Genomic DNA, 72089 nt, shown 5'->3' on the forward strand with positions numbered 1-72089 from the left:
AAAACGCCACGTTAAAACCGAGACGTAAAAAACGGCGCGTTAAAAAAACGACGCTTGAAATAGCCGAGCGTAAAAAACGGCGTGCAAAAACGACGCGTTAAAAAACGATGTGTGAAAAAGCCGGACGTGTAAAAACGGGGTGCAAAAACCGGCATGGAAAAATGTGAAAAAACGTCTAAAAAACAACGCGTTAAAAAACGTGAAAAAACGACGCGTTAAAAAACGTGTAAAAACGACGCGTTAAAAAACGTGAAAAAAACGACGCTTTGAAAAAAACGTGTAAAATACGACGCGTTAAATAACGTGAAAAATACGACGCGTTAAAAAACGTGAAAAAAACGACGCATTAAAAAAATGTGTAAAAAACGATGCTTGAAAAAACGGCGCGTAAAAAACGTCTCGTTCAAAAAATGACGCTTTAAAAAGTCCGGCGTAAAAACGGCGCGTTAAAAAAACGACGCTTGAAAAAGCCCGGCGTGCAAAAACCGGAGCGCAAAAAAATTTGTCTTATTAAAAAACGGCGCGTTAAAAAACGAAGGCTGAAAAAGTCGGGCGTAAAAACGGGGCGTAAATAAAACGGCTCTTCAAAACATTTTTCTAGAACAAAATTTTAAAAAAAATATTATAAAAATCTTATTTCAAAATATTCTTTTAAAAACAAACTGTTTTCTAATAAAAAGTAATTAATGAATAGGAAAAAAAAGGGAATTAAATATAATATGTATAAAAAGACAAAAAAATAATTTTACTTAAATACCCTTTAACAATAAAATATTAAAGAATATAATAAGACAAAAAGAATTTAATATTATTTTTAACTACTTTTAACCTCATCCATCCATTTTGAAGATCTAATGGCCAGAAAGTAGTTCCCGCGGTTCTTACAACGGGAGGTGGTTTTCATTTTAGCGGTCCCGTATACATATATATATATATATATATGTATATAGTGGAGAGTTCAAATGAGAAGAAATTTTTTGTAAGAAGAACAAAGAAGAAATTTCAACCAATAAGAATGCTTTATTTTACTTCATTTATATGAGTATTTAATGTTACTACAAGGGTACATTGGTAAATCTATATAGGTAACTAATTTGTTGTCTTCCTATTTAATAGCTAGTACATTAATTTTTTTGTAACTTATCTTCAAAATATATATTTTTTTTCAAAAAAAGAATATAAAATAATTTAAAGTGTAGGATAAATTACGAGTTGTGTAGGACAAATTACGAGTTGTGTAGGATAAATTTCAACGTGTAGGATGAATTTCGAAATATGTAGGATAACTTGTGATGTGTGTAGGAAAAAAAGTTAAGGTGGAGGATAATAGTCTTTATGACTAATTAATTAGTTAAAAATGATAATAAATAAGATAAGTGAAAAAACTATTTAATGTTTTACAAAATTACCCTTTGTTCTTTTTCTTCTCAATTAAATTTTCTTCTCAAATGAACATTCCCCTATATAAATATATATATATATATATATATATATATATATATATATATATATATATATATATATATATATATATATATATATATATATATATATATAGGGGACCGCTAGAATGAGAACCACCACGAGTTGTAAGAACCACGAGAACCGCGACCCGCGGGTGGCCGTTGACCACGAAATTTTTTTTACACCTAGATCCGTATATTTTAAGACCGGGTGTAAATTTTGGGTTCAAACGGCGCACCCGAGGGGGTAGTTTTTTACGCCCAAAGTTTGGTTAAAAAAAAGAAAAATTAAAAAAATTAAAAAACCCAAACTTTGGGCGTAAAAAACTACCCCCTCGGGCGCGCCGTTTGAACCCAAAATTTACACCCGGTCTTAAAATATACGGATCTAGGTGTAAAAAAAATTTCGTGGTCAACGGCCACCCGCGGGTCGCGGTTCTCGTGGTTCTTACAACTCGGGGTGGTTCTCATTCTAGCGGTCCCCTATATATATATATATATAGGGGATGGATCATGAGAAAACTAGTTTAAATGAAAAAACCAAAAAACTAACTAAAAAGCCTAAAAAACATACAAATTTTTTTTTTACAATTTTTTAAAAAGAATCGCTATTTTTTATATATGAAAAAATTTTTTAAAAAAAATTGTACTGCACATGTGCACGAATACGGAAAGCCTAAACCACTTAACCCACTCCCCACCGACACCCCCCAAAAACCTAAATCTCCCCACCCCCACCCTCAAAAACATAAATTCACCCCCCCCCCCACAAAAAGCCTAAACGCCCCCACCCCCCTCCCGAAAACCTAAAACTAAACCCTAAACATAAACCCAAAAAAACCTAACCCCCCCCCCCCCAACCCCCACTCCCCAAAAACCTAAACACCCCCCTCCCCCCACACACACCCAAAAACCTAATACTAAACCTCTAAAAAACCTAACCCTAAAATCTAAACTAATCTCAAAAGCTAAATTTAAGCATATAATGCATATGTGTAGTACACATATAATGCACATGTGCAGTACAAGTTTTTTTTTTATATAAAAGCAGCGATTCTTTTATAAAAAAAATGTAAAAAAAAAATTGTATGTTTTTAGGCTTTTTTAGTTAGTTTTCTAGTTTTCTCATTTATATGTAGTTTTCTCATGATCCTCTCCATATATATATATATATATATATATATATATATATATATATATATAAATGCCAACATAATCAAAACAAAGATTTTCTTGAAAATCTTAAAGAAATGTGAAATTCTGAGTATTGGAGAAACTAAATTGTTTATAGAAATATTAGTTATTAAATCATTCCTATTTAAATTAGGATATGTAAATTAAAATTAAGGGATTGCGATAATAAAAACGCACCCAAAGGTGAGTATCACTACTCCCCACTTTTTACTGTTTTATATACTGTTTTGGTGGAAGAACACGTCGTTTTGAAAGAAAAGTATATGTTTTCGTATAAAAATATGTATTTGAATTATATAATATGTATTTTTCATGGAAAATATAATTTTTGGTATATTACAATGCGTTTTATGGAAAAACATGGATTTGGAAAGGTGTATGACTTAAACTATTTTCGAGGAAAACGAGTTTTTATTGATATAAATATGTTTCAGGGAGAAATGGGTTTTTGATTGAAATAAAACTGTTTCGGGGAGAAACGGATTTTTTATTGAAATAAATATGTTTTGGGGGGAAACAGGTTTTTGATTGAAATAAATATGTTTCAGGGAGAAACGGGAAAACATTACGGTATCTTGGATAAAACGATCATAGAATAAAATTAAATTGGTTGGGACAAGTTCACCAAGTCTCGCGAGTGTAAGTAACATAAATAGGCTTACATTGCAAGGAGACAACAGAAACTTGTACGACAATAGATATTAAATTATGTTGTTCAGTAGGTTATATATGTTAATGAATTGGAGAGGCACAAAGAAGATATCATGCCACAAGGAATAATCATTTAAGTAAAGTACGCGTGGAATTGTTGATAGATCTATTGGGTTGACTACCCTGTTGTGACCAGTAGCTCCGGTCTACATAGCGGCAAATTGAATTATTTAATTGTCTAGTTTGGACTAGCGCCTCAATCGTAATATAAAGCTCGTAACGTCTAGCTAACTTACGAAACCGAAGAAATAACGAAAATTTAATATAAATAAAACCATGGGCATAAGTTTTCATCAGAGATATACTTACGGGGCCATTTCAGATGATTTTTTCCATGACATTTTACAAAGGAAATAAAATGAATTCTTAAACATATATGGATGTTTTAAATCATTAAAATGTTGTAATAAGAAAGATTTTTCCTTACACAAATTCTAATGAATTTGATATGTGAACTCACCCTCTATTGTGTTGACAATTGATTTTACGTGTTCTTCAAGTACATGAGTTCGGCTTCGAGGATTTTGGCTTATGTCGCCATGCGGTTGTCGATGCTTTTTGTAATTAAATAATTATGTTTGGACACTTTCAAAAACTGTTTTGGGACCGTGTGTACTAAGACCCCTAATGATCAAAACAACTACGCTATGGTTGTGGACTACGTTTGCAACTTCAAAACTTTGTGTTTTTAAATAAGTAAACTTGTCCAAAATAAACAATGCATCGACCACTAAGACATTTTATGAGTACCAACCTCCATCACCACCACGTTTGTATTTCCGCTGTGACATTTTTGGGGTGTGACATATAGGCCTATACACAGCGTATATAAAGGGTGGGTTTTTTTTAGAAACATTTACACAATATTGTCTTTTTCACCCTTTATATACGCTGCGTATAGGCCTACATGCTATAGGAGCAGCCAGACCTGAACTGAACTCAGTCAAACACTGATTTTTATGTAACTGTATACGTTGCGTATAGGTCTATACGCAGCGTATATAAACCCTAGAGTGTGCAACTAGGCACCTTTGGTGTGCCAATAGTTTGAGCCTATGAAATATAAGCCCAACCTCTCTGAGGTGTCCATCAAGTACACCTTCGTTCTCAGGGACAATAGTTTGTGAAGCCAAAACAATCTCGAGTAGTGGTTTTTCGACATCAAGAAATGGGTTCGATCCAACTATCATCGCGGCTGCACCATCAGTAAACAAACCCTGGGCTAGCGGCAGACCCAGGAAATTTTTTCTTGAGGTCAGAAAATTTTTAAGAGTCGTTTGTCTATTGTTATATATTATTTTTTTTCCGGTCTGGGGCGGGTCGGGTCGGATCGTGGGGGCATAAATTCTTATCATTCTATGATGTGGGTTTTCCTGCGTTTTGAGGCGGTACTTCGGTACATGCACAAAACATAAAATGATGTGTACAATAGTATCAATGATGTGTATAAAATGCAACATATAAATTACATCAAATGTGGCATAAAACTAACTCTTTTTTAGTACTAATGTTGGAAAAAGTGTGCTTTTGTCTTCCTTTTGTATTTTCAGGATTAAATGAGCTCAGATGAACAAAAGAAGCAAAAAGGCAGCTAAATCTAACAAGAATACAAGAAATGGAATAAACGTGGCATGCCCGACCCCTCGACAGCATCTTCCCAAGCAAAAACAAGAGAATAGAAGGCTGAACAAGCCCCGTGCTCACTTAGACGGGGGCGTGCCCAAGTGTCTGCAGAAAAGACAAAGTTGTAGAAGTTTCTATCACCCACCACGGGGGCGTGCCCAGTGGCACAGGGCCGTGGTCAACCCTAAGATTCGCAGAATCTAGGAAAATCTCGATAGTACAGATACGCTTCTGCACACGGGGTCGTGCCCAGCGGACACGGTGGCGTGGTCAACTAATGCAGACAAACTGCATTTAATGAAGAAAGAGAAGATGGATGGACACGGGGCCGTGCCCAATGGACACGGGGCCATGTCCGGGCTTCTGTGTAGGCTATAAATAGGGGTGCTTGGCTCACTTGAAAATCATCCCTTGGCAAACCACCTCTATCACACTTCACCCACCCACCACCACCATCATAACCCACATCCACCACCATCATCCATCATCCATCATAGAGTGTGTGTAGTAGTCTTGCGATCCAAGATTGATAGTAAGAGTTCTTGACAATCAAAGGCCATGTTTGCCTAAGTCTCTTACCTCACTTGGTGAAGACAAGCATTTAGTGTAATACTTTTTATGTTTTATCTTTTCGCACTTTTTATTTGATTATGTATTAATGACTTTAATAACTAGTTTCTTATGTTGAAGGTGAATCTTCCTTATCATTTGTCTTTGGTGTCTTGGAGTTATTTTACTGTCTATGTAAAATAAAAGATTTACACCATTCATATCTCCACAGTCTATATGGAGATATGTTGGCTACCTGGTCGGTGGTTAAGGGAATGGTTTGGTAAGAGTCTTGCCTTGTTCAGTGTATAGATCCTGCAAGGACCTGGGTCAAGCTTAGTAGGACCTCCTTCAATACCCACTGGTATTGGAGGGCGGGGGTTCGAATTTCTTGATCCCCTCATTTGTAAGCTACTATTAAAACATTAACCCAGCTACTTAGGATTGTATCCCTGTTGACTCAAACTACTTAGCCGAGGGTAACGTCACCTTCAAAAGAGGGGCCTACCACATTACGCGTTAATAACTTAATTAATTATCTTTCAATAATCCAACCCTTTAGGATTGTATCCTTGCTGAATACTGGGTTGAGGGTAACGTCACCTTCAAAAGAGGGGCCTACTGCTATAACTAAGATAATCTCTTAAAAAATGCAAAAGTGCGGAAATAATCAAAGGTTACACTAAAGGCGAGTCGGATCAAAGTGATTCATCTTGTCTATCTATTTTTATTTTCAGCATTTTTAGTTTTCATTTTCTAGTTTAAAACCTTTTTCTAAACTTTTGATTTGATTAGACATTGAGGATAAACCGGTATTAAAAGCTCTTGTGCCCTTGGACGACCTCGGTATCTTACCAACACTATACTACGCTCACGATGGATGCACTTGCCCATATGTGTGTTTGGTGTTAGTAAATATCATGTTTTATAAATTTAGAACTTGACTAATGTGTTAAAAAGGGCTAAAAATATACTTAAAAATATATCACACCATACACGCATCAAGTTTTTAGCGCCGTTGCGGGGACATATAGATTTTAAGAAAGTTAGCAATCAACGGCCTAATCGTTTTTTCTTATTTTTCTGCTTTTTTTAGGATTTTGTTTTTAGATTTTCAGCTTCTGCAGAACTCAGCACGGGCCTTGCCCGCTGAACACGCCCCGTGCCCAATCTTTGGTACTGGCAATCCTGTTTTAAGTCAGACAGTAGCTGAACACGGCGCCGCGCCCAATCAACACGCCCCGAGCCCAAGTATCAGTTACTGAAAACAGAACCGTAAGATCCCGACGGTTGGTAATTTCTGACACAAACATGAGCGATACTGATTTTTTTTTACTATCGGCCCTCTTATGGTACGTGGTGTCAAATATGTGGTGGCCCTCATAAAGATTTAGAATGTTATTTTCTAAATTACAAGCCCCACTATATAGACCCATTGTTTTCCTGTAGCCTTAAGAGGGGCGAAAGTAAAAATAATCCCTATCTCTCCCTCGATTGCTCTAAATAAACTCTTCTAGGAGAAATGCTTCTTGATGAACTATTTCAAATGGAAGATCTAATTCTTAATTGGGTAAAAGAACTTGAGATGGATTCATTAATTCATCTTAAGACGATACCCAAGAAGAATTATTGAGATCACATTCGGATAAAAACCACTTCGTTGTTCCCGATATCATCTCTAACTCTGGAGAAGACTTGAGCGATAGTCGTCCCTGTGTCGATTGTGCCGTGAAGGACTCCCCCATCGACTTCGTTCGATGCATACATAGACCTGAGCGATTCGGCATACACCTTCTTTAACGAGAGCCTCTTGCCGATAACCTCTTGCGTTCTCGTCTAAATTTAGAGCAATTAAGGTATCTCAGGCACTTCGGTGTTGTCCCGTCCAGTAAGGAACCACCCGATCCGGATAAATTCCTTAAAAATAGATGAAACTTCATAAACAACCTCTCGACATGGGGCCGTGTCCAGGTCAGCACGCCCCCGTGTCCACCAAAAGATTCCTTTCTGACTTTTTGTCAGAATACGGACAAAATGTCTCAGGATCTTGTCTTCACACAGGGCCGTGTCCAGCCGACACGGGGCCGTGTACAGCGTGCTGTCGTTTTCTATAAATGCAGCCAAGAATCCCGCACATTTGGACCATTCTAGGGACAGAGATTTGGTGGGATCTTCACACATACCATCCTAGGTATTTTCTAAAAGAAGGTTCTCAACAACCATCTTGTCCTTTCCTCTCTTGTCCATTACCTTATTCTTCATTTTTTACCTCAAACACCTCCATTAGAGCTTGAGATCACCATGGTTCCAAGCTTTATTGTGATGTTTGTTAGGTTTTTGTTCAAGGAATCTTGTTAAAAATAAGTTTTACGACATAATTTTAAGTTATTTTTGTCCAAGATTCCTTGTTCCAAAAATCTGCAGAAAGGTGAGCACGGGGCCGTGCTCATTGAGCACGGGGCCGAGTCCGAGGTTTCTGTTTCATTAAAATGAACTCTTTTCAGTTTATTTTCGTAGAATGTCGAGCCAAAACAGTGGAACTTCTTCTGCACATTTCAGAAACAGTCGAAGGGAAAGAAGGTCTTCGATTGAAGCAACTCCCATACGCTACGTGAAGGCATTACGTGAAGCTCTTGATGAGATGATGTCGGTAGAGGAGGTCCTGATTGACCGTATAATTTTTCTTACGGTGGGGTTGGAAAACAGTTTTCAAGAAATCAACCTCTTGCACCAGAGTTTGAACATTCTTGTGATGCTGATGTGTGTAAAATGCAACTTATAAATTACATCAAATGAGGCATAAAACTAACCCTTTTTAAGTACTAATGTTGGAAAAAGAGTGTTTTTGTCTTCCTTTTGTATTTTCAGGATTAAATGAGCTCAAACTAACAAAAGAAGCAAAAAGGCAGCTAAATCTAACATAAATACAAGAAAAGGAACATAAGTGGATTGCCCGACCCCTCGACAGCATCCTCCCAAGCAAAACAGAGAAGGCAGAAGACTGAACACGCCCCGTGCTCAGCCAGCACGGGGCCGTGCCCAAGAAGCAGCAGATAAGACAAACCTATAGAAGCTTCTATTGCCCACCACGGGGCCGTGCCCAGTGAACACGGGGGCGTGGTGAAAGTACTGCAGGCGCATTAATTGTAATTGCGAATTACAATTAATGAGGAGAGAGATTTCCAGACAGGCACGGGGTCGTGCCCAGCGGACACGGGGCCGTGCCCAGGCTTCTGTTCAGCCTGTAAATAGGAGTGCTTGGTTTCATTGCAACTCATCCCTTGGCACATCACCTCTCTCACACTTCATCCACCATCCACCACCATCACAACACCATCATCCACCACCATCATCCATTGTCCATCATAGAGTGTTTGAGTCGTCTCAGGATCCAAGATTGATCGTAAGAGTTCTTGACAATCAAGGCCATGTTTGCCTAAGTCTCTTACATCACTTGGTGAAGACAAGTGTTTAGTATAATACTTTTTATTTTTAATCTTTTGCACTTTTTATTTGGTTTTGTATTAATGACTTTAATAACTAGTTGCTTATGTTGAAGGTGATTCTTCCTTATCGTTTGTCCGTGGTGTCTTGGCATTATTTTACTGTCTATGTAAAATAAAAGATTTTCACCATTCATATCTCCACGGTCTATATGGAGGTATGTTGGCTACCTGGTCGGGGGTTAAGGGAACGGTTTGGTAAGGGTCTTGCCCTTGTTCAACGTTTAGAGGTCCTGCAAGGGACCTGAGTCAAATTTAGTAGGATCTCCTTCAATACCCAAAGGTATTGGATGGCGGGGATCCAAACTCTTTGACCCCCTCATAAGTTAACTACTATTAATACTATAACCCGACTATTTAGGACTGTATCCCTGCTGACTCAGACTACTTAGTCGAGGGTAACGTTACCTCCAAAAGAGGGGCCTACTGTTACACCCCGACCACGTAAAACATCAAATCGTGGCGGAAACGTCGGGGAGTGTTGTAACAGAATTATTGTTCCACAACCAAGGTAATTAAAATAATATTTTATTCATCACCCAAGGGTGGAATACATTGTTTCAAACGAGAACCCACAAGTCACATTGTCTTAAGATAGAAGAAAACAAAAGTACATCACATAATTAAACTAAGTCTAGCTCCATTTTATATCACTAAGGCCCAAGTCCACCCTAGCGTGTCACGAACGTCCTATGCATTAGCTCCTGAAACACATGTGAAAATAGGTACGTCAGCATAAAAATGCCTGTGAGTAACATAGGTTTTATGAAAATAGGATTCATGACTTAGGTTTAAGAAAATGTTTAATGAAAACTTGTCATGAATCCATTTTGCTTATAAAATGTTTCAAAAGTGATAACAAATCAGTTAATATGTATGTATATAAAAGAATGATGTATGGTTAAAAGAATAACCAAGTAAAAATAAGTTGTATGAAATAAATTGTTTTGTAAAACAAAGTCTTGTGAAGAATATGTTATTTGCAAAAATGTATAAGTCCAAAAATTGAATGATTTAAATAACGATATGTCGTGTAATATAATACAAGCACTTATATATAGGAAGTACCAGCGGCGTATCCACCATGCTTGCAGCATACTACACACATATCGTTACTTAAGTCAATTAACAAACCACCAAAGTATATAGTTCATGTTCAAACCAATCATCAAATGTTCTTGTCTAAACCATTGTCAATGTTTAAAACCCAAAATGTAGTCATGTAGTTAAGTATGTGTAAACAAAAGTTATGTATGGTAAGTAACAAAATGAGAATACTTATCCATAAGTAAAAAGGAACAAAACAAAGTATTTTGAATAAATCAAAAAGTTATGTTTTGCCAAGTAAAAGCTTGTTTTATTGATACAAACATTTATGTGGTAAGTTAACGCATTACATTCAAGCCTTGAGACAGCAGGATAACCTTAGAGTAAAGGTTATCAAAGTAAAATGTTTTCGGATTCAGTCATTCCTTTCACCCAAACAAACCTAGGGTGTCAGGAACGGGATTTGTCAAGTCCTATGGTACCATTACTTACTACCGAGCGGAGTAGCTAATGTTAATGAATGTAGTAAAGAACCGTTTATGCAAACCAAATGTCATACCAAATGTAAACAAGTTATGTGAAAACAATGTACTAAGTATGCTAAGTAAACATACAAAGCAGAAAAGTCATGTAAAACAATGTGCTAGTATGCTCAGTCAACATACATAGCAGAAAATGTAATGTAAAACAATGTGCTAATATGCCAAGTAAACATATGTAGCAAAGCAACGTAATGTAAATCAATGTGCTAGCATGTTCAGTCAACATACATAGCAAAACAATGTAATGAAATCATGTACTATAAGTGTACTAAGGAACATAGCAACATATGATGTGAAAACAAGAAAGCACGAAAGTAACAAGTAGGCACATGTGTTTCACCCCAAAATGTTTGGAAAACAGTAAAATAGGGGACTATGTACTCACTTGAGATTGCTTAGAAGTCGTAGGATAACCACCAAGCAATGCTAGTAGATCACGGAATCAAACGGCACCTATATAGGTATCTACATTAATAAACGGACCTATCGGAACCTCGAGTAGTACGAGGGTTCGTAAACCAAATAAGTAGGGGAACTTATGTAACATGGTTTAACAAAGCCTTCGTACTAAAACGAAACCTATCCTAAGTGCTTTTGACCCGTTACGACCCGCTTAGGTAGCTTATGCTACTTTAACGTGTCGTTCGCGTAAAACGCATTCGGAAAGCCTAACTAGTCCTATGACAAGTAAGATATGCCTTAACATGCTTAATATTGTTGCTAAATCAGCTTAGATGTCAAAAATTAAGTTACATGTGCTTCAAAATGAATTTATGCGTAAAAGGGCATTTTGGTAATTTACCTAAGGCATAAGAACTACTTATCATACAACTACTTAAACGTTGTGACCATAAGGTATAACCTCGGAAGGTTATTCCCTATACAACTATGGTCACCTAAAATGTTTGGTCGGATCCTAAACGATCGACCAAATGGGTCGGGTTCGTAAGCATAAGCGATTGATTAGATCGCTTACCTTTACGACCCTAAACAAGCACAAATCTAAAAGCGACGAGCCAAACATGCTAGAACATGTTTAGTAATGTTAGAAAACAGGTTTGGTATTAAAACAAACGGTTTTAATACCCTAGAGTAGTTTGGTTACAAAATACGCGAGAAAACACATTTTGGCCGAAACTACGACTCGTCACTGAGCCTAGATAACGTGGTAATCAGTAGGTATAGTTACTAGGGACTATAACCATCGTGATTACGCTCACGTTATGAAGTTCAAACGAACTTCGCGTTGACCAAAAACTGGTCAATGCAGAAAGTCAAACACAGTTTGACTTTAATGCTAAAACGAACGAAAAACGCGAAAGAATACTTACAGAAGGTCCCCGCAAGATTGATATTCCAAGTATTTCTCAGGTATGAAGTGTTCAACACTTCAACTTAGAGAAAATCTCAGAATTCAAGTGGGTTTTGAGCAAGACATGGTGGGGGTATTTATAGATGTAGTAGAACCGTTAGGATCGTTCGTTGAATAACGTGCTTCGATCTAGGCCGTACACATCAAGCCCATTGTTTTACGAAACCAGGGGAGCCCCCAAACCAGCCCATAGATTGCCCAAAACCATTTGCACAAGTGAGGAACAGCTGGATCAAGCTGGATTGCATTTTCTGGTATCTGGCACCTGCTTACGGACCGTATGGAGTAGGTCTTACGGTCCGTAAGGACCCTGCAGGTCAGAAAGATTGAATTTGGCAGAACAGGCCCCTGTACTTCCAAACTTGATTTTTGATGCGTTTTGGCATGTTTAAACCCCGTTAACCCCATTTTAAGGCTCTAAAATGAAGTTAAAGTATAGGGAACTTGAAACATGCTCAAGAATATGCCGGATGTCGGTTCGTTTGGCCGTACGATTGCGTTGTTCGGTTAATTACGACGGAAGTCGTAACGGACGCAAAAACGGTCCAAATTGCGCGACGAATGGATTTTTGACAAGCTAATCACTAAAACATAATATTTTAATGATTACATAAATTTTTGGATGTCCGGATGTATTCAGAACGTAAGTTATGTGCGAAAATGCAAACTTATGCACTTTTTGACGCTTTTAGTACCTGAATGACCCAAAAGTTTATTTTAGCACACCGAACCCCTCAAAGCCTATTTCTAAGCTATGTAAAGGATATTTAGGGTGTGTTTAACTTATGGGCATGTTCCGGAATGTTCGTTACAGTTCAAATCGGCATACTTTCGCAGTTTGTCAATTTTAGTCCCTGTAAGTGAATTCACTGGATTTTGCCATACCAAAGCCTTCAAAACTTATTTCTAAGTTATGTAAAGGTTATTTAAGGTATGTTAAGCATAAATTGATGTTCCAGAGTATTTGTTGCATATAACTGATTACGTTTACGCACCAGTTTGCGTATAATTCTCCAGGAAGCGATATAGAGTTTGAAATCGAATAAAAGTCAAAATATGAAAAACATCAAACACAAATAAACAAACATAGGGATCAAATAACTTTATTTCATTGATAACTGAATTATTTACAATGATTACAAGCACAGATGTCACAGTCTCCCCTACTTGTGGAAATTTCGTCCTGAAATTTGTTTAGAGGAAACTTGTGAGAAAAGATGTGGATACTTCGCCTTCATTTGATCTTCACGTTCCCAAGTAAACTCAGGTCCATGTTTAGATTCCCAGCGAACTTTAACCAACGGAATGCGCTTGCGTTTAAGCCATTTGACTTCACGATCCATAATTTCCACAGGTTTCTCAACAAAATGAAGTGTTTTATCAACACGGATTTCATCAAGCGGTATGTGGAGGTTCTCATCAGCTAGACACTTTTTGAGATTGGATACGTGGAAAGTAGGATGAACATTTCCAAGTTTAGGAGGTAATGCAAGTCTGTAGGCTACCTTGCCGATTCTTTCGATGATCTTGAATGGTCCAACATATCTAGGTGCAAGTTTTCCTTTCTTTCCAAATCTGTTCACACCTTTCCAAGGTGAGACCTTAAGTAATACACGATCACCGACTTGGAATTCTAAGGGCTTGCGTCGTCGGTCCGCGTAACTCTTTTGACGGCTTCGAGCTGCCTGTAAGTTATCACGAACTTTCTTAAACTTGTCAGTTATCTTTAGAATGAGGTCAGGTCCAGTAAGCTGAGCCTCACCTATTTCATTCCAGCAGACTGGTGAACGACATTTTCGACCATAGAGAGCCTCGAAAGGAGCCATGTTGATGCTGGAGTGATAACTAATGTTGTAGGAGAATTCAGTCAATGGAAGATGTGAATCCCAACTACCACCAAAATCGATCACACAAGCTCTAAGCATATCCTCCAAAGTCTGGATTGTTCTTTCAGTTTGGCCATCTGTTTGTGGATGATAAGCTGTGCTCAGATTGAGTTGGGTCCCCATAGCAGATTCCATGGTTCTCCAAAATCGATAAGAGAAGCGAGCATCCCTATCAGAAATAATGTTCAAAGGAACACCGTGTCGAGATACAATTTCATCCACGTAGATTTTGGCTAGATCTTCAGCAGATAGATTCTCACGGATCGGCAGGAAATGCGCTGACTTTGTAAGACGATCAACAACTACCCAGATGGCATCATGACCTTTCTTCGTGCGCGGAAGTTTGGTAATGAGATCCATAGCAATGTTTTCCCATTTCCAAACTGGGATCTCTGGTTGCTCAAAAAGACCATACGGATGTTGGTGTTCAGCCTTAACCTTGAGACAAGTAAGGCATTTGGAAACGTACAAGGCAATGTCTTTCTTTATACCAGACCACCAATACAGAGTACGAAGATCCTTATACATCTTATCTGAGCCAGGATGAATAGAGTAACGAGACTTATGGGCTTCATCCATAAGCAAAACGCGAAGATCATCTTGGCTTAGGACCCACAAACGGTCCATGAAATAATACGATCCATCTTCCTTCAGCACAAGGTCAGGCTTAATGTGATAGGGTAATTCCTTACCCATCAAGTCTTGTGAAACACAAGCCTGTTGAGCCTGAGCAATGCGTGCTTGGATATCGGATCGTGCTTGAATAGCAGATTGAACACGAACACAATGAAGCATAGTACGTTCCTTTCGACTCAATGCGTCAGCCACAACATTCGCTTTACCAGGATGGTAGCGAATTTCGCAATCATAGTCGTTTAGGAGTTCGACCCAACGTCTTTGCCTCATGTTGAGTTCTTTCTGATTGAAGATGTGCTGAAGACTTTTGTGGTCAGTGAAAACCACGCATTTTGTGCCGTACAAATAGTGTCTCCAGATTTTGAGAGCAAAGACAACTGCACCCAACTCAAGATCGTGAGTGGTGTAGTTTCTCTCATGTACCTTCAATTGTCTAGATGCGTAGGCTATGACTTTGTTCCTTTGCATCAGAACACAGCCAAGACCCAATTTCGATGCATCACAGTAAACAACAAAATCATCATTACCCTCAGGCAAGGTCAGAATAGGTGCATTACAAAGCTTCTGCTTCAAGGTCTGAAACGCTTCTTCTTGTTTGGAACCCCATTCAAAGGGTTTATTCTTCTGAGTTAGAGCAGTTAGAGGAACCGCAATCTTTGAGAAGTTCTCGATGAAGCGGCGGTAATAACCCGCAAGACCAAGAAAAGAACGAACCTCAGTAGGAGTAGTAGGCGTATCCCAATCCTTAATCGCACTGATCTTGGAGGGATCTACATGAATACCTTGTTCGTTGACAATATGTCCCAAAAATTGAACTTCCTTAAGCCAAAATTCACACTTGGAGAACTTGGCAAAAAGTTGCTCTTTCTTTAGGAGTTCCAGAGTAAGACGAAGATGGTGCTCGTGATCAGCTCGCGTCTTAGAATAAACCAAGATATCGTCGATAAAAACGATGATGAACTTATCTAAATAAGGCTTGCAGACCCTATTCATTAAGTCCATGAAAACAGCAGGAGCCTTGGTCAAACCGAATGGCATGACTGTGAACTCATAATGCCCATAACGAGTGCGGAATGCTATTTTGGGAATATCCTCTTCATGCACACGAAGTTGATGATACCCAGAACGAAGGTCGATCTTCGAAAAGCAAGTAGCACCCTGTAACTGGTCAAAGAGGTCATCAATGCGAGGTAGGGGATATCGATTCTTGATGGTAAGCTTATTCAGCTCACGATAATCGATACACATTCTGAAGGATCCATCCTTTTTCTTGACAAAGAGAACGGGAGCACCCCAAGGTGAAAAACTGGGATGGATAAAACCTTTGTCAGAAAGCTCCTGAAGCTGTTTAGACAATTCTTGCATCTCAGACGGTGCAAGACGATATGGAGCTCTGGCAATGGGATTTGCACCAGGTACGAGGTCAATACGGAACTCGACTTGGCGTGCAGGAGGTAGACCAGGTAACTCTTCAGGGAACAGCTCCGGATAATCCCGAACAACAGGGATATCTTGGACAGATTTACCTTGGTCCTTATCTGCCGTAACATGTGCCAAGAAGGCCACATAGTTCTTTCGCAGATACTTCCGAGCTTGAAAACAAGACATAAGCTTGAGGCTACTAGCAGGTTTCTCACCACGAACCTGTAGGATCTCACCTGACGAAAGCGGCACTCGAACAATCTTCTCAAAACAAACTACCTCTGCGCGATGCTTAGCTAACCAATCCATACCCACAATAATGTCGAAGCTTCCAAGTTGCATAGGCGTGAGGTTAATAGGAAACAGATGGTCGTTAAGGTTCAACTGGCAGTTGCGAAGAACAGAATCAAGAACAATGGGTTCACCACTCGCAACTTCAACAGTCAAAGGCTTACCTAGTTTCGTTCTAGACACGCGAAGCAATGGCTCAAAAGATAATGACACAAAACTCTTATCGGCCCCTGAATAAAAAAGAACAGACGCAGGTTGATTATTGACAAAGAACGTACCGTTTACCACCTCGTTGTCTGCTTGCGCCTCAATAGCATTCATGTTAAAAGCTCGTCCACGAGCCTGAGCTTGAACCGGGTTCGCATTCACCAATCTTGGACACTGATTACGGTAGTGGGTCAGATCCCCACAGTTGTAACAAGAACCTGGTGGGAAGTGAGGTCGTGCTGCTTGACCTTGTTGCTGAGCAAAAGGCTGAGCAACTTGTTGAGCCGGGTTCTGAGCTGCCCGATTCAGATTGGCAGGAATGCGGCATGTAGCAGCAAGATGACCAGGTCTTCCGCAGTTAGTGCATTGACGGCACTGGTGGTGTGGTTGATGATGTCCGTTACACTTATTGCACAGAGGTGCATTGCCAAAGTATGGTTTCTTAGCAAGAGGTTGCGCATGCTGATTTTGTGCAGTTTGAGCCTGTGTAGTAACGACAAAATTTTGGGAAGCCTTCCGCTTCCTAGAACCCTTCGAAGAACCCGCATCACTCCCCTTCTTGTTTTTACCCTTCTTGCTATCCTTCTTGTCAGACTCCTGCTTCTTACCCTTCTTGTCACCCTTCCTGTGCAACTTACCCTTTCGAATCTGCGACTCAGTCAACGTTGCAGATAGTTCGATTGCCTGATGAACAGTGGTAGGTTTACTACCGGTAACTATGTCTTGCATAGAGTCAGGTAGACAATCGATGTATCTTTCGATAGCCTTATCAAGTGGGGTAACCATCGTTGGGCATAACAAACTCAACTCTTCGTACCTATCAGTATACGCCCGGTGCTCACCACTAAACTGCTTTAGATCATCAAACTCCCTTTCCAATGCTCGTAGTTCATGACGAGGACAAAACTCACTCATCATGAGAGTCCTCAACTTAGCCCAAGGCTGTGCTAAAGCGACTTCAGCACCTCGATCTCTCATAACCCCATTCCACCATGTTAACGCCCTCTTTTGAAAAACACTAGAAGCAAACTCGACTTTGCGATTATCAGGACACTGAACGTGACGGAAGGTATTCTAAATGCTCTCAAACCATTGAAGGAGCCCAGTTGCCCCCTCAGTACCACTGAACTTGAGTGGTTTAGCTGAATTGAAGCTCTTGAAGTTACAAGGAGCATTTTGATTGATGTTGGCTTGGTTAAATTGAGCAAAAAGATTCGGGAACGCAACAGCCATATGCTGTGCGATGATTTCTGCCAGTTCGGCATTGGGTAGCTGATTTTCGCGTCGAGGAGGCATGCTAAAAAGAGGAAAACATGAGAGGAAACGAGTGAGATGATTAGATGAAAAGGAACGAGACGAAACAAAATCAACAAAGCAAGGATGGTGGCCATTCGTCCGTGTCACAAAGCAAACAAATGACACACAGTGACTAATCAAAGTAAATGGGTCCATAAATAATGCTTAGCGAAGATATGCTCGCCTATAAGTGAACACTCACCCCAGGAGTTCCCAGGTAAGAGTGACTGGTCCGATTATGTGGATTTGTACGAACACTCTAGCCTTAGACAGAAAACCCAGGGTACATGCATTCACCCTTCCAGTTTGCATGTGTTCACACTATTTAGAACCCAAAACTTTGACGAGATTTTGAAAACTTGGAAGGCACAAGGCCAAAAGAATCATTAAAACAAATGATAAATTTCCAAAATCAATTTGAAAAAAAATCAAAAGGGTTCAAAACCATATAATAAATCATTTGAAAACAGAGGATTGTTTTTCAAAAATCGTTTTAGAAAACTGGGTTCTTGTTTTGGTGATCACCTAAGGATAGGTGAAGTGCATGTTTTAAGATCTAAACACAAGACAACTTGTGTTGGGGTCCTAGAAAGGTTATAGTCTAGGTCAAAGCATTACTCATAACCTAATTCCCTATAACCATTGGCTCTGATACCAACTCTTCTGTCACACCCCGACCACGTAAAACATCAAATCGTCGCGGAAACGTCAGGGAGTTTTGTAACAGAATTATTGTTCCACAACCAAGGTAATTAAAATAATATTTTATTCATCACCCAAGGGTGGAATACATTGTTTCAAACGAGAACCCACAAGTCACATTATCTTAAGATAGAAGAAAACAAAAGTACATCAAATAATTAAACTAAGTCTAGCTCCATTTTATATCACTAAGGCCCAAGTCCACCCTAGCGTGTCACGAACGTCCTATGCATTAGCTCCTGAAACACATGTGAAAATAGGTACGTCAGCATAAAAATGCCTGTGAGTAACATAGGTTTTATGAAAATAGGATTCATGACTTAGGTTTAAGAAAATGTTTAATGAAAACTTGTCATGAATCCATTTTGCTTATAAAATGTTTGAAAAGTGATAACAAATCAGTTAATATGTATGTATATAAAAGAATGATGTATGGTTAAAAGAATAACCAAGTAAAAATAAGTTGTATGAAATAAATTGTTTTGTAAAACAAAGTCTTGTGAAGAATATGTTATTTGCAAAAATGTATAAGTCCAAAATTGAATGATTTAAATAACGGTATGTCGTGTAATATAATACAAGCACTTATATATAGGAAGTACCAGCGGCGTATCCACCATGCTTGCAGCATACTACACACATATCGTTACTTAAGTCACTTAACAAACCACCAAAGTATATAGTTCATGTTAAAACCAATCATCAAATGTTCTTGTCTAAACCATTGTCAATGTTTAAAACCCAAAATGTAGTCATGTAGTTAAGTATGTGTAAACAAAAGTTATGTATGGTAAGTAACAAAATGAGAATACTTATCCATAAGTAAAAAGGAACAAAACAAAGTATTTTGAATAAATCAAAAAGTTATGTTTTGCCAAGTAAAAGCTTGTTTTATTGATACAAACATTTATGTGGTAGTTAACGCATAACATTCAAGCCTTGAGACAGCAGGATAACCTTAGAGTAAAGGTTATCAAAGTAAAATGTTTTCGGATTCAGTCATTCCTTTCACCCAAACAAACCTAGGGTGTCAGGAACGGGATTTGTCAAGTCCTATGGTACCATTACTTACTACCGAGCGGCGTAGCTAATGTTAATGAATGTAGTAAAGAACCGTTTATGCAAACCAAATGTCATACCAAATGTAAACAAGTTATGTGAAAACAATGTACTAAGTATGCTAAGTAAACATACAAAGCAGAAAAGTCATGTAAAACAATGTGCTAGTATGCTCAGTCAACATACATAGCAGAAAATGTAATGTAAAACAATGTGCTAATATGCCAAGTAAACATATGTAGCAAAGCAACGTAATGTAAATCAATGTGCTAGCATGTTCAGTCAACATACATAGCAAAACAATGTAATGAAATCATGTACTATAAGTGTACTAAGGAACATAGCAACATATGATGTGAAAACAAGAAAGCACGAAAGTAACAAGTAGGCACATGTGTTTCACCCCAAAATGTTTGGAAAACAGTAAAAGAGGGGACTATGTACTCACTTGAGATTGCTTAGAAGTTGTAGGATAACCACCAAGCAATGCTAGTAGATCACGGAATCAAACGGCACCTATATAGGTATCTACATTAATAAACGGACCTATCGGAAGATCGAGTAGTACGAGGGTTCGTAAACCAAATAAGTAGGGGAACTTATGTAACATGGTTTAACAAAGCCTTCGTACTAAAACGAAACCTATCCTAAGTGCTTTTGACCCGTTACGACCCGCTTAGGTAGCTTATGCTACTTTAAGGTGTCGTTCGCGTAAAACGCATTCGGAAAGCCTAACTAGTCCTATGACAAGTAAGATATGCCTTAACATGCTTAATATTGTTGCTAAATCAGTTTAGATGTCAAAAATTAAGTTACATGTGCTTAAAAATGAATTTATGCGTAAAAGGGCATTTTGGTAATTTACCTAAGGCATAAGAACTACTTATCATACAATTACTTAAACGTTGTGACCATAAGGTATAACCTCAGAAGGTTTTTCCCTATACAACTATGGTCACCTAAAATGTTTGGTCGGATCCTAAACGATCGACCAAATGGGTCGGGTTCGTAAGCATAAGCGATTGATTAGATCGCTTACCTTTACGACCCTAAACAAGCACAAATCTAAAAGCGACGAGCTAAACATTCTAGAACATGTTTAGTAATGTTAGAAAACAGGTTTGGTATTAAAACAAACGGCTTTAATACCCTAGAGTAGTTTGGTTACAAAATACGCGAGAAAACGCATTTTGGCCGAAACTACGACTCGTCACTGAGCCTAGATAACGTGGTAATCAGTAGGTATAGTTACTAGGGACTATAACCATCGTGATTACGCTCACGTTATGAAGTTCAAATGAACTTCGCATTGACCAAAAACTGGTCAATGCAGAAAGTCAAACACAGTTTGACTTTAATGCTAAAATGAACGAAAAACGCGAAAGAATACTTACAGAAGGTCCCCCGCAAGATTGATATTCCAAGTATTTCTCAGGTATGAAGTGTTCAACACTTCAACTTAGAGAAAATCTCAAAATTCAAGTGGGTTTTGAGCAAGACATGGTGGGGGTATTTATAGATGTAGTAGAACCGTTAGGATCGTTCGTTGAATAACGTGCTTCGATCTAGGCCGTACACATCAAGCCCATTGTTTTACAAAACCAGGGGAGCCCCCAAACCAGCCCATAGATTGCCCAAAACCATTTGCACAAGTGAGGAACAGCTGGATCAAGCTGGATTGCATTTTCTGGTATCTGGCACCTGCTTACGGACCGTATGGAGTAGGTCTTACGGTCCGTAAGGACCCTGCAGGTCAGAAAGATTGAATTTGGCAGAACAGGTCCCTGTACTTCCAAACTTGATTTTTGATGCGTTTTGGCACGTTTAAACCCTGTTAACCCCATTTTAAGGCTCTAAAATGAAGTTAAAGTATAGGGAACTTGAAACATGCTCAAGAATATGCCGGATGTCGGTTCGTTTGGCCGTACGATTGCGTTGTCGGTTAATTACGACGGTAGTCGTAACTGACGCAAAAACGGTCCAAATTGCGCGAGGAATGGATTTTTGATAAGCTAATCACTAAAACATAATATTTTAATGATTACATAAATTTTTGGATGTCCGGATGTATTCAGAACGTAAGTTATGCGCGAAAATGCAAACTTATGCACTTTTTGACGCTTTTAGTCCCTGAATGACCCAAAAGTTTATTTTAGCACACCGAACCCCTCAAAGCCTATTTCTAAGCTATGTAAAGGATATTTAGGGTGTGTTTAACTTATGGGCATGTTTCGGAATGTTCGTTACAGTTCAAATCGACATACTTTCGCAGTTTGTCAATTTTAGTCCCTGTAAGCGAATTAACTGGATTTTGCCATACCAAAGCCTTCAAAACTTATTTCTAAGTTATGTAAAGGTTATTTAAGGTATGTTAAGCATAAATTGATGTTCCGGAGTATTTGTTGCATATAACTGATTACGTTTACGCACCAGTTTGCGTATAATTCTCCAGGAAGCGATATAGAGTTTGAAATCGAATAAAAGTCAAAACATGAAAAACATCAAACACAAATAAACAAACATAGGGATCAAATAACTTTATTTCATTGATAACTGAATTGTTTACAATGATTACAAGCACAGATGTCACACCTACCATAATTTGCATTAATAACTTAATTCATTATCTTTCAATAATTCGACCCTTTTGGATTGTATCCTTGCTGACTCAAACTACTGGGTTGAGGGTAACGTCGCCTTCAAAAGAGGGGCCTACGACAATAACTAAGATAATCTCTTAAACAAGTGCAAAAGTGCGGAAATAATCAAAGGTCATACTAATACACGAGTCGGATCCAAGTGATTCATCTTGTCTATCTGTTTTTTTATTTTTATTTTATTTTTCAGCATTTAGTTAGTTTTATTTTCTTAGTTTAAAAATCTTTTTCTAACATTTTGATTTGGTTAGACGTTGAGGATAAACCGTTACTAAAAGCTCTTGTGTCCTTGGACGACCTCGGTATCTTACCAACACTATACTACGTCCACGATGGGTGCACTTGCCCATATGTGTGTTTAGTGTTAGTAAATATCGTGTTTTATAAATTTAAAACTTGGCTAATAGTGTAAAAAGGGCTTAAAATATATATTTAAAATATAACACACTTCACGCACATCAAGTTTTTGGCGCCGTTGCCGGGGACACGAGGATTTTAAGAAAGCTTAAAATCGACGGCCTAATCAGTTTTTCAAAACCTTTTTAAAGCGCGCGCACATTTTTCTGCATTTTAGTTTAGTTTGCATTTACAGTAGCCTGAACACGGGGCCGTGCTCACTGAACACGCCCCCGTGCTGCATATTTTTAGTTAGATACCCAGATACAGAGTCTGAACACGGGGTCGTGTCCACCGAACACGCCCCCGTGCTCAACTAGACCAGTAACTTTAATTAAAACGCCCAGATACAGATCCTGTACACGGGGCCGTGTCCAGCTTCTGTTTCCGTCTTTATTTTTGTTTTCTGGTCCCGAGACTCAGTTATGGTCTGTTGAGTGATTCTTATGGATCAATACTCAGGAGGCTACAACCACACCTATGAGGAGGATGATTATATGAGAGACTATTGCACTAATTGTGGTAACCCGCACTCGGTACAATATTGTAACTTGTTTCAACCGTCCACTTCATACAACCATTATGAGGAACCCAGGTACGAGCCATCAACTTCACACGCATCCTATGAAGACCAAAGGTATGAACCTCCTTCCTCATACTCGTATTTTGATGAACCAAGGTATGAGCCTTCATACTCATACTTTGAGGACTCAAGATATGAGCCACCACCTTCATACTCTTATTATGAGGAACCATGGCGTGAACAACCCACCTCATATGAGTACTATGAAGAACAAAGTTTTGACCCTTATCCATCATATACTTATCATGAAGAACAATGGTGTGAACCATCTACTTCATATGAGTACTATGAGGAGCCAAGGATCGAACAACCGGATTCAAGCTTCGAGGATCCCGATCCTTAATCTATCACCGACATAGGCGATAGGATAATAGAAAAACTCAAATTTATCGAAAGATGCATAAAAGAATCTCGCGCAAGGGAAGAGGAGTCCCGCGCGAGGGAAGAATTAAAAAAAGAAGAAACGATAATTGAGGAATTAAAAATGGAAGAACAAATAAGTGAAAAACCGACTCATGAGCTAAACAACGAAAAAGGTGAGGTCGATAACGATAAAATTCAAGAAGAGTCTAATTTAGAAGAAATTAATCTCTTGTCACCTTCTTTTGAAAATCATTGTTTAGTTACCCCTCATGCTAAGTTTTTAAAAGAGCTAAACACTAATACTAAAATTGAAGAAATGGTAAGTGTTAAGTTAACTAATGATCAAACTTCGCTAATAAAAGAAGATCCTTTTGAAATTAACATTACACCGGTTCCATGTTTCTTTCAAAATTCATTTATTAGTAATGTCACCATAGATAAAGATCTTTGTGTTAACATAATGCCTAACTACATTTTTGAAAAGCTAAGTATTAGTGATTTTGCTCCACTTCAAATACCCATTTTTCTATCCAATCGGAAGGTAATAAAATCAATCGGTGTAGTTGAGGATGTCTTGGTTCAAACAAATCAAATGGTTATTCCAGCCGACTTTGTCATCCTCGATGACGCTCCTCTAGTCTTGGGAAAACCTTCTGTGAAAACTCATGAAGCTTTGAAGAGCCGGAAATTTAACAATCTACCTCTTCAATTAGGGGCATTCAAAAGGAACATAGATCTTGAGCGTTCAATGAAATATCCTTTTGGCAATAATGACCCCCTAATTGAAGATGAAGATGAGCCACCCGATACAACTGAAGAAGATGACCACTTTGTTGAAGAAGAGGTCGCCATAGAACAAACCTTTAAGGTTCTTGATCTAGATGAGCCACAAAATAAGGTGTCTCCTAAAGACCCACCCATTGAGCTCAAAGAACTTCCTAAGGGTTTGGAATATGCTTTTCTAGACAAAGAAGGTAATTTACCTGTAATTATTTCGTCTAAATTAAGTAGCGTAGAAAAAGAAAAATTAGTTAATCTTCTTAAAAAACACAAAAATGCGATCACTTGGAAGCTTGTAGATATTGAAGGAATAAATCCTTCCATGTGCACGCACAAAATTCTAATGAATGATGACTACAAAACAGTAATACAACCACAACGAAGAGTAAATCCCAATGTGCAAGAAGTGGTTAAAAATGAGGTCATCAAGCTACTTGACGCCGGACTAATCTATCCTATCTCTGATAGTCCATGGGTAAGTCCCGTCCAAGTAGTCCCAAAGAAAGGAGGTATGACGGTAATAACTAATGAAAAAATGAATTAATACCGACAAGAACCGTCACAGGATGGAGAGTTTGTATAGACTATAGACGATTAAATGAAGCAACAAGGAAAGACCACTTTCCTTTACCCTTCATTTATCAAATCTTAGAACGACTATCCGGTCATAAATTTTACTGTTTCTTGGATGGTTTTTCAGGTTACTTTCAAATTCCAATAGCACCTGAAGACCAAGAAAAGACAACTTTCACATGCCCCTACGGAACTTTTGCCTATCGACGCATGCCATTCGGTCTATGTAATGCACCAGCAACATTCCAACGTTGTATGGTGGCCATTTTCCATGACATGATAGAAAAGACAATGGAAGTCTTCATGGATGACTTTTCTATCTTTGGAGATTCATATGACCAATGCCTCGATAACCTTGAACGAATGCTATCCCGATGTGAGGAAACTAACTTAGCCCTTAACTGGGAAAAATGCCATTTCATGGTAACAGAGGGAATAGTACTCTGTCACAAAATCTCAAGCGAAGGAATGGAAGTTGATCGAGCAAAAATAGAAACTATTTCTCGATTACCTCCACCATCCTCCGTTAGAGCAATCAGAAGTTTCCTAGGGCATGCCGGATTTTATAGAAGGTTTATCAAGGACTTTTCAAAAATTTCAAGACCGCTAACAAAATTACTTGAAAAAGATGCACCTTTCATCTTTGACAAGGAATGCAATCAAGCATTTCTAACCCTCAAGGAAATGCTAGTCAATGCACCTATCATCATAGCCCCTGATTGGAAATTTCCTTTCGAAATCATGTGTGATGCAAGTGACTTTGCTGTTGGAGCAGTCTTGGGACAAAGAAAAGAAAAGCATTTCCACCCAATTTATTATGCTAGTAAAACACTTAACGATGCACAAGAAAATTACACAACTACTGAAAAAGAGTTACTAGCTGTGGTATTTGCTTTTGATAAATTCCGTTCTTACCTTGTTCTTTCTAAAACTGTAGTCTATAGAGATCATGCAGCTATCCGATACCTCTTCAAGAAACAAGACGCAAAACCCCGTTTGATCAGATGGATTCTACTCCTCCAAGAATTCGACATTGAAATGAAAGACAAAAGAGGAGCAGAAAACACTGCTGCAGATAGTCTTTCACGCCTAGAAGACCCAGCTTTGGAGGCAACCAAGGACGAGCAGATCAACGAAAAATTTCCCACAGAGTCCTTGGAAATGGTGGAAAGCAGACAAGAACCATGGTATGCCGACTATGCTAATTACTTAGCTAGCGGTATAGTCACCAAAGGATGGCCACATCATCAAAGAAAGAAATTCTTTGCCGATGTAAAGCATTACTTTTGGGAAGACCCTTATCTTTTCAAAATGTGTGCCGACCAACTCATCCGAAGGTGTGTCCATGGTAGCGAAGCGCGAAGAATTCTCCGCCACTATCATGAAGGTCCATACGGAGGACATCATGGTGCCGCTAGTACCGCACGAAAGGTATTTGATTCAGGATTTTATTGGCCAACCATTTACAAAGATGCACAAGATCTTGTAAAGACATGTGATGCTTGACAAAGATCAGGTAATATTTCTTCCAAGAACGAGATGCCTCAAAGTGGCATTCTCGTCTGTGAAATTTTTGATGTGTGGGGGCTCGTTTTCATGGGACCCTTCCCACCGTCAAAAGGAAAAAAATATATACTTGTGGCTGTTGATTACTTGTCTAAATGGGCCGAGGCCGAAGCTCTTCCAACAAACGATGGAAGAGTAGTGGTAAAATTTTTGAAAAAATTATTCTCTCATTTTGGAACACCAAAAGCTTTGATAAGTGATAGGGGTACCCATTTTTGCAATCATCAACTCGAAAAAATCTTAACAAGGTATGGGGTCTATCACCGGGTCTCAACAGCATATCACCCTCAAACGAATGGAAAAGCCGAAGTGACTAACAGAGGTTTAAAACGAATACTTGAAAAAACCGTAGGATTAAATAAAAAGGAATGGGCTGATAAATTAGATGATGCTTTATGGGCTTTTCGAACTGCTTATAAAACCACTATAGGCACAACCCCATAAAAGCTCGTCTACGGAAAAAGTTGTCATTTGCCGGTAGAAATAGCTCACAGGGCCTACTGGGCAATAAAAAGCGTAAACCTAGACCTAGAAACTGCAGGTAAAAATCGATTTTGTCAAATGAATGAATTAAACGAATTAAGAAATTATGCATACTCTAACTCCGAAATTTATAAGGAAAGAATGAAAAATTTACACGACAAATATATTAAGCCTAATGAATTTCGAGTAGGAGACCAAGTTCTGTTGTTTATTTCACGACTTCGATTATTTCTGGGTAAACTAAAATCTAGGTGGTCAGGACCTTTTTCCATCACCCATGTTTTTCCTCACGGTGCAGTAGAAATTAAAGCTCGAAATGGGATTCCATTTAAAGTCAATGGCCAACGGCTGAAACTCTATCGAGGATCCATTGAGGATGAGGAGGAAGAGATCTCGCTTCAAACGGGTTAACGAATGAAAAGCACCCACATCATACCTAGTATGTTACGAACAAGTGAGTATACATCGAAACCGGTAAGTCTTCTAACCATGTTTTCGGAAAAATGGCCACTCACACGAGCACAAAAAAAAACTTTGCTCGGCACGGGGCCGTGTTCGCTGGACACGGGGTCGTGTCGACGCAACTGTCGGGATAAAACCCTATTTTCATAACAGTTACCTCATTCCACACGCCCCGTTTTGCCGAAAACGCTCTGGTTCAAGGCGATTTTCCGCAGATTTCCAACGTTACCTCCACGTTTAACAACATCAAGGTATGATTCTATCATCATTAGTAGTTAGATTAGTTACTTGCATGTAGTTAAACATCAAAAATTTGGGGAAAAATCTAGGGTTCTTCAAGTTCATCCGGATCGAACCTCAAATTTTTGATATAATCTGTTAGTATTAGTTTAGATTAGTGTAATGGGAAGTAAATACACTTGTATTGTTGATAGATTTGCCCGATTTTTCACTAAAACCTCAAACCCTTGTTTTTGAACCGAAAAAGATAAAATTGAAGGGGTAAACGGGTTGTTTTGGGAAAAACGGCACTTGGGGTTTCATTTTCGGGGGAAACCGCTCCTACTTGGCTAAAAATTTTCAGATTTTCGGGACCGGGACGAAAAATGAAGTTTTTGAGTAACAGACGTCTGGACACGGGGTCGTGCCCGCTGAACACGGGGCCGTGTCCAGCCCACTGTTTGCAGTTTCTTTTAAAAATCTCACTGTTTCGTGCTAACTTTTGTTGTATTCTTTCAGATGTCGAAGTTCACAAGGTTTAACGCGAATGAGCTCGACGCTAGGGCAAGATACGAGTTACTTCAAACAAGGCCCGAAGAGTACCCCAGACAAGCGTGCACGGACCTTTTAACCTTGGTAAACCAGCTCGACCGATTCAACAACATCGTTACTGGACCACTAAGGGTTGCATTAACCACTCGGCTTCGGTCAGTGCATCAATGCACCATGGAGTTCTATAGTACTTTTACCTTCACTTCAAGGTGTGACCCGTTCGACAATGAAGGGGTTGCATTTCGATGTGGTGGGACGAGATACTCGATCTCTATGGCACAATTCGGGGCGATAGTGGGACTGTACGCGGAAAAAGTATCGGGGAATGAGGAAAATACAGGGGGGTTACGAGATTTGGATGAAAATGAACGTCAAGCCGCATGGGCCCAAATCGGTGAAGGAATCTACAACCCCAGCAGCACCAAGAGTACTAAGCTGAGGGATCCGCTTTATCGCTACATTCATAGGCTCCTCACTTACTCTCTTAGCCAACGACACGACAGTAGTGGCGTTGTGGGGTTGAAAGATTTGGTAGTCCTTCACTGCATCTACAACCGAAGGGCCCTCGATGTTCCATATCTCCTGCTTCGAAACATGCATCTGAACCGCCTTGCTCGTGCACCAACACCTATCTTTTTTGGAGGATGGGTGTACCGCCTCTTCAAGCATTTCACGCGCATCCCTAGGTCCTTTGAAAGGAGCCCATGGTCGGGACGAGTTGATTATCACATTTGCCGCGCCATGAACCTACTTTACGAGGCGCAAGATGGATCAGTGAGCTTTCAGAGGATGCAAGGCCACGCATGGAACCCACAGGAAGCCCTAGTTCTTCACGCTCCACCTCCTCACTATCAGTATCAACCCCATGGTGATCCGGGTCAATCCTCCTCACAAGGAGGCGGTTTTCCTAACCTTCAAAGTTTACATGATCTTTTGCAGGAAAACCTCATGTGCACCAAGAACACCTACAACCTTGCCAACAATACATATCACCGGGTTGGAGCTATCGAACGAAACATCAACGATATACAAGACGACATCGGCAGCATCCGGGAGTATATGGCGGGTCATGGGGATGGTGGTGATGACAGCGATGAGGAAATGGACTAGGGGGTTGAAGGAGCAAGAGCGGGTTGATGGCGAGCCCACAGGTTAAGGTCTCTTTATCTATCGAAACAATTTGTGGCATGTGTGCCAAGTGTTGAACAATTTACTTTCCTTAACTTCTTTTGTTTTCTGCTTTATTTTTCTTTTACTCTATGGTTTGAACAATTAACTATGGTAATTTAGGATGTTGGTATTGCTTGGTGTGGTATTTAGTGATGAAACAGGTACAAACCAAGGCTTAGAGTGCTAAACATTAGCACTCATGAAGCCAGGATGGGAAACCGGAGGAAGGAACCTATTTTTCAGGCTTACAGACAGTCCACACGGGGACGTGTCCAGCCGACACGCCCCCATGCCCACCTCCCAGACCTGCTATTTGTTTACTTTTCTGCAGATTTTTGCCAGACACGGGGCCGTGCCTAGCCAACACGCCCTCGTGTCCACCTTCTGTAAGTTTTCATTACTGGCAGTTGACCACGGGGTCGTGTCCAACGGACACGGGGCCGTGTCCAGACTGCCAGTAACATAAATTTTTGCTTTTAACACCATGTTACACATTCAATCAACCTAAAAATTTATTTTTGGGACACATTGAGGACAATGTGTAATTTAAGTGTGTGGGGGGGGGGGATGCTAAAACCTTGAATTTTGCAAATCCTAATAACAAGCCTTACACAAAACTCTATTGGAACACCGCTAATCACCCCAAATTTTTTCAAAAAAATTTCATTTTTTCTACTTGTCTAAAGTTAAGTTGGGAATTCTAAGACTAATAAGGTTATATTTTTACAAATTTACAACCGATAGCGTCGTGATAAAAAGAACCAACATAAGAAAATTATGAAACGACATGACAAGCTTAGTTAAAATTCGATAATATATACTTGATCACATAAAAACCCATTCCCACAAAAGTGAGTTTTGAGCCTTTATTGAGCATACAAATAAATACATCTTTACGCTAAATGCTCATTTTTCGTTTCTTGTGTGAATAGCCGCTTGGTTCTTACGACTCTAGAACTTGCCACGACAATTCATTCCCGGTCCTTACCAACTTAAACCCAAGTAAGTAAATGATGGAGGCATTAGGACTAACCCTTTTTCTTTCAAAACCATTATTTTTATTTTTCTTTTCACCTACCCAAAAACTCCCCCTAGTTAACCCCTTTGAGCCTAAACCTTTTCATTTCTTAACCTAAAACCCTTTTTACCCACCAAAAACCCTTTTTATTTTTACCCTTTATTTTAGTAACAAGCTCGGTTTCCGTGTGACTAAAAAAAAGAAGAGAATTTTACAATGAAGTTAGAAATAAACAAACAAAGCTCCTAAAACAAAAGCTTGTTTGAAGAAATACTTCATTAATAATAAAAAGTCACTAAAACAAAATGTTTTACGAAAACCGACGCTTTTTACGGTTTTCGCCCTTTTCTACTAACCACTAACCCAACTACCCACCTTTAGCCCAAGCCTTTACCCAAAAAAAGTCCTCTTGATATTTACAAAGGTAAAAAGGAGGAGGATTGATTGCTTGGCAAGCCTATGGTAGGAATAAGTTCCATGCTGTTCTCGAGTGATTCACTAAAAAATGACACTTTCGCCCGAGTGTGAGTGATTTATCCCGTGAGGTATGTGAACTTGTATATAAATGGAATTTTAAAAAGGCATGTTATGCCCAAATAAGTAATTTCTCTTATGAAACGTTCTAAAAAAATCATAACGAATAGGATTGCAAATAAATAAAAATAAAACCCAATAAAGATCTTGGATTCCCGACACTCTATGACAAGCCAAAACCTTCTCTTCTACCTATTCCATTTGGGAGTGTATGTCACACCCCCAAAAATCCACACGCGGAGTACTACCGCTTGGGAGCGTGACATGACCAGGATCAAGCCATCAATCATATTGAACATAGCATAATATAAATAAGATAGTTCGTAAAACCCAATTCAATACAATTGATGTTCTAAACCAAAGATAGTATCAATAGCGGAAGCATAAGTATGTAAACCCAAAGTAAATCATAAGTTCAAATATTCGAAGTGTTAAACTTAGTATTCATGATCCATTGCCCACAACGACCCGCTCCTCCTTGTGCAAGCTCCATAAGTACCTAAGGTCCTGCAAGGCATGCAGCAGAGAGTCAACAACTAGTTGAGCGGGTTCACAGTTAATAGTTCAGTAATAGTATAGTGTGAGTAGTAAGTTCGTTCGTTATAGCATATATCGTATTTCCATCGCGGCCTCCCAGGCAGGTATGCGAAGATATTAGGGGATGTTCCTCCCAAGTATTCTAGACTAGGTTTATTTGTATCGCGGCCTACCAGGCAGGTGTGCGAAGATTAGTATGTTTAGTTCGCGGCCTTCCTAAGGCAGGTGTGCGAAGTCAGTCATAATATCGCGGCCAACCCTTGGCAGGTGTGCGAAGATCAGTTCAGTAAGTGTTACTAGTCTAGTCGTGTCATATCGTTCGGTTCTATCAGCTGAGTAAGTACAATAATTCAACAAATCCCATTCCCACCCGGGAACCCCATGCCTTGGCTGTGTGAACTCACCTTGGGTTTGCTCGGTATGCTAAGTATGTGCTTGTATTTAATCAATCGCGTCCTAAAGTACGCACGTATTCATAATCAGTTTATATCCAAAGTGTTCACGTATAGGTAATCATACAAGCACCAGCATGTATTCGTTATCACATAAGTTATGTACAACACTTAATAGCAGTTAAATAATCCCGTTATCATTTGACAGAGTTAAACCATGTTACTGTGAAAAGTACACAAGTTGGTGAAACACACTTATTGGCGAAACACATGTTTGACGAAACACATGTTTCGTCAACTACCCCCTTTGGCGAATCAAAATTCTATTTCGTTGAGAACTTTTGGCGAAACACAAATTCTAATTCGTCGATTACTCTTGGCGAAACACAATCTCTGTTTCGCCAAGCTCCTATTTCGTCAAACAGCCTGTTACGTCCATAAGTCAGTTACGTCAATCACGCCAAACAGTTACAGAACTTATCTCAGAAAACCCTAATCATTCTAGAGCAGTTTCGTTAACCTCAATCATCAAACAGCAAATCATACGATCATCATTCACCATCAGTAATCACACAGAAACCATCAACATACTGAATCATTATCATATAGAACTATCATCATAAAGGAATCGATCAATACCACACATCAACATCCATTTAACACACAATCAGCAAGGTATAACTATGTACAGATTCATAACATGTAACGCGTATTCATTCCGTATACATCAATAAGTTTTGCAACACTAAATCAACACTATAGACCATAGCCTAGTCAAAACCATCAACCAAAACATGAACACGGTCATAATCTAGCATGATTCTTCATGGTTACAAACAAGAACAGTAATGGATGATATAAACAAGCAATCATACATAGAAAACACTAACCGAAAAGAATCAAGGAAGCAACTAGATCGGTTCTTGGCTTCGGGTATGCGAGATCGCCGTCACAGAGCAAAGGGAGTTCTTAGGGTTTCGGTAGTTTTGTCAAAGTTGTGAAATAGGAGATCGTTTCACGTTTTAAACACGTTTCCACGTTTTGGGCCCGTAATGGGCTTTGGCGAATCAGATGGGCCGGCGAAACAAGCTTTGTTTCGTCAAGAGTGGGCTGGCGAAACAGGCTTCTGTTTCGTCAAGGTTGGAGTTGGCGAATCACCTGATTCGTCGAGTTCATTCAAGTGCTAAACGATCTAAGTTTTCTGATAAGTCACAAGTTATACATATACAACCAAACACAATTCGTTTCATTATAACACAACGTGTGCAGTTACAAGTCAACCAAGTCAAACAGTCAAAGTCAATGGTCAAAGTCAACGTGCATTAAATACAAAATGAAAGTCAAAAGTTCCAGTTGTCACATTATCCCCAACTTAAAAGAAATTTCGTCCCGAAATTTGGTACGTACTCACTGAGGAAGCTAGATAGGTTGCATCGTTCACTGGTTTTCCTGGGGTGTCACATCCTCCCCCCTTTGATCTGGAATTTCGTCCCGAAATTCCGTGGTAGTAGCCTCAGCCTCAGCAGTAGTTGCATTGGTTTCGAATAACTGGGGATACTTTTCTGTCATCTGGTCTTCGCGTTCCCAGGTGTACTCTGGGCCACGACGGGAGTTCCAACGAACTCGAACAAGAGGGATTCTCTTGCTTTTGAGGACCTTAACATCTCGGACCGTGATTTCAACTGGCTCCTCGACGAACTGCAACCGCTCGTCGATAGTGAGTTCCTTAAAAGGAACTATGAGGGTCTCATCTGACAGGCACTTCTTCAGATTCGACCCGTGAAATACATTATGAACTGCACTGAGTTCAGCTGGTAGGTTTAACTTGTAGGCCACTTTGCCTATTTTCTCAATGATCTCGAACGGTCCGACATACCGCGGATTTAGTTTGCCCCGTTTGCCAAAACGAACCACACCCTTCCAGGGTGAGACTTTAAGTAAAACCCGGTCCCCGACCTGAAATTCCAATGGCTTCCTACGCTTATCCGCGTATGCTTTCTGACGGTCGCGTGCTGCCGCCATGCGTTGTCGTATTTGTGCAATCTTTTCTGTGGCGTCCACCACAATTTCTGGACCCGTGATCTGACTATCCCCCACCTCTGCCCAACAGAGAGGTGACCGGCATCTACGCCTGTACAATGCCTCGAATGGAGCGGCTTGTATGCTGGTGTGATAACTGTTATTGTATGAGAACTCCACCAAAGGGAGATGCTTTTCCCAGCCGTTGCCGAAATCAATAATACATGCCCGAAGCATGTCTTCAAGTGTTTGAATTGTTCGCTCAGACTGCCCATCCGTCTGAGGGTGATACGCTGTGCTCATGTCTAACCGCGAGCCAAAAGATTTGTGCATCGCTTGCCATAGCTCTGACATGAATCGTGCATCCCGATCTGAAATGATGGAGGTGGGCACCCCGTGCCTTGAAACCACTTCTTTAAGATAGATGTCTGCGAGAGTGGAGAACTTATCTGTTTCCTTTATAGCCAGGAAGTGTGCAGACTTGGTGAGTCGATCCACGATCACCCATATAGTATCATTCCCGCGCTGAGATCTAGGCAGGCCAGTAACAAAATCCATGGAAATTTCTTCCCATTTCCACTGTGGTATCCTGGGTTGTTGAAGTAGACCCGCTGGTTTCTGATATTCCACCTTGACCCTTGCACATGTCAAACACTTGCCGACGTAAGTAGCGATGTGGGCCTTCATACTAGGCCACCAATATGTCGTTTTGATGTCGTGGTACATTTTGTCCGACCCTGGATGTACTGAGTAGCGAGACTTGTGAGCTTCGTCCATTACAAGCTCTCGTAAACCGCCAAAAAGTTGGACCCAAATGCGCCCCGTTACATAGTAGGCACCGTCTTCCTTTTGTTCCATTCGTTGCCTTGAGGCGCGTAAGGCTTCAGCTTTAACGTTTTCGGGTTTTAAAGCTTCTATCTGAGCAGTTCGTATCTGTACAGGAAGACTGGACTGAATAGTGAGTTGCAAGGCTCGTACGCGCCTAGGTAGAGTGTCTTTCCGACTGAGAGCGTCAGCCACCACATTGGCTTTGCCTGGATGGTACTTGATGGCGCATTCATAATTGTTGAGTAACTCGACCCACCTTCGTTGACGCATGTTCAGATCCTTTTGCTTAAGGATATGCTCGAGACTCCTGTGATCGGTGTAAATCGTGCACCTGGTACCGTACAGGTAGTGTCGCCATATCTTAAGCGCGAAAACAACAGCTCCCAGCTCTAAATCCTGCGTCGTGTAGTTCCGTTCGTGAACCTTGAGTTGACGAGAAGCGTAGGCAATAACTTTATCCCGTTGCATCAATACACAACCAAGCCCCTGTATCGATGCGTCACAATAAACCACAAAGTCGTCCGTGCCCTCTGGCAATGAGAGCAGAGGCGCGCTGCAAAGCCTATCCTTTAGGTACTGAAAAGCGGTTTCCTGGGAATCTCCCCAGCGGTAGGTGACACCCTTCTGTGTCAGCATAGTGAGCGGCTGGGCGATCTTGGAGAAGTCTTTAATGAATCGCCTGTAATACCCCGCCAAACCCAAGAATTGGCGTATTTCTGTTGGTGTACGCGGTGCAGGCCAGTTCCTGATTGAATCTACCATGGATGGATCGACATGAATCCCATCCCTGTTCACCACGTGGCCTAGGAAGTGGACTTCACGAAGCCAGAAGTCGCATTTTGAAAACTTAGCGTACAGTTGCTCCTTTCTAAGAAGTTCCAAAATCAATCGTAGGTGCTGTTCGTGCTCCACTTGACTCTTGGAGTAAATCAGAATGTCGTCGATGAAAACAATCACAAACTTGTCTAAGTACGGCTTGCACACCCTGTTCATCAGATCCATAAATAAGGCCGGCACATTCGTTAACCCGAATGGCATGACTAGAAACTCGTAGTGACCGTAGCGAGTTCTGAATGCGGTTTTGGAGACGTCCTCATCCCGGACTCTCAGCTGATGATACCCTGAACTCAAGTCTATCTTGGAGTAGTAACTCGACCCCTGCAACTGGTCGAATAAGTCGTTTATACGCGGAAGAGGATAACGGTTCTTCACCGTCACCTTGTTCAGTTCACGGTAGTCGATGCACATCCTGAAAGTGCCATCCTTCTTTTTCACAAAAAGTACTGGAGCTCCCCAAGGCGAAGAGCTTGGATGAATAAAGCCCTTTTCCAAGAGCTCTTGTAACTGCTTCGATAGTTCTTCCAGTTCGGTTGGAGCTAAACGATACGGTGCGCGGGCTATTGGTGCTGCTCCAGGAGCTAACTCAATCTGGAATTCGACTTGGCGGTGAGGCGGTAAACCGGGTAAATCTTCTGGAAACACCTGAGGAAAGTCACGTACAACTGGAATATCCTCCAGTTTCTTTTCCTTTGCTGATGCGTCAGTGACAAGTGCCAGAATTGCAGTGTGCCCCTTTCGTAAACATTTCTGCGCCTTTAAGAAAGAGATGATGCCAACCACAGCACCACTCTTGTCGCCTTGAACTTCAAGAGGTTCCTGACTAGAACGAGGAATACGAATGACCTTTTCCTTGCACAAAATCTCTGCGTGATGTTGGGATAACCAATCCATACCGATGACGACGTCGAAGCTACCCAAAACTATGGGTATAAGATCAATCGAGAAGGTCTGACCAGCCAAAATGATGCTACAATCCTTAATTACATGTGCGGCTTCTGCACTTTTACCATTTGCCAACTCTACGACATGTTTGGTGTTTAGGGGTGTTGGGGTACGTTTTAACAATTTACTCATTTTCAAGGACATATAACTTGTATCAGCACCCGAATCAAATAAGACAGTAACATAAATATCGTCGAGAAGAAACTTACCCATAACCACATTGAGATCATTCACTGCGTCACCCCGACCTAGAACAAATGCACGACCCCGAGCTTCATTGCCATTGTTGTTGTTGTTTCCCCCGTTGTTGTTGTTGTTGTTCCCGTTGCCCTGGTTATTGTTGTTGTTGCGATTCTGGTTCTGGTTCAATTGAGGGCAATCACGTTTGTAGTGACCTTCAGCCCCACACTGGAAACATCCCCGGTTCCCACGCTGTGGCTGCTGCTGCTGGTTCTGTGGAGCTGGTGGTGGGAGTTGCTGGTTCTGATTTGCTGGCCGTGAGCTTCTACAATCCTTAGCCTCATGACCCGGTTTGAGGCATCTTTGACAACGTTCCCTGCGACATCTTCCACTGTGGTGTTTGTTGCACCTATTACACCATGGGTGAGTTCCCCGATATCCACCCTGTCCCTGACTGCCTGATGATTGCTGATTCGGACTCTGGTAGTCATTTGTTTTGCGCTGCTGTGCTTGAGACTGAACAGAAACTGATCCCTTACTGGAATCCCCCTCCCATTTTCTCTTGTTGTCACTGGGAGTAGCAGAAGTAGTGACAGCAGTAGTGGTAGCACTGATGCGTTTTGGCAGCTTGTTCTGATCCACTGCCTGATCGGTGAGTCGGTGGGGAAGACGCTGAATGTCTTGGATATTGTTGAGGTTAGCCGACGTCACGTGGCTCTGAATCTCTGGCGCAAGCCCCTTGAGATACAACTCAATGCGCTTAACTGGAGGGTCCACCATCGTTGGACATAAGATGGCCAGTTCATTCGACCGTTTCGTGTAAGCCTCAATCTCTGACCCCGTCATCTTCAAGTGGTATAGCTCATTCTCCAACTTGTGAATGTCGTCTCGTGTGCAGTATTCCCGTTTGATCAGTTCCTTGAAATCTTCCCAGGGTGTGGCGTTAGCAGCTGCCAACCCTAGGATCTGTACTTGCGCGTTCCACCAGGTGAGCGTAATCCCTTCCAACGTGCCAGTGGCATACTTGACCCTGCGAGCCTCAGGGCATTCGCACATTTCAAACACTGACTCTAGTTTCTCAAACCAATGGAGGAGTCCCACTGCCCCCTCGGTGCCACTGAAAGTACTTGGACGACAGTCCATGAAGTTCTTGAAAGTGCAGACAGGTTGCTGCGTGTTTTGACCTATTGTGTACGAATAGGAAAAAGTTAAATACGAGAGTTAATGTAGGATCTAAAGATCCTAGTGTGAGTCTATACTGCAGGGTATACTACCTGCTTGAGCAGCTGCAAGTGCCGCAGCAACTTGAGCTTGAACGAGAGCCTCTAGCTGGGCTTGAGTCATGTTAATTCGTCCAGACATGATCTTCATTGTAAAAGTAGCGTAAGTGAGAAAGGTTCGCGAGTAATGCGATGACAGAAGAGTGTAAGCACATAGGTATTCTCATGTAACGACGTATAGTAAGCAATGTAATCTAGCATACTACGAGCAAAGTTCTATGTAGTTCTAGCAAGCAGGTAATAAACATAAACCTTATTACCTAGAATGTCGAGTCTTGCACGTGGAGCGAAGCGTCGTTGTGGATCGTTGAGAGCACTGTTCTGGTTATAGTCTGGTTTTAATAAAAACGTTTTCCCATATTAAAACCAAGTTCTCTATAACCAATGGCTCTGATACCAATCTGTCACACCCCCAAAAATCCACACGCGGAGTACTACCGCTTGGGAGCGTGACATGACCAGGATCAAGCCATCAATCATATTGAACATAGCATAATATAAATAAGATAGTTCGTAAAACCCAATTCAATACAATTGATGTTCTAAACCAAACATAGTATCAATAGCGGAAGCATAAGTATGTAAACCCAAAGTAAATCATAAGTTCAAATATTCGAAGTGTTAAACTTAGTATTCATGATCCATTGCCCACAACGACCTGCTCCTCCTTGTGCAAGTTCTATAAGTACCTAAGGTCCTGCAAAGCATGCAGCAGAGAGTCAACAACTAGTTGAGCGAGTTCACAGTTAATAGTTCAGTAATAGTATAGTGTGAGTAGTAAGTTCGTTCGTTATAGCATATATCGTATTTCCATCGTGGCCTCCCAGGCAGGTATGCGAAGATATTAGGGGATGTTCCTCCCAAGTATTCTAGACTAGGTTTATTTGTATCGCGGCCTACCAGGCAGGTGTGCGAAGATTAGTATGTTTAGTTCGCGGCCTTCCTAAGGCAGGTGTGCGAAGTCAGTCATAATATCGCGGCCAACCCTTGGCAGGTGTGCGAAGATCAGTTCAGTAAGTGTTACTAGTCTAGTCGTGTCATATCGTTCGGTTCTATCAGCTGAGTAAGTACAATAATTCAACAAATCCCATTCCCACCCGGGAACCCCATGCCTTGGCTATGTGAACTCACCTTGGGTTTGCTCGGTATGCTAAGTATGTGCTTGTATTTAATCAATCGCGTCCTAAAGTACGCACGTATTCATAATCAGTTTATATCCAAAGTGGTCACGTATAGGTAATCATACAAGCACCAGCATGTATTCGTTATCACATAAGTTATGTACAACACTTAACAGCAGTTAAATAATCCAGTTATCATTTGACAGAGTTAAACCATGTTACTGTGAAAAGTACACAAGTTGGTGAAACACACTTATTGGCGAAACACATGTTTGACGAAACACATGTTTCGTCAACTACCCCCTTTGGCGAATCAAAATTCTATTTCGTTGAGAACTTTTGGCAAAACACAAATTCTAATTCGTCGATTACTCTTGGCGAAACACAATCTCTGTTTCGCCAAGCTCCTATTTCGTCAAACAGCCTGTTACGTCCATAAGTCAGTTACGTCAATCACGCCAAACAGTTACAGAACTTATCTCAGAAAACCCTAATCATTCTAGAGCAGTTTCGTTAACCTCAATCATCAAACAGCAAATCATACGATCATCATTCACCATCAGTAATCACACAGAAACCATCAACATACTGAATCATTATCATATAGAACTATCATCATAAAGAAATCGATCAATACCACACATCAACATCCATTTAACACACAATCAGCAAGGTATAACTATGTACAGATTCATAACATGTAACGCGTATTCATTTCGTATACATCAATAAGTTTTGCAACACTAAATCAACACTATAGACCATAGCCTAGTCAAAACCATCAACCAAAACATGAACACGGTCATAATCTAGCATGATTCTTCATGGTTACAAACAAGAACAGTAATGGATGATATAAACAAGCAATCATACATAGAAAACACTAACCGAAAAGAATCAAGGAAGCAACTAGATCGGTTCTTGGCTTCGGGTATGCGAGATCGCCGTCACAGAGCAAAGGGAGTTCTTAGGGTTTCGGTAGTTTTGTCAAAGTTGTGAAACAGGAGATCGTTTCACGTTTTAAACACGTTTCCACGTTTTGGGCCCGTAATGGGCTTTGGCGAATCAGATGGGCCGGCGAAACAAGCTTTGTTTCGTCAAGAGTGGGCTGGCGAAACAGGCTTCTGTTTCGTCAAGGTTGGAGTTGGCGAATCACCTGATTCGTCGAGTTCATTCAAGTGCTAAACGATCTAAGTTTTCTGATAAGTCACAAGTTATACATATACAACCAAACACAATTCATTTCATTATAACACAACGTGTGCAGTTACAAGTCAACCAAGTCAAACAGTCAAAGTCAATGGTCAAAGTCAACGTGCATTAAATACAAAATGAAAGTCAAAAGTTCGAGTTGTCACAGTGTAAGCCACGTATTAAAGAGTTTTGCTTGAGGACAAGCAAAAATTCAAGTGTGGGGATATTTGACGTGTGTAAAATGCAACATATAAATTACATCAAATGAGGCATAAAACTAACCCTTTTTAAGTTCTAATGTTGGAAAAAGAGTGTTTTTGTCTTCCTTTTGTATTTTCAGGATTAAATGAGCTCAAATTAACAAAAGAGGCAAAAAGGCAGCTAAATCTAACATAAATACAAGAAAAGGAACATAAGTGGATTGCCCGACCCCACAACAGCATCCTCCCAAGCAAAACAGAGAAGGCAGAAGACTGAACACGCCCCGTGCTCAGCCAGCACGGGGCCGTGCCCAAGAAGCAGCAGATAAGACAAACCTATAGAAGCTTCTATTGCCCACCACGGGGCCGTGCCCAGTGAACACGGGGGCGTGGCGAAAGTACTGCAGGCGCATTAATTGTAATTGCGAATTACAATTAATGAGGAGAGAGATTGTCAGACAGGCACGGCGCCGTGCCCAGCGGACACGGGGCCGTGCCCAGGCTTCTGTTCAACCTATAAATAAGAGTGCTTGGTTTCATTGCAACTCATCCCTTGGCACACCACCTCTCTCACACTTCATCCACCATCCACCACCATCACAACACCATCATCCACCACCATCATCCATTGTCCATCATAGAGTGTGTGAGTCATCTCGGGATCCAAGATTGATCGTAAGAGTTCTTGACAATCAAGGCCATGTTTGCCTAAGTCTCTTACATCACTTGGTGAAGACAAGTGTTTAGTATAATACTTTTTATTTTTAATCTTTTGCACTTTTTATTTGGTTTTGTATTAATGAGTTTAATAACTAGTTGCTTATGTTGAAGGTGATTCTTCCTTATCGTTTGTCCGTGGTGTCTTGGCATTATTTTACTGTCTATATAAAATAAAAGATTTTCACCATCCATATCTCCACGGTCTATATGGAGGTATGTTGGCTACCTGGTCGGGGGTTAAGGGAACGGTTTGGTAAGGGTCTTGCCCTTGTTCAGCGTTTACAGGTCCTGCAAGGGACCTGGGTCAAATTTAGTAGGATCTCCTTCAATACCCAACGGTATTGGATGGCGGGGATCTAAACTCTTTGACCCCCTCATAAGTTAACTACTATTAATACTATAACCCAGCTATTTAGGACTGTATCCCTGTTGACTCAGACTACTTAGTCGAGGGTAACGTCATCTCCAAAAGAGGGGCCTACCATAATTTGCATTAATAACATAATTCATTATCTTTCAATAATCCGACCCTTTAAGATTGTATCCTTGCTGACTCAAACTACTGGGTTGAGGGTAATGTCGCCTTCAAAAGAGGGGCCTACTACAATAACTAAGATAATCTCTTAAACAAGTGCAAAAGTGCGAAAATAATCAAAGGTTATACTAATACACGAGTCGGATCCAAGTGATTCATCTTGTCTATCTGTTTTTTTTATTTTTATTTTATTTTTCAGCATTTAGTTAGTTTTATTTTCTTAGTTTAAAAATCTTTTTCTAACATTTTGATTTGGTTAGACGTTGAGGATAAACCGGTACTAAAAGCTCTTGTGTCCTTGGACGACCTCGGTATCTTACCAACACTATACTACGTCCACGATGGGTGCACTTGCCCATATGTGTGTTTAGTGTTAGTAAATATCGTGTTTTATAAATTTAAAACTTGGCTAAAAGTGTAAAAAGGGCTTAAAATATATATTTAAAATATAACACACTTCACGCACATCAGACGCCTCCTATGGAGCCAATCCTCCCTCAAGAGGATTGGAACCTAGCAATTGGAGTTAACAATCCTACCGGATGGGATGACATCCCCTCGGAACCTCCTCTTGACAATTTGCAAGAAGTCCCGGTGGAAGTTACACCCCCTCAAAATAATGATGCGAATGAGCCCGCCTTTCTTCTCCCGAGGGAGATAGAAGAGTGGCTCGCCGACATGTGAGGGACCCATGTCCGGAGAAAATTATTTTCTAAAATTTTGCTATTAGAATAAACTATAGGCTAGAACTTCTTTTCGGGTTTAGACTTCTTGTGTTTTCTGACCTATTTATCTAAAGTTTTAGTTTATTATGATTATTGTGTAACTCTCTCTAATGAATGGAATGATGGTTTTAATTAAATTGGTATTTGGATGATGTTGTCATGGGTAATACACACTCGGGATGGTGAACGATACCAAGGGAAACTTAAACCAGCACCCCCATGCACAAAAACAGAGCCTCCCGACAGTTTTTCTTCGTTTCAGCAAGTTCAGCACGGGCCGTGCCCACCCAACACGGCCCCGTGCTGAACAATCTGCAGGAAATCGCCCAGTTCAGGTAACTGGACACGGGGCGTGTTCGCTGAACACACCCCCGTGCCCAGGCTTCTGTTTCTTTTTAATGATTTCTGTTACTGGCAACCTGAACACGGGGCCATACCCGGACACCACAGGCCCGTGTCCAGACGCCCAGTAACATTAAAATTTGTTTTTAACACACCTATTACACATTCAATCAACCTAAAAACTTATTTTTGGGACACATTGAGGACAATGTGTAATTCAAGTGGGGGGATGCTAAAACCTTGAATTTTGCAAGTCCTAATCACAAGCCTTACACAAAACTCTATTGGAACCGCTAATCACCCCAAATTTTTTCAAAAAGTTTTCATTTTTTTACTTGTCTCGGTTTAATTTGGGAATTACAAGTTTTAAAAAGGTTATATTTTTACAAATTTACAACCGACAGCGTCGTGATAAAAAGAACCAACATAAGAAAATTATGAAACGGCATGACAAATCTAGTTAAAATTTGATTATATATAATTGATCACATAAAAACCCATTCCCACAAAAAGTGAGTTTTGAGCCTTTATTGAGCATTCAAATACACATCTTTAAACTAAATGCTCATTCTTGGTTTCTTGTGTGAATAGCCGTATGGTTTCTTACAACTCTAGAACTTGCCACGACGATTCATTCCCGGTCCTTACCAACTTAAACCCGAGTAAGTAAATGATGGAGGCATTATGACTAACCCTTTCTATTTCTACACCATTATTTTTCTCTTTTTTTACCACCTACCCAAAATCCCCCTAGTTAACCCCTTTGAGCCCAAACCTTTTCATTTCTTAACCCACAAAACAAATACCCTTTTACCCACCAAAACCCTTTTTCATTTTAAACCCTTTATTTTAGTAAAAAGCTCGGTTTTTCATATGACATTCCTTATCAAAAAAAAATGAAGCCAAGAAATAAAACAAACAAGTTCATCAAAAAGAACTTTGTTTGAAGAATTGCTTCATTAAAATAAAAAGTTATGGAAAAAAATAAAAGTCTTACGAAAACCGACGCTTTTTACGCCTTTCGCCCTTTTCTACTAACCACTAACCCATCCACCTACCTTTAACCCAAGCGTAACCCTTCCCCAAAGTCCTCTTGATATTTACAAAGGTGTATAGTTAAAAAGGAGGATTGATTGCTTGGCAAGCATATGGTAGAAGTAAGTTCCATGCCACTCTCGAGAGTTTCACAAAAATACATCTTCGGCTGAGTGTTGAGTGATCTCCCGTGAGGTATGTGAACTTGTATATAAATGGAATTTTAATGAGGCATGTTATGCCCAAATAAGTAATTTATATGTAATGTTCTAAATAAATCATGACGAATAGGATTGTAAATAAAATAAAAATAAAACCTAATAAAAATCTTGGAATCCCGACACTCTATGACAAGCCCCAAAACCTTCTCTTCTACCCATTCCATTTGGGAGTGTAAGCCACATTATAAAGAGTTTTGCTTGAGGACAAGCAAAGATTCAAGTGTGGGGGTATTTGATGTGTATAAAATCCAACATATAAATTACATCAAATGTGGCATAAAACTAACACTTTTTTAGTACTAATGTTGGAAAAAGTGTGCTTTTGTCTTCCTTTTGTATTTTCAGGATTAAATGAGCTCAAATGAACAAAAGAAGCAAAAGGCAGCTAAATCTAACAAGAATACAAGAAAAGGAATAAACGTGGCATGCCCGACCCCTCGACAGCATCTTCCCAAGCAAAAACAAGAGAATAGAAGGCTGAACACGCCCCGTGCTCACTAAGCACGGGGGCTGCCCAAGTTTCTGCTGAAAAGACAAAGTTGTAGAAGCTTCTATCACCCACTACGGGGGCGTGCCCAGCGGACACGGGGCCGTGGTCAACTCTAAGATTTGTAGAATCTAGGAAAATCTTGATAGTAAAGATACATTTCTGCACACGGGGTCATGCCCAGCGGACACGGTGGCGTGGTCAACTAATGCAGACAAACTGCATTTAATGAAGAAAGAGAAGATGGATGGACACGGGGCCGTGTCCGAGCTTCTGTGCAGGCTATAAATAGGGGTGCTTGGCTCACTAGCAAATCATCCCTTGGCAAACCACCTCTATCACACTTCACCCACCCACCACCACCATCAAAACCCACATCCACCACCATCATCCATCATCCATCATAGAGTGTGTGTAGTAGTCTCGGGATCCAAGATTGATAGTAAGAGTTCTTGACAATAAAAGGCCATATTTGCCTAAGTCTCTTACATCACTTGGTGAAAACAAGCATTTAGTGTAATACTTTTTATTTTTTATCCTTTCGCACTTTTTATTTGGTTATGTATTAATGACTTTAATAACTAGTTTCTTATGTTGAAGGTGAATCTTCCTTATCATTTGTCTGTGGTGTCTTGGCGTTATTTTACTGTCTATATAAAATAAAAGATTTACACCATTCATATCTCCATGGTCTATATGGAGATATGTTGACTACCTGGTCGGGGGTTAAGGGAATGGTTTGGTAAGAGTCTTGCCTTGTTCAGTGTATAGATCCTGCAAGGACCTGGGTCAAGTTTAGTAGGACCTCCTTCAATACCCACTAGTATCGGATGGCGGGGGTTTGAATTTCTTGATCCCCTCATATGTAAGCTACTATTTAAGCATTAACCCGGCTACTTAGGATTGTATCCTTGCTGACTTAAACTACTGGGTTGAGGGTAACGTGACCTTCAAAAGAGGGCCTACTACTATAACTAAGATAATCTCTTAAAAAGTGCAAAAGTGCGGAAATAATCAAAGGTTACACTAAAGACGAGTCGGATCCAAGTGATTCATCTTGTCTATCTGTTTTTATTTTTATTTTTATTTTCAGCATTTTTAGTTTTCATTTTCTAGTTTAAAACTTTTTTCTAAACTTTTGATTTGATTAGACGTTGAGGATAAACCGGTATTAAAAGCTCTTGTGTCCTTGGACGATCTCGGTATCTTACCAACACTATACTACGCTCACGATGGGTGCACTTGCCCATATGTGTGTTTGGTGTTAGTAAATATCGTGTTTTATAAATTTAAAACTTGACTATTATGTTAAAAAGGGCTAAAAATATACTTAAAAATATATCACACACATCAATCAACCTAATAAAAATTAGTTAAAAACAAAAGGTTCCGAGTTACAATGTTTGATTGCGGGTGGTAAAAAAATACCAAAAAAGATAAAGCTGACTTGTATGGAAACCAAAATACAATTAAGTGTGTGATTGTTGGAGTTAATAGTTTTGTTCACATAACTGAATGATTCATGGGTATCCATATAAATGTATTTTAGTTGGTTATTTATTCATGAAAATACCATATCAAGTTAATTGTTACAAGGCATTATGTAGTTGACTTGATAGGCGATATGAACATATCGTGATGCAACCATTTTTCAGATCAAGAAGCAATGGAAGGAATCAATTTTTTGATTCTATTGTTAATTATTCAATTTGTAGTTTGTGAATATAATTTGTATTGGGTGGATCGGTTAAAAAACCCACTCAGGAACATGTAATTGTTTGTTTTCTTTGGCTCTATCTTTACTTGATAGTCACTTCTATAAAATTCCATTGTTAAAAATTGGTGAAGGCATTTGTTATAAGGATATGATATAAAGTTGGATTCAAAAGTACACTCTTATTAACTTATTCTACACATACAAGAAGTCATGCCCATTATTACATATATAAGGAGTACTTACTGATGATCCAAGATAAAACATTCTTATAATACTCGACTCATGAAATTATATATGATACATCCAGCTCGAATATGCTTATCATCAGTTTTGAGTTTCTTCACCACCATGACCTTTGCCATGCCCTCCACGGCCACCACGACCTTTGCCATGCCCTCCATGTCCACCACCGTTGTATCCTCCATGTCTGCCGCCTTTGTTGTATCCTCCACGTCCATCAACGTTGTATCGTCCGCCTCCGTTGTTGTATCCTCCATGTCCGCCGCCGTTGTTGTACCCTCCGTGTCCACGGCTATCACGGTTGTATCCACCCATGAGGCCGTCAAACTTTTTGGGTAATTCCTCCCCCAATTTCTCACATAGCTGGGTATGTTTCAACCCATTGATGAAGCTGCATATCTTCATTACTTCGGGGACTCCCTTTATGCTCTCCTTGATGAACCTTTCCATGTACTGATCCACCCGTTCATTCTCCTTTTGGCGAATATGCATGATCTTGTTGTGGTTCTTGGCCACCTTTCTTTGCTGGTTGAAATTTCTGAGGAATTTATTGCTTAGATCCTAGTAAGTGTCTATACTTCCTGCTGGAAGACTATCAAACCAAAGGCGAGCTCCCTTAGTCAACATTTGCACAAACATGTGACACCAAGTAAGCATGGACCATCTGCCCACTTGACTAACCCCCTGAAGGCATGGAGATGGTCCTCTGGATCTTTGGTGCCATCACACCTATCCAGGTTATGAGGGGGCTTGAGTTTTGGAGGCAAAGGTTCCTCAGCAATCCTCCTAGTGAACGTTGAGACCTCTGCCAGGTCTTTTGGCAAATATGGCTTGTCTAACATGTTGCTACCTTCACCTCTATCGTTTTTGTGATCTCCTTTATCATCTCCTTTCTCCTTCATTATCGCGACATTTTCTTCAGGGGTCATTTGCTTGAATACTGCCATGAAAGTTGCCAAGGGGTCTGGGTTAGCACCCCCGTCGTGGGAAGCAGTGTTACCCTCATTTCGTGGTGTGTCAAAGACGAGTCGTGACCGCAAGCTTTCCAACCTTTCCATCTTTTCTAAAACGTCCAGTTGCTTTCGTAGCTCATCCTTGTGTCTGGACACAAATTCCGGTGTGATATCACTCTTTTTGGACGGTGGTTTCGTGTCGTTGATGGCTTCAAATTCAAATTCACCGGTAATGTCCTGAATAGTAACTGGTCCTTCAGTTGCCTGAGTCACCTCCTTTATCTTAAAGTTGGGAGATCGTGAAGTCGCCATTTTGTGGATCATTTTTGAAAGGTTCACAACGTAAATGTTCTTGTTGGGATATCTTTGTTGACAGAGGTCCCATGGATGGCGCCAATGTCGAATCCCCTAAATCCAGTTGGATGTTAATGAGACTCGTCAAAGCTCTGATGGGCCTTCCTTTTAACCTACAAAACAGAACACTGTTAGCCTCGTCACGGAGGGCCCCGAAGGAATATCCTGGTGTGAATCCTGGGCGTGAAAATAAGAAAACTTACCGGAAATATGGAGTTATTCCGACGAGCTGGAGTCGCCGGAATGTCCTGGTGTGAATCTTGGGCTCAGTGTATTTAATGTGATTCGGAGAATGTCCGAAGTTATGGTGCTTGTGCGAGTAAATGCTTAAGGTATTGAATGCATACCCTGGATGATCATGAGAGTGTCTTATATATAACAAGATTGTGGTATCAAGCAGTTGAGATCCTTAATCGACCCAACGGTCTCCCATGTGCCATCTTATATCTCTGACCACGTGAACTATGTGTCACCTTCTTGCCGGAGGAATGGTTCTCGCCATTAATGTGGTAAGTACTTACCTCGTACTTTACCGACCGTTTGTTTTTTTCTCTTCTTGCAGGTCATTAATGACCCTACAGAGAAGAAGATCTTAGAGGTTCTTTTCCTTTCTCGCCTTTTTCATGTGTAGCAAATCTGGAATAACAATTGGGCCTATTATGGGGCCCCGTCGACATAAACCATGCATATAATGCCTCTTCATTTTCTATATAACCTAATTGTATTGATAGACCCCGTACAACATCGTTACTGTTAACTGTATTTGTTATTTTTTTTTTGGGTTTTGATATGAGTAAGTTTCAGTATTTATAGGTATTTTCCACTACTTAAGGGAACTTATACCGTACATAACTCGTAACTCGTTGTTTTATGTTCCACAACTATCGTAAATATCATTTAAAACTGATTTCACGTGATAATATGTGGGTCAACCCTTGTTATACAAATTTAATGTATAAAGTTGAGATGACCAGAAAAAAAAATGGTTTGTCTTAAACGATATATAAAATTTTGTATACCTTAAAAAGCAGAATCTTTATGTTAATATGCAGTGCGATAAACGTTTGTTTATTAATTATCAAATAAAATGAAGTTTCCAAATATGTGTACGAAGTAGATTTACGTTAATATGCAGTGCAATAAAAGTTTGTTTATTAATTATCAAATAAAATGAAGTTTTACGAAGTAGATTTATGTTAATATGCAGTGCAATAAAAGTTTGTTTATTAATTAAAAAATAAAATGAAGTTTCCAAATATGTGTACGAAGTAGATAAATTATTTAATAATATTTAAGTAATGAGACATGTAGAATTGAATAAGATGATATTTACCCGTGATGGATTTAGAAAATTATTATAGGGATAACGTTTCAAAAAAAAAAGGGTAACAAAATTGAAAAAACGTTAAATTTTTCAAAAATTTACAGTAAATCGAAGCGTTAAGGGGTAACGAAGGTTACCCCTTCTTGAAGGGTAGATCCGCCCCTGATATTTACAATAGATATTACTACGGCTGTGTAGCATGCATGATTCAAAATAAATATACTCTTTTACCTGGCTCTATCTTTACTTGATAATTCTATAAAATCCCATTGTTAAAAAAATGGCGAAGGCATTTCTTATAAGGATATGATATAAAGTTGGATTCAAAAGTACACTCTTATTAACTTATTCTACACGTACAAGGAGTCATGCCAATTATTACATATATAAGGAGTACGTACTGATGATGCAAGATAAAACTTTCTTATAATACTCGACTCATGAAATTATATATGATTCATCCAGCTCGAATATGCTTATTATCAGTTTTGAGTTTCTTTGTAAGCAGTTGCCTCTTCACTGCCATGCCCTCCACGGCCACCACGACCTTTGCCATGCCCACCATGTCCACCACCATTGTATCCTCCATGTCCGCCGCCTTTGTTGTATCCTCCACGTCCATCAACGTTGTATCGTCCGCCTCCGTTGTTGTATCCTCCATGTCCGCCGCTACCGCGGTTGTATCCACTACGGCCATCAACCTCACCTGCATCATTCCATATAGTTATTCATATTTTGCATGGTTTTTATGCTTCTAATAATGATAACACACCACAACGAATAAAGGGTAATAAAAGCACAAGTTAATAAAAGATCCACATATGAATATATAACATTATGAAAGATAAATGCCCATAAAGTAACAATACGGATGTTAATTATGTAGCTTAAAAACATTGAGATGGTAACTAATTAATTCCTTTTAATATAAATATAAGTTGTTTGGGATTAAGTTATTTGTTGTAATGACAAAACTAATGCGAAAAGTGTGGTTACCGTCATGCTTGGAGGCTAAGTCTCTAGCGGCTACTTCTGAGGTAATTAGAAGAACGACAGCAAAAACAAGGGCAAGAAGAAGAAATGTCTTAGAAGCCATTTTCACTTTGAAAGACAAATATAAGATGAGGAAACTATTGCCTTCATGGTCTCTATTTATAGAAGGATTTTATGCATAAGGATGAAAGTTATAATTATTGCTTTGGTTGGTTGTTGAGGATCTGGGTCAAGGTTTATGTCATTTTCTTTGACGTTTAGCAACACATTCTTATCCTGTGCTGCCTGATCATCAAAATCCTCATTTCAGTTTTTGGCACCATACGCTAGCTAATATTTGTTAATTTTAGTGTCTATCCTTTCAATAATCTATTTCACACTCTTATCAGTTATCATAAATGAATTATACTTATTAGGTTAAAAGCGTCGGAAACAAAAAGCTTTGTACACTTATAATTAATAAGAGCATCTCATAGATAGATGCCCTTTCTCCTTTGGCTACAACTATTTCCATTCATCCTCATAGATTTCTTTTATATCTCTCCTTCACATCACTCCCCAAGAGTCCCATATTTTTACTCTCTTCGTTCAAGAGCAGTTTTCAATTACATAATTTTATTTTTTATGCCTTTTTCTAGTTTCAAATGCCTTTTTCTAGTTTCAGTATATCTTTGCGACCTTAAAAGTTGAAACAAACTTTTACTAGCTTTGTGTTGGAAAACTATTTCCTACTAACAACCATACTTGGAATAGTTAATTGATTACTTAATGTGTACTACTATACCTTTCTTTTACTTTTTTTCTGTTCAAATTCTTCTCTTTGAGACGTTATTGACGTAAAATTATCTTAAAAAGTCTCTTAAAACTAAAAAGGGTACAAAAACACAATAAATCACAAAATATAATATAATACTGGAAAATATAACACATTGTTTAGGGAAAAAAAATGAGTCGCAAAAAAAGACACAATAACGCAAATAAAGAGCAATCACAATGCTAAATAAAAATAGATACAATAGTCTAAACAAAAATTCTAAAATCTACAAACTAAAAATTAAAAAAACCAAAATCTCATATCTACTATTATAATAGTTTCGGCAATACTTTGAGGTAATAGTTTGATTTAATTACTGTGTGAACAGACGATCTACTATTATAATAGTTTCGGCAATTTTTTCCATAAAAGAAGAGAAATATTACGCAACAGTAATTTAGTTGTAATTAATTATGACATTTTTCATTTTAAAAATAGTTTTCTACCTTTAAATAATATAATATTACATAAATTTGAGTTCTTAAGAGCATTCACATCCATTTCACCATTTACTTACCTTAAATTGCACTAAAAAAACATTACATTTTCTCTATTCTTTTCAATTAAATAATAATTTTTATAACTTTATTATTACCTTTTCTCTCTCTTCCACTCACTACCACTTTCAAAATATATATAAGGGGTGAACTGAACAGTGTCCCCTCAAATATACAGATGAACAGTAACATTTATCTCTCTCCTCCACTCACTACCACTTTTTATACTCTTTATATTATAAAAACTCCACTCACACAATTTAGTGAAATAGATGTGAATGCTCTAAGAGTCGTATCAAACTAAAGCTAATATATGTTTTTTTCACTCACGTAAATACTATCATTCAAGAAGACATTTTGCCAATAAGTAGGCAATTCATCTTTATTAATGTAAACTGTCGAATCCCGTAACTCCGGTTGGATGTAAATGAGAATCGTCAACGCTTCGATGGTCCTTCCTTTTAACCTACAAAACAGAACACCGTTAGCCTCGTCATAGAGGGCCCTGAAGGGGGAATCCGTGACCAAGCTCCGGCGTGAGAATAAGAAAGTTTGCCAGAAATATGGAGTTATTCCAACGGGCTGGAGTCGCCGGAATGTCCTGGTGTGAATCCTGGGCTCAGAGAATTTCCGAAGTTATGGTGCTTGTGTTAGTAAATGCTTAAGGTATTGAATGCATACCCTAGATTATCATGAGAGTATGTTATATAGAGCAAGATTGTCATATCAAGCAACTGAGATCCCTTAAGCGACCTAATGGTCTCCCATGTGCCAACTCATATCTCTGACAACGTGAACTACGTGTCACCTTCTTGCCAAAGGAATGGTTCTCGCCATTAATGAGGTAAGTACTTACCTCGTACTTTACCGGTCGTTTGTTTCTTTCTCTTCTTGCAGGTAATTAATGACCCTGCAGAGAAGACGATCTCAGAGGTTCTCTTCCTTGCCCGCCTTTTTCATGTGTAGCCCATCAGGAATAACAATTGCGCCTGTTACGGGAGCCCAGTCAGACTGGCCCAGCCATGGACTCCCGTCGACAAGTCATCCTTCGTCCAGGGTCATGATGTAACGTCTCGCTTTTTGTAACTTTCCATATTTAGAAAGCTTGTTTTTTATTTCTATTTCTAGAAACTTGTTTCTCTTGTTTACGTATTTCGATTCGAATCGTTGTAAACCTGAGGCTTTGATCATAATAAAATGGATTATTTTATGAGAATTATACATTGTTTATTCATGTTTCCTTATACGTTTAATTCATCTATACTTGATACATATTCATGATTCTCGTGAAAACATGTTTAACTTGCAAGCAATTAACGTAAATACTTGACTACGTGCACACATTTCATGTAAATACTTGGATATACGTTTACAATATTTAAACTATACTTTCATACTTGATATATACCTAAAAATATGTTATTCATACATGAAATTCCTTGTTATGTGCCACAAACCAAACCCTAGGGACCATAACTGCCAAAAATCAAAAGATTTGTTCGGCTGACTTGCGCCGCGACTCGCGGCAATCCCTTTGGGATCTTACGCAACACGCGGAAAACCGCGATCCGCAGCCAAACGCGCAAAACAGCCGGATTGGTCCATTTTGTGTCTTTATCTCCCACCTAACTCACTTAATTACACTCCCAACTACTAACCCTTATCCCTCACTATATATACAACATTTCTAAGCCCCATTTTCACTTTCCAAACCTCTCAAACACTCACAAATCCACACTAAAACTCTCCAAAATATTCAGATTTGAGGAGAAAGTTCTAAGAGTTCAAAGTGAGTTCTAGCTCACTTCCTCATCCATTTTCTTCTTGTTTCTTCTTCCATTTCACTTAGATAACCTCTAGGAAGGTTTTCACAAGTTTTTCATGGCAAACTAAGGTGAAACCTCACCATATTTGAGGTCTAAAGTGAGTTGTATTTTCTGTTTTGTACATTGTTCTTGTAACTTCATTTTCTTTCCAAAACATGGTGGATCTTGTACCCACCAAGCTCACAACTTATCCTATAGTTGTGGGGTTGTGTTGAGGTGATTTCCATCAAGTTATGAGTTCAAAACTCTTTACTTTTCAGTTCATACATATCATAATCCAAGTGTTGAAAGCAAGCATGATTCATCATCTTCCATATGATGAACTTGTGACTTGTGAAGAGTGAACCGTGGAAGCTTGGGCTTTCCAGTGTAGTTCCACTACCTCACTTGTGAACCTTGTGTATGAACACTCAAGTGACTTCCATATATCAAAGTAACATAACCCCGCCTAGCCTCCGACACTTAGTTAACTCTTTCCATGTCGTGGTGGTTCACCCAGGTTAGGATTTACTTGGTCACTTGAGCAGACATTAGTTAGTTTTATTCTTGTTATTCATCACCCTCCGAATCATCCTTGTGATGATTTGTGTAGTGGTGAATCATACAAAGAGGTTAAATCCTCCATGCTAGACTTATATGACAATCTATGATGGATTTAGTTTTAGGATAATATTATAACTATATAAATATACATATACATAAGAACATGGCTGAATTTGTGACGATAATCGGGTCTTGATTATTCGTCATAAACTTAGGCTATTATATCTACGAATCTAAGATTCTCGTTATTGATTCTAATGGGCAATTTAGGACCCATGAAATCACACTTAACTTAGTGTAAAAAACGAGTAAATAGACTAGATAATACTTTTATACTTATATACTTTTGATACTTTAAACTCCAATCCGAATCTTTCGTTTAAATTCCATTACTTACACACCTTCGTTTGCCCCATGTAGGGTGACTTTGGTGTTCCATCCTCCAACTTACAAAACTCTTCACAGGATTTCAAAGGAAGCTTTGCAAAACCGTGAGTACACTTGACCCTTTTTACGCTTTAATGCACTTTTGGGTGTAACATGTTTTACTTATCAAATCACACAATTCACACAAACATATTCAATCACTCAATCCACCAAACATGCTATTTGTTATGCTTTGGTTTTTTATGCTAGAATACATACATGCATTCTATTTGTCATTAACTTAGCTAGCCCACCTTAACAAATATAGCGCTATAGGAGTAGCACGTCGCCCGTCGGGGTATTGTTAAGTTAGTATACTTTACGGTCTCGTTCACTTCGGTGGCGAGGGATGCACATTATTCTTGTAGACACTCAGGTTTGACCTATAGTTATGCATGCTAGTTTCAACCTTGTATATAAATTGCCATGTTGGATTTGCGAAAATCTTTATACTTATGCTATGTATTTAAACTTGTGTACTAGCCAATGCTTTTTGTGTTGAACTATACTTTTAAAACATGTTGCAGGTTGATGACGATGATCATGATGAAATCTAGTAGGGACGACTTAGAAACGCATAACGACATACTAGATTTGATTACTTATTTTGTTGAACGTGTCATACTTTATCTTTCAATGTTGTACTTTGATTTCCATGTTGTAATTGACAATTACTATTGTGAAATGAAATCGGTTTTGAATTAATTATTGTCACATAGTGTTATAAAGTCTTTGAGCAATCTCGTTCGTCTCACTCTGATGTTTCCGCCATTGGTTGGGGTGTAACAGATTGGTATCAGAGCCATAACTATAGGGAATTAGGTAGAATTGTCATGTTCGACCTAGTCTATAGTAGGTACCATACTTGACCATTCTTGTTACTTGTTTAATATGCTAATTCTTCCTATTTGCTTCTACCTCTTATTCCGTCTTAATACTTACAATATGTCTTTCCTAAGACATTTACACAATACACGTTAAAGACTTGAAGGCACTCGAATCATACAAACGAGACGATTTTACCAAAATAGGCGTGAAACCCATAATTTGGTGAATGGCTCTCAATCCGCTTATTCTATTTTGCACGAAATTACACCATCAAGCTAAGAGTGAAATCCACATCTTCATGGTAAATTTCCAATTCAAACTCTAGTGGACCCTCATCAAAGTGTCAGAATTAACTTTCTTGACCCGACGAGTAAAACCACCCTTAGGGTATGAAATCGTCAAGTTAGGGGTGAAACCCGCATCTTGTCGACTAGTCCCATTCCTTGATTTTCAATCCCGCCAAAGTATTGATTTTTCAATCGATTAGGGACGTGTAGTAACTGGAAGGTTAAAATACCGTTAATTGCTTCTCGATGAGAGTATTTTACCTATAGGCCAAAGCACGTTTCCCTAATTTGAAAGGACATTCGATTCACTTTGGAATAGTCGAACTTTCTGAACCCGAAACGATCCAATGTTTTATTGAGCCTCTCTTTTATGATATCTCAATTTCTATGTGTTTTAATACTTGTTACCTCGTTCGTTTCAAAACCGATGCACGATTCGCACGTCTCTCGCAATCAAAAACAATAATAATTCTCGTGAACAAACTAAATTTATACTCTTTTACGCATTCATACATGTTTATACTTTGTGAATACTTGTTAAACTCATGCAATTTATGTGAATCACACGTGTTACATGAATACTTACATGCTTATACATGCAAAACATTAGTTTAAATTATGATCAAGTCTCATCCTTTCCTTCTCTTTCAAATCTCTAGATGTCTTCCCCAGGCTCGTCAAGAAGTCCTAGAAATCGCGATCTTGTTCGAAAATGTGACAACCGGCACTTTTCCATGTATTCCGTATAATAATAAACAGTAAATTGTACTTTAATGACCGTGCATGACTGAGCAATGAAATGAATGATTTTCTGATTACTGCCATATACATACCAATGCATTTCATGTTGCAAGATTGTTTAGCATTATTACATGCAACACAGTGTGGTACAATTAGTGCACAGAACAAAGTTAGCACAGTTATCAGACAAACTAAAAGTACTGACGGGAGTTCAGTGCTCAGACAGACATGTTTTTAGAACACAGAATGAGCCCTGGAACCAAGAGTTACAATATTATGTAGGAAAGTAGGGACTATAAAACTGCCTTCCGAGTGATGGTTTAAGTGCCAGAAAGTGCCCGAAACACACTTAAACTGCAGAATTCTGCAGAAAACAACAAAAATCAGCATTTTAACATCAAAATATAATGCAGAAATATGGTTTAATGGTCCAGAATACCTTGATAAGTGTCGGGAATCAAAACTGTCATAAAAGACATCATAAAGCACACTAAACTGCGCAATTTAGCACCTTAATGAACCGGTAACCAAACGAACAACTGGACACTACCCGGAACACCAAAACTTAACTAGAAACATTGTTTTAATGTTACAAAGCCAGTTATGATCACTAAACATCATATTACACCTCTAAACATATAGACGAACTTAAACCCCTAAACTAACACTTAAATCCTAACTAAACTAACTAACTAAGAATTGAAATGTAACCAAGACCCCCCTTGAAAACGGTTATAAGTGGGCCCCCACACCCACAGTTCTTTTAATTATTTTATTTGCTTTGTAGAGAAGATATTAGACAAGAGATCTTTTGTGTAAGATCATGTTGGAAGAAAATTATAATGGACCATAAGTCTTAGACACTTATCATTATCACTATTCAAACTTACCAATACCTTCATCTTCTCCTTCCATGTTCACGGCCCAACACCCCTTCCTCTCATCTTCATCTTGCAATCAATTTTCATACATTCTAAGTGTTAGGGGAGGATTTTATAATCCTAAGGATCATGGATCCTCAAGTGCTGCCGGGGTCAGGGATCCTCAATTCTGTTTGAATTAGTGATCCTCAGGGAGTATTGCAGGATAAGGATCCAGGATCATTATTGTTATCCTTACACTAACGATTGTCCATTTCGAATATGAAGTTGTTTTGCAGGAGCTAAAGCATGGACCAAGTCTCACCGAAGTTCCTGGAGCATATTCCCTCAATATTCCACACGTGCTAAGCTTTTATGGACATTATGGAGATCGTGGGAAGCTTGAATAATTGTCGGATAGTTTGTTAATATAGTTATTTCTAATTTAAAATGGGGATAACAAGCTTGAGTAGAACACTTAGCTATTTTTGGCATACACACACACTCGTAACAGCTCTCAGTCGGCTCTCGAACATTACTTGGCGATTTCATACACCTTTTTGCACATTACACACTAGTGATCCTTGTAACAAGCTTGTTATAATCCCGAGGTTTTTTATGCCAGAGATCAACTCTTGATCAAGGGCTTTTTCCTCGTATAAATCCTTGCGTCATTTGTTCATTACCTTTGATTGTTATCCTTAGCATTGTTCATTGATTCAAGCATCACACCTCACAACAAAAGATTTGGTTGCATTATCTTTGCTTGATTTTTGACCAAAACAGTTTGGTGCCCACCGTGGGGCAATTGGTGCTTCAATTCTGAGAAAATTTGTTCATTTCATTCATTCCGGTTCATCACCTTCAACCACATGGCTTCTCAAGGAAAAACCACTTCAAGTGCAATGCCGGCAATCAATTCATCCCAGGGCGTTCCATCTTTGCCTCCACCACCTTCCGGATCCCAGAAGAATGCTGAAAATCCTGCAAAGAGACCGAGCCCTATTTTCTCAAAACCTCCAACTTCTTCTATTTCTTATAATCCTACTACTAGTGACCTCTTTACTTTGATTTTGCAGATGAAGGATCACATACAGCAGCAGGATAAGACCAACGAAAAAATTCTCAAAGAAATCGGAGATATCAAGAAACGGAAAAGATCAGCGGAGTATCATTCCCCATTGATGCCTAGGTCTCTGAATTTCGACACTCTAGTCATAACCTCCCAGCATTCTGCAGCTCCGGATGTCCAATATTTGGGTGGAATAAGAGGAATGCATTACGGTCCTCAGCAATGACTCAGGCCCTAGGATCCTATTTTCAACCAGCAGGATCCTTCTCTCAGCATCAAGGATCGTTCGCCAGCTCAGGAGGATACATGGGGATGCAACCAGTTCAAGGATCCTCTTAGGTTCAAGGATCCTGTCAGGTTTAAGGATCCTATCAGGTTCAAGGATCCTCTCATGTTCAAGGATCCTCTCAGGTTCAAGGATCCTCTCAGGTTTGTTGGATCTGAGTTTGATTTTGATTGTATTTTATGTTTGAAAATAAGATGAAAATGGATGAGTGTGCAGCGGAAATTATAATGAAAACAAACTTTGCATACAATCAAACGAGAGTAATACTTTTATCAAACATCTTTACACAAAGAACCGAAAGATTGAATTTATTTCAACTACGATTACAATGATTGATGTAAGAATGCAAACTCCGCCTCAGCCAGAGTTCAGTAGTTTGTTCGTGCAAAGAAGACGAATGATGCAAAGAGCTAATAGAACAGTACCAAGTACTGAACTATTTATAGGCACTTGCAAACTACTGAGCATCTTTGCTGACGTCACCATGAAAGTGACATCTAACCTCCTAACAAACTCTAACCTCTGATCTATACACACACTGCTTGTGTTAACTACTGCTAATACATTCTATTACAAAACAGACTTTAGAACAGCTGCTGCAACCTTCTACTGCTGTGAACCCAGCAGCACTTGTCCGGATCAGTAGTGCTTGACTCAAGCCAGTAGATTGAATCAGCAGGACTTTAGTCTTCCATCAGATCTTTAGTTGAGCAGCAGTTATGGGTCAGCAGTTTAGCAAGATCAGCAGATAGGAGGTCATCAGTAGTTGTAATCACTTTCAAGGGGAGATATTTGTATATCAGCATCTGCTTATTCAGAATCCACTGCTCTGATCCAGTTTTGGCTTTAATTATCTGTTCCTCTGATAGGGTTCAATCCCAACAATCTCCCCCTGGAACAGATAATGCCAAAACCCTTCATTATTTGTGGATATTTTATTGCCTCATTAACAGCTCCCTTATCTGACCTTTAAATTGTAACTCAAAGTCAAGGGCATCTGTATCTTCATCATCCCTGCTAAGTGGAAGATCAAGGAGATCCTGCAAATCTTCAAGACTCAAGCCAAGAGCTTGTTCCCTTGATATTTTCTCCACTTCTCCACCAAACCTGAGCAATGTCAATACGCAGGTCTGTTTGTCAGTTTCCCACTTTTGTATTTTTGAGCCTGGTGGGTTTCTTGGAAGATGCTTATTTGTAGAAGTATTTGGTGAGGCTGGCCTGTTCATCACTGGCTGAGCAGTGGTAGCAGAGTTTTCCTGTTCAAGTTCTTCTTTTAACGTTCTTAACAAGCCTTCTTTTACAACAGCATTTCCAGTAAGAATTTCTTGAACAGTTTCAGCTCCTAACTGGCTTTGTTTCCTTCTTTTGTAGATGGCATTACCAGCTGGAGTAGTGGCTCTCCTGATTTGCAGCTTTGATGGTCTTTTTGAAACCGCTGCTTCAGGATAGTCAGGTTTTTGAGGAATTTTTGGATCTTTCTTTCTTAATTCCTCCAACCTTTTGTAGGTTGACCTGACCACATCTTCTTTCCATCTAGCAATTTGTCTTTTTGTACCAAAATCAGCAACAACCAGTTCTTCTTTCATTCTCTTTAGTTCCATTTGCTTATCAGGTACATTCTTTCTGAACTTTGCCCAATCAGGAGGAGTGTGAGTGACTTTCCTTTTTATCATGTCTTGAATTCTTGCAGCTTCAACTTCAAGTTCAGGAACAGTCCACTCTTTGTACATGTGTCTCCCTCCTTTGTATCTTTTGTGAAACATAATGCTTTCAATGTAGTCTTTCTTCAAAGTTTCAGCTGCTCTTTTTGAAATTTGTTGACTGACATTCTTTGCAAAACGTTCTAGGGAACTGACTTGTGTGAGCAGATATTGGTAGTATCTTGATACTTCTTTGTCAGATTTCCCTTGTGTGTTTCTTTTCGAGATATCCTCTGCTTGCTTGGCCTTTATCTTCAAATATTCTTCAATATTTTTGGGCCAGGGATATCCTTTGATTGAAGGCAAACTCCTCTTGGCAGGGTCATCCTCAGTATAGAAAGATTTTATTTCTTCTCTAACAGCTTCTAGTTCAAGAGGAAATTGAACACCTGCAGGAGGTAAGGGCTTGTGCATTGGAACAGAAGAGAGTGGAACTGGTTTTGCTATATTGACAATAGCTAAAGGTTTTGAAGATGTTTGGGATGGTGCAGTGACATCATCTTTAGGAATTAGCCTTCTCCTCTTTATTTGAGGAGGGACTGATGATGTTTTGGATGGAAAGGTGGTTGTAGTGGCAGTGGTGGGTGATAGACTAACAGCTGTTGAAACAACTGGTGTTCCAACCACTGTTGTCTTTACAGCAGAAGTTATAACAACTGCTGTCTTCTGCCTTTTTACAGGAGGTGATTTTGATTTTGGTGGTGATGGTGGTAAAGCAGTGGATGTAGTGTGTGTTGAGATGGTGTGTGTTGAAGTGGGAGCAGATGTTGAAACTACTGAAGTACCAACAGCAGCTGATACAACAGAAGTTACAACAGCTGTTTTAGGTGGTGGTTTTTGAGCAGACTTTGAACGTCTGACTTGAATGGATTTGGGTAGCCTTACATTTCTTGTAGGCTTCTTCTTTTCATCAATAAGATTTTCATCATCTCTTGACCCTGAAGTACCCTGATCCGGATAATCCACCCTGGCTTTCTTTTTGGCCTCTCTATCCCTTTTCACACAAGCAAGTGCTTCTGCAAGTGCATTTGTGGTCACATCAATTTTCTTACTCCCATCTAGCAAGGGAATCTGTTTGGTCATATTTGAATTTTCTGGTGCAAGGTAGAGACCATCTGTTATTCCTTTCCTTCTCCACTCCTGAATTTTCTCCCCCTTTTTGGCATTATCTTCGGGGAGTTGATCAATGAAGAATACTGGTGGAGGAGCGGTGCCAGAGTTGTGTAGGATCTGAGTTTTGAGAGCCTTTAGATCAGCCTGAGTGTCTTTGAACCTAGACTCCATAGCATTTCTCAGCTTTTGAACATGTTTTTCATGTTGCTGATCTGCTACTTGTGCTTGATGATGGAGAAAAGGTTGAAAAAGATTCCAGAGCTCATTTGTAGCAGGTGCCTGTTGGAGAGCAGGTGCTTGAGGTGGAATAGCAGTGGATTGTACCTTTTGTACCTGTAACAACTGTTGGAGCAGATCTTTGAGCTCTGCAACAGAGTTATCAAGTTTTTCAACACGAGCCGTCAATTTCAGGTACTTTAAATCATCACCCAATTGAATGGGATCATCTGATTTCCCACTAACAGTGGTTTTATCAGTGGTTGAAGTAGGGAGTTTACTCCAAACATTAACCACTGATGCCCCTTTTTCTTGGTACTGGGGTCTTCTTCCTTCAACACTTGACAACCTTTTGATGTTGCCAGTAGGATAAATAAATCCACTGGTGGTTGGCAGAGGTGCTATAAAAGGAATTGCCTCCAAGGAAGTCTTATTGATGTAACCATTGTCCAACTGTAAACCAGTGGGTTCAACAGTTGTAGTGGCTGCTTCACTTGGATTACCACCAAGAGTTACTTGTAACTCAAGGGGTGTAACCTCCTCAGGTTGTGTTGGTGGGTTAGCAAGGAATGATACACCAGGCTCAGTCAGTTGTTGAGGTATATTCTCATTAACAGGTGATTGAGAAGGACTGAGTAATGCCTGGTTCAAATCGATTGCATCCAACAAAAGTTGTGTTTTTGGTGGAATTGTGGATGTGAGGTGGGGTGTAGAAAGAGGAGTTGCCCCGGGCATTGAGCTGTGGATGATGGAAACGAGTGTATCCAGAGCATCATAATGTGGTGGCCCTTTGTGTACAACCTGTTCTTTTTGTGAAGAAGCAGGAGGAGTTTTGGTTATGGGTTGAGATATTTGTACCAACTGTTGTGAGGAAGAAGCAGCAGTGGTTTCTTGTGACATTTGTGTTGTCACAGGCATTAACTCTGGTATCTCATCCTCCAGAGTTGCCGTTTTGATTGGTTTGGGGGGTTTTTGATTTTTCTTTTTGTAAAGCTTTTTGGGTTTTGTAGATGTGGGTTTCAAAACAGTTGGTCTGCTGCTTTGATCACCTAGAGCAGTAGGCTCAGCAGCAGATACCTGAGGAGCAGTGGTAGCTGCTAAATTCTGCTCAGGTACCCCTGCTTGTGTTTTGCAAGGTGCTAACATTCGTGAAAAAGTTTCAGATGTTAGGCAGTTTATTACAGTTATTTCACCTTGGTTTATTAAAGCTAAATCATCCTTACTGAATTTCTTTTCAAAATAGTAACTTAAAAACCTTGGAAACAGTAAGAATGATTTGGTTTCAACATTATTAACCAAATCTTTAAAGATTTCCCGAGAATAGTTATAATTTTCTTCTTGAAGAATTGCATATCCTAGATTTTGAATCTTTAAAGGGATCTCATTAAAAGAAGTGGTTTTGTTTGAAACACACAATAGGAGGGTATGAAATAGGAATCTGGGTGCAGAAGGAAAATAACCTTTTTCTAAGGTCAGTTTCTTCATCATGGTGGCTTCATACCCTCTTTCAATGAAGTCAATGTGCAACTCGTTTTTAGTGAAGGAAGTTTTACCTGCCTGATCATCGAGTTGAAAGACTTCGGAGATGGATTGTGGCGAGATTTGGACAGTTTTACCCTTTATAGAAGAGTGAATGGTGGTTGCAATGTCTCCTTGTTTTTCAAGGGTTGCATTTTTCCAAAACTCTCTTTGGGTCGCCAAATAGATTGGTGCATCGGCAGTGAACAAAGTTTTGTACTTTGATTTTCCCATGATGTTGATGATGGAATCGAAAACATCGGTGGTTCCTGGTTTTGTTAGAAGACCCAGGAGATTGTGAGATGATTTGTATGGAATTTCAGTGGAAGTTGCCTTTTGAGAGGCTGTTTTCGATGATTTTGATGTGGGTTTTGCAGATGACTTCGATTTTGTCATTTTTGAAACGAACGATCGAAGGAATTTGTGAGAGATGAGAAGAAAAACTGCTTTGAGAAGAGAATTTTTAAGAATTCAATTCGACAGTAAAACCCTGTTTTGGTGGTGAGTGGGGAATTTTATAGGAAAGAGAATGAATGCTGACATGGCAGCCGTTACAAAAAGTCTGACTGCTATGTACTGCCTACGTGACAACCACTGGTGAAAATGAAGGACAATACTTTTGATGAAAGCAACTAATGAAAGCAGTGGAAAGGGGGCAGTGGATGATTTTCACTATTAGTGGATAGCATATCAGTGGATAAGACACTGCTTTTGAACAACAGAGGTTATCAAGAAATGAGAGAACAGAGGTTGCCTTTCAGCAGTGGGCAGGCTTTTTGAAGTAGAGCAGACTTTTGAACAATCAGTGGTTATGGCAGACTTTTAAGGATTTTAATGAAATTTTCATTTTTAGCTATTTTTAAGGATGGATTTTTGATTTTCTGAAAACATTTTGTTGCTTTTATTCATAGAAAAACAAGATGTTGCTTGTTATTCTATGTTTAGCATCCCAATCCTAGAGACCAAGCTTTCAAAAGTGGCTGTATCAAGTGCTTTTGTGAGCACATCTGCCAGCTGGTCTTTAGTTGGGACATGATGCAGAGAAATCAAACCTTTTTCATAGCAATCCCTCACAAAGTGATGTCTGATGTCGATGTGCTTTGTGGTAGAGTGGGAAACTGGATTTTTTATGATATTTTCTGCTGCCTGGCTGTCCAACATGAGTGGTGTCTTTAAGGCAGTGATACCAAAATCCAGCAAATGATTTTGAAGCCATAGGAGTTGGGCTGTACAGCTTGCAGAAGCAATGTATTCAGCCTCAGCAGTGGATGTGGAAACTGCTGCTTGCTTTTTGCTTTGCCAAGAGACTAAGCAATCACCTAGAAACTGGCACCCTCCTGAAGTGGACTTCCTTGTGGTGTGACATCCAGCAAAGTCACTGTCTGAAAAACCTGAAAGCTTGATATTCCCATTAGCTGGATACCAGATACCTAGTGTGGGAGCACCTTTTATGTATCTGAGAATCCTTTTTATAGCAATGAGATTTGATTTTCTGGGGGCTGATTGACTTCTTGCACAGACACATGTTGCAAACATGATGTCTGGTCTAGATGCAGTTAGGTACAATAAAGACCCAATCATGCTTCTATAGAGTGTTTGGTCAATCAGCTCATCCTTTTCATCAGACATGACCAGCTTATTTGTGGCCATGGGTGTGCTGCATGGTTTACAATCATTCATATCAAATTTGGTTAGAAGTTCTTTAGCATATTTGCTTTGATGAATGAAGGTTCCATTTTGCAATTGCTGTACTTGGAGACCAAGAAAGCCTTGCAGCTCACCCATTGCACTCATTTCAAACTCAGCTGTCATGAGTTCTCTAAACTCTTTACACATTTTGGTACATGTGCTTCCAAAAATAATGTCACCCACCTAAATTTGGATAATCATTAAGTCTTTCCCTCTCCATTTAAGAAACAGTGTTTTATCAATGGTACCTCTTTTGAAACCATTTGAGAGAAGAAAGTTGGAAAGAGTTTCATACCAGGCTCTTGGTGCTTGTTTCAGGCCATACAAGGCTTTGTTTAGCCTGTAGACATGATCAGGATAAAATGGATCCTCAAAGCCTGGAGGTTGACATACATACACCTCTTCTTGTAATGTACCATAGAGGAAAGCACTTTTGATATCCATCTGAAACACCTTCATGTTGTGGTTGACAGCAAAGGCCAGGAACAGTCTGATAGATTCCAATCTTGCAACAGGGGCGAATGTTTCATCATAATCAATCCCCTCTTCCTGTCTGTAACCTTGAACCACAAGCCTGGCTTTGTTCTTGACAACAATGTCCCTTTCATCTATTTTGTTCTTGAAGACCCACTTTGTACCAATGGGACTAACCTCTTTTGGCAGTGGTACAAGCTCCCATACTTGTTGTCTTTTAAACTGTTGGAGCTCCTCTTGCATGGCTTCTACCCAGCTGTTGTCTTTTAGTGCCTCTTGGTACTTGACTGGCTGATGGAGTGATAGAAAGCCAGCAAAAAGACAAATGTTTTGGGTTTGGCTTCTTGTGAGCACCCCTTCATTGATGTTGCCAATGATTTGATCATGTGGATGAGATCTCAAGAAGATTAAATCTCCTTGGTATGGTATGATGGCATTTGTTGGTGAAGGCTGCAAATGTATATCATCTGAGCTAACCACTGCTGGTGACTTTGATGACCCAGCAGTGGCTTGAAAAGGTGGTGGAATGGGTGGTAATGGAGTGGACCACTGCTGACTTTTATCCACTGTTTGAGGACTTTTGTGGAAGCAGTGGTGGATGGGCTACTTTGGTCAACAACTGTTGAGGTAGCAGTGGTTGAGCTTTGGCAGCTGTTTTGAACAACTGGTGCTTTTCCCTTTGTGGCAGACCTTTGAGGGATGATGATTTCATACCCATAGTCTGGTGATGTATCCTCTGATGGACCTGCACTGTTAGTCTTGATAGCAGTATTTTCAAAGGTGAATTTTTCAAGATCAAACAGATCAGCAGGATTTGCTGGGATTTTCATTGATGAAAGCTCATTGAACTTTACATCCAAAGTCTCCTCCACTACCTTGGTCCGTGCATTGAACACTTTGTAGGCCTTGGCAGTGGTTGAGTATCCCAGAAAATAGCCACAATCAATTTTGGCTGCAAATTTTGAAATGGAATCTTTTAAGTTCAAGATAAAGCATGGGCAGCCAAACACTTTGAAGTATGAGATCAGTGGTTTGATTTTATACAGAATTTCATAGGCAGTCTTTTTGTGCCTGGGGTTTATTAAAACACTGTTCTGGACATAGCAAGCAGTGTTTACTGCCTCTGCCCAGAAAGTTAATGGCAAACCTGAATCTGCAAGCATAGTTCTGGCAGCCTCAATCAAGGTTCTGTTCTTTCTTTCAACCACCCCATTTTGCTCTGGTGTTCCTAGGGATGTTGTACTACCTTACAATCCCTTTCTTCACACAGAAGGCATCCAACTCCTTATTTTTAAATTCTGTGCCATTGTCACTCCTAAAGCTTTTCACTGGAAGGTCAAATTGCTTTTCAACCTATGTCACAAAGTCTTGCAAAATGCCTGCAGTTTCATCTTTAGAGTGCAAAAAGAAAGTCCATGTAAACCTAGAAAAGTCATCAACTATAACCAAACAATATCTTTTCTTTTTGAGGCTCATGACTTGAACTGTGTGACAACTGGCACAAAACCGGTAACTTCCGTACATTTTAATTATTATTTAATGACTGCAATTATGAGCTTAAATGTCAACATTGACTGATTAGAAGCTAAGCAAGTGAATTCATGCACGTTGTATACTACAAAATATTGCTTTATGCAAAAACGAGAGCGTTGCGTCAGAAATATTAGTAAACTCACCGGTAAGACACACTGTGTCAACGGAACTGCAGAAAGCAGTCAGACATTAGAATTGAGGCCTAGGTGTAGGTCCTACGACAAAGGTACATTAAAACCCAAGAGTACATATCAGGGTTTAATTTATGGTCGTTACGAAAGCTAAAACACGCACTAAAAGGCACCCGAAACACACTTTAAGTGCAGAACAAATTACGACAAAACTGCGAAACGAACGTTGGTGGCCGCCCGGATAATATTTAATCCCACAAATATTCTGTTATGATTAAAATTTTATTTTAATCAGGTTCGTGTTGAAAAATAAATTGAAACGCTTAAAAACGTTATTTTTCAAGTTTAAGCGCGTACCGTGAGTTCCTACGCGACACAGTGCTTACACTGCAAAACGCAGACAACGCAGAAAATCTAGGAATATGCTAGGAATATTCCAGGAATATGCTAGGAATATTCCAGGAATATGCTAGGAATATGCTAGGAATATTCCAGGAATATGCCAGGAATATGCTAGGAATATGCTAGGAATATTCCAGGAATATGCCAGGAATATGCTAGGAATATTCCAGGAATATGCTAGGAATATTCCAGGAATATGCTAGGAATATGCTAGGAATATTCCAGGAATATGCCAGGAATATGCTAGGAATATTCCAGGAATATGCTAGGAATATTCCAAGAATATGCCAGGAATATGCTAGGAATATGCCATATGGAATGTCTATAAATACCGTGAGATGGCACATATGAACTTTCACACTTCACAACACCAAACAACTCTCCTCTCTCCCTCTAGAAAGCTCACGGCCAAACATCCCTAATCACCCATCAATTTTTCGAGCCTTGTTCAAGCCATTCCAAGCATACCCAAGCATCAAGGATCACGTATTAGGAGGCTTGGTGCACTCGGAGCACGAAGGACCTTTTTCTCTAGCTTTTATCCACCACATTCGCGTCTAGATTCTTCCCTAGCCTCGAGCTAGTGGTGAGTTACTTAAAACACATTCTTGAACTAATCTAGAGTGGTTAATATGATAGATAACAGTTAAAACTTGGAATCTTGCAATTTGATACATTAAAGTCTACTAAAAGACACTTAAATGATGGATAAAAGCTCACATGATGTGTAAATGTGGTAGTATTTGATTTGTGGGATTATTTAGGCCCGATCTACGTTGTGGTAGCTCGGATCACCGTTTAACCCGACTTTGTTAAGATCATAGATCTTGACATAAGCTTGTTTCGGACGGTACAAGGGTTAAAAGGTGAAACTCTACCACACGAGAAACATGAACTTGTGTAAAAGTATTTTTACTTGTAAAATAGTGTTTAAAACTTGCCGATCTATGTATCTACAAGTGGTATTTTCAAAAGACCAAGCGTCAAAAGGAACCACATGTTCTAAACCGGATCTTACACAAACAAAAGTGATTTTTGTGAACAAACAAGTGTATGGACACTTGCGTAACAAAAGTTTTAACAAAGAAATAATTTTCGTAAAAACCGACTAGAAGTTGTGAAACTTTATATTCTTTGAAAATAAGGTTTTTAAGAAACTAAACTTATTTTTAAAGATAACAAGACTTACTAAATGTGCTAGTAAGTTACTACACAATTTTAGTAAATAACCAAGTTCATGAAATGGAGAAATTAGTGATATTCGTGGATGATTATTGTTGATAAGTGTTGTTGATGATTGTTGACGATTTAAAAGAAAATAAACACATGTTTTGAAAACATGGGAAACCTCCATTTTTAGGGGAATCTCTGCCAAAATTTTTATAAATTTTGATACTTAGAAAAATATAAGTTTTTGAGAAACTTATTCCCTAAAAATGTATTTAAGAGTATTACCAAGGTTTCCCTAACTTTTGGTGATAAGAAATGAGGATTTCTTCAAGAATAAAAATGAATATAAGTATGTATATTTTTTAGAGAAAAATATATATTATTTTATCACCAACTTCTGTGCTAAGTGTATATAGTATGTGTTATACGTGCTAGCGTATTAAGACGTAAAAATACACTAAATACTCATGAGGAGTATAAACATGAAAATACACATACAATATACAAGACACATAATTCGGGTGCAAAGTGCAAAACACAAGATACTTATATTAATTTGCGAAAAATAATATAAGTAAGATACTTAGTTAAAAAAAAAATATGAAATATTTTTAACACGACAATACGAATACAAAAGTAAGTGACTGAACTTGTGCGACGCAAGTCTAGTGACTAACGTTAAGAAAACGCGTATAGGTTACGACGTTAAATAAGCAAACCCGGTGAAGTTTACGACGCACAGGAACGCAAAGTTGTGAGTTCATGCTCCCCCTTTTCTCTTAACTGTTTTCAGTTTTATAACTTCGGGGGTGAAATACATGTTACAGATATTTTTATGTTTAACAAATGGTATGATAATAAAAAGCACACTTGGTGAGAACGAGTACCAAGTGTGTAGCGATATAAGAATACAAGAAGCGCACTTGGTGAGAACGAGTACCAAGTGTGTTGTGAAATAAGAAAACGAGAAGCGCACTTGGTGAGAACGAGTACCAAGTGTGTTGGGAAATAGGAATATGAGAAGCGCGCTTGGTGAGAAACGAGTACCAAGTAGGATGCGCTATGAAAAATGATGCGAGAAATCGTGTCACGAATAGGGTACAGAAGCACCATTAATCAACAATATACCTAGACCGCAGAACAAAAGGTTAGATCTAACGGGTGCCGGGCAACCACACTCTCGATGAGGGCGAGTATCGAGTAGTGCTTTTGTGTCTCAGAATATACCAATTAAATGCCTAAGGTTTGGTGACTTCCTATGTCGTGTCACATGTTAATGGCTTTGCAACCCATTAACAGTCCTGATACATACAGGAATACTTAATTTACATAAAAACTCATACCATTCTAAAACTTGATGAATACTTGAGTACATGGGGTACTCAAGAAAAGCATGGATTATACTTGAGTACGTGGGGTACTCTAGAAGAATTTGAATCATACATGAGTACGTGGTGTACACATGAAACTGGATTTAATGAAAACTCGATTTATTCACAAAATATGTTTTCATACAAAGTATACAAAAGTGCAAAACAAAACGGCATGAATTCACACCAACATTATGTTGACGTTTTTCCAAAACTCACATGTATTTCAGGTAACTAGGATGGATGTGCGCGTGGTCTCTCTTATGCTCGTGGATGTCGCTTGTGTTTGTCTTTAAATAAAGTGTAAACCTTTTAAGACAATGTTTTATGTTAACTCGCGTTGTAAACGCTAGCTTATGATTTCAAGTTATGGTATTTGAAGTTATTTTCATGAGCATGTAGTATGTTTACCTTTCGTATGCAATGAGAACCTTTCATGATCACACCTCGTGCTTCCGCCGCAGAAAGGGGTGTGACAGATTGGTATCAGAGCTGCGATTGTAGTGAACCAGGATTCCTTCTCGAGTCTAGTCTACAATCTCTAGGATCCTATCACGAAAACAATTTTCAAAGAGTTTTCATTGCATAAAACGCCCCGCGACATCCACTACCTGAAACTGACTACACGAGTCTAGAAAAGACACTACGAGACTTAGGGTGCACAGGAGTAGCACTTGTCTTAACTGAGAAATTACGTGCAATTATGTGTGATAATTAGCATATACTAGATGTAGAATGTCACAGGTATACGTGACTTTGCCTGCAACGATGGCCCATCTGAAGGAAGAGATACGAGGATGAAACGAACTGTGCGGACTGTGCAAGGAGTTACGTAATTATGGATGCATACATAATTATGGAATTCAGTGCACAGAAATCACAGCAAGTCTTGTCACGTATAGATTCCCTCAGTACAAGCCTACTAAGTACTCTGCTAGAGTAATAATTATTTGATGTTAATTATGTGGTATATACCTGTGAATATATACTACTACTGTCCAGTATGACGACGTCAAAACAAATGCCTAACCCTGCTGTGTTATGTTCTGTCAGAACATGGCACCCAGGAAAGCTGTGAATGCTCGCAATGATGATCAACCTCCTCCTCCCCCACTACCAAAAACTGCTGAAGAGCTGAACGCTCTACTGGAAGAGAGAATCTCTGCTGCTATCGCCCAGTACGAGGCGAACCGTACCCAAGACAGTGGAGGGCCAAGCAGTGCCAGGCGTAACGGACATGGAGATTCGTCCGGTGGAAACGCAGTTCAAGGCTGCACCTTCAAGCAGTTCCTCGACTGCAAACCTATGAACTACGATGGCACTGGAGGAGCAGTAGCCTTTGTGCGTTGGACGGAAAAGACTGAAGCCACAATCCGCATGAGCAAGTGTACCGCAGATCAGCAAGTCACTTTTGCTACTGGGCTGTTTGTCGACGAAGCACTGACATGGTGGAATTTGCAAGTTCAAACGCTGGGCGATGAGGCTGCATACGGCATGACTTGGGATGAATTGAAGGAGAAGATGAGAGAGAAGTATTGCTCTCGTGCCGAACTCCAAAGGTTGGAGACAGAGTTCTGGCACTTGACTATGGTAGGAGCTGACATCACTGGGTATACTCGGAGGTTCCATGATTTGTCTAGGGTGATTCCTTACATGGTGACTCCCGAATTCAAGTGCGTTGAACGCTACATTTGGGGATTGGCCCCAGAATTTCGTGGCATGGTGACGTCGGCCAAACCACAAACAATCACTGAGGCTGTAACTCTGGCTGTCAGTCTTACTGAGGATTGTGTTAGTATGGAGAAGTTATCGTTGAACCCAACAGAGAAGACCGAGACACATGTTGAGTCGTCCGGTGACAAGAAGAGAAAGCATTCGACCCTGAATCAAGTAACTCGCAACAACAAGGGTTCCAACAAGAAACGTGACACCAACCCCTCTAAGGAGTCAAAGACTTCGGCCAAAGGATACCAAGGCACCATGCCTAAGTGCCAAAAATGCAAGTATCATCATGATGGAGCTTGTCGCATTCCAAGGTGCGACAAGTGTGGTAGATTGGGTCATCGAACAGAAGACTGTTGGAGTAAGGGAAAGAATCAAAATGGAAACGGTGCTGGTAACAGGAATGATAACGGGAAAGGGCGAAACCAAGGATGCTTCAAGTGTGGAAGCAACGATCATTTCATGAGAGACTGCCCAAAGAAAGACAATGCTCAGGCTCGAGCATTTGTGATTGGAGCAAGGGACGCACGCGAGGACCCTAACGTGGTCACCGGTACGTTTCTAGTTAACAATCACTATGCATCCATATTATTTGACACTGGTGCCGACTATAGTTTCATGTCTGTGGAATTTAAACGTACGCTCGGAATAGAATCTAGTAGATTAGAAGTCCCATATTCCATAGAATTAGCCAATGGAAAACTTGTTGAATCGGGCGAAGTAGTTAGAGGGTGCACGCTAGAACTTGGTGAACGAAGCTTTAGCATCGACCTCTTACCTATTCAATTGGGTAGCTTCGATGTGGTAGTCGGAATGGACTGGCTGTCCAAGAA

General features: G+C 39.6%; 1 protein-coding gene across 4 annotated transcripts; it reads right to left on the minus strand.

Annotated features, from left to right (window-relative positions):
- Positions 1-46488: 46488 nt before the first annotated feature.
- On the minus strand, positions 46489-50180 carry LOC110917701 (cold and drought-regulated protein CORA). Of its 4 annotated transcripts, none has more exons than XM_035986113.1 (3): positions 50042-50180; positions 49707-49751; positions 46489-46671 (listed from the first exon to the last, which is right to left on the minus strand). In XM_035986113.1, exons 1-3 carry the CDS (start codon positions 50139-50141, stop codon positions 46499-46501), a joined length of 318 nt encoding a protein of 105 aa, XP_035842006.1. In that variant the 5' UTR covers positions 50142-50180; the 3' UTR covers positions 46489-46498. The 4 variants fall into 4 exon arrangements, with proteins under 4 accessions (XP_035842006.1, XP_022017855.1, XP_022017854.1 ...); XM_022162163.2 differs by having other exon boundaries at positions 46489-46569; positions 49575-49751; XM_022162162.2 differs by having other exon boundaries at positions 46489-46593; positions 49575-49751.
- Positions 50181-72089: the final 21909 nt, after the last annotated feature.

This window comes from Helianthus annuus, chromosome 16, assembly GCF_002127325.2.
Source record: "Helianthus annuus cultivar XRQ/B chromosome 16, HanXRQr2.0-SUNRISE, whole genome shotgun sequence".
Taxonomy (NCBI): domain Eukaryota; kingdom Viridiplantae; phylum Streptophyta; class Magnoliopsida; order Asterales; family Asteraceae; genus Helianthus; species Helianthus annuus.

Bases quoted from the DNA above. Each gene is read 5' to 3' on its own strand.
- LOC110917701 (XM_022162162.2), bottom strand. From the start codon at position 50,141: ATGGCTTCTAAGACATTTCTTCTTCTTGCCCTTGTTTTTGCTGTCGTT. The intron at 49,752-50,041 runs GTAACCACACTT...GGAATGATGCAG, and splicing joins CTTAGCCTCCAAGCATGACG to GTGAGGTTGATGGCCGTAGT. The intron at 46,594-49,574 runs GGCATGGCAGTG...GCAGACATGGAG, and splicing joins AGGTCGTGGTGGCCGTGGAG to GATACAACGGTGGTGGACAT.